Source organism: Callorhinus ursinus, unplaced genomic scaffold, assembly GCF_003265705.2.
Source record: "Callorhinus ursinus isolate GAN/ISIS: 27379988/994484 unplaced genomic scaffold, GSC_fseal_2.0 scaffold6, whole genome shotgun sequence".
Lineage (NCBI taxonomy): Eukaryota > Metazoa > Chordata > Mammalia > Carnivora > Otariidae > Callorhinus > Callorhinus ursinus.
Window position 1 is genome coordinate 1,943,071 of NW_027397068.1, and position 72,089 is coordinate 2,015,159.

At 36.7% G+C, this 72,089-nt stretch overlaps 1 protein-coding gene and 1 pseudogene across 1 annotated transcript; both read left to right on the top strand.

Annotated features, from left to right (window-relative positions):
• The first annotated feature begins 25,074 nt into the window (after window positions 1-25,074).
• LOC112813864 (protein numb homolog pseudogene) lies at window positions 25,075-25,515 on the top strand (annotated as a pseudogene).
• Window positions 25,516-25,545: 30 nt separating this feature from the next.
• On the top strand, window positions 25,546-26,079 carry LOC112813621 (protein numb homolog). The gene has a single exon (XM_073893536.1). The coding sequence runs from the start codon at window positions 25,546-25,548 to the stop codon at window positions 26,077-26,079; it is 534 nt and encodes a 177-aa protein (XP_073749637.1).
• Window positions 26,080-72,089: the final 46,010 nt, after the last annotated feature.

Consider the following 72,089-nt stretch of genomic DNA (forward strand, 5'->3'; position numbering starts at 1 on the left):
TCTAGGTCTCAGATTCAACATAAATGGGGATATTTTGAAGTAGAAAGCATAAAATCAAGTATCCCACTTGGAAAGATATTAAGACATGTTTTTCACTATTGTTACGGTGTTTGGCATGTGCTGTACAATTGTCTGCTGGGGTTTAATCCTCATGCCTCACTAAGTGTATGATCTTGGGCAGAGCTTTTCTCTTCTCAGTGACTCTATTTTCTTATCTGCAAGGTGTGGATAATAACACCTACCTCATAAGGTGGTTGTGAATATTAAAATAATTGATGTGATCCTTGATTTCTCATTTTTCTCATCCCTTATCCACTTGATCACAAGGTCCTATTTGTCTTCCTCTGAACATACCCCAAGCCTTTCCACTTCTCTCATTCCTCTCCATGCCCCCATTCATTAAGGCCACCATTATTTTGCAGATGCAAAACCTGATTTCCCTACATCTACACTTTTCTACCTCCAATCCATTTTCCAGTGTAATCATTTTAAACAATTTAATCAAATCACATCCTTCCCCTTTAAAAATTCTTTAATGAGCTCTTCTTAGTGCTCCTTAAGAAAAAACTAGACTTTTTAACGGCCAGAATAGTCCAGCATAATTCATTTCCTCCTCATCCACCAAAGTCACCTCTTAGAAATCTGCCCCTCATTCACTCACCATCCTCTTGTCTTTCCTCCCACCTAGCAAGTCCTTCCCCATTGCAGTCATGAGAAATGTTCTTCTCCAGGACTATAATCCCTTCTACCAGCGCTCCACATGAACATCCCCTTTTTTTATTCCTAAAGTGTCTCTCTCTTTTTTTTAAAGATTTTATTTATTTATTTGATACAGAGAAAGAGAGCACAAGCAGGGGGAGTGGCAGGCAGAGGGATAGGGAGAAGCAGGCTCCCCATTGAGCAAAGAGCCCGATGTGGGGCTCAATCCCAGGACCCTAAGATCATGACCTAAGCCGAAGGCAGATGCTTAACCCACTGAGCCACCAAGGTGCCCCCTGAAGTGTCTTAAATACAGCATCTCCTTATATATGCCTTCCCTTACCATTCTATTTAAAGTGGCCATCCTGTGTTATTCACTATCCCATTACCTTTAATACCAATTATCATAACATTTCATTATCTTATTTATTGGTTGTTGTCATCTAGCTAGTTTCCCCAATCAGAATATAAACTGCTCAGGGGTAGGACATCTTCATTCTTTTATTTTCTGTGCTTGGCACATAGTACGTGTTTAACAAATAAGATTTCAGTAAAGAAAATTCTCACCAGTATTTGTGATACTTGTAAATGCTCAATAAGTGGTAGCTGTCATCTTGAGAACAATGCTTTTATTTATGAAAATTGTATAAATTATCATGCAAAAGGGTATATATAACTTGAGAGTATTGCTTTTGATATTAAAAAAATTCACCAACTCAATGAATAAACACGGTGATAGTGGATAGCATTAAAATGGATCTTATCATACAGTAATATACTTTGGGATCCTAGGAAAAAAAGCTTTAATTCAATGGAGATAGTGAGTTTCATCTTTGAAAACTGAAGAAATAAGAGAATAGTAGATAGCAGATATAATTTTTGTTGCTTCCTCATGGCTATGTACCTAACTCCACTGGTCAGCTACTCATGCATAGGCACAATACTACACACATACACACACAATTAATATGTAGCTGAGCAGGTGGCAGATGCTCAAATATTTGTTGAGTTGAGTTGAATTTGAAAAAAAACATAACAGAGACAATGCCACAGAGAAAGAAGATTGAAGATTTACGACTGGGAACCACACAAATGCTAGCCTACTTGTATAATAGCTTGGACTATGGTTTTTCTGATTACTCAGTGATTCTAACCAACTGGCCAGAATGAATAGTTTATTGACAGAATCACAAACAATTAGTTGTTTAACTAAACATCAAACTTGTAGAAATAAATTATCCAGAAAAATTCCACAGGTTACCCAAGGTGTGTAACGGTCCCTATGCATGAGATCTCTCAAAATTCAGGAAACATGTACTCTAATATAATGTGAGGTCATAGAAATGCTCTTGGATGGGAGGGAATGATGAAAATGACACGGGGGGCTAAAAATGTACCTGGACTTGATTGGAGGAAAGAAAGAGAGATACTGTCACAGCACAAAAAGAAGAAAAATAATGAAGAGAGATTGTATCTGATAGAAGCAGAATCAAGTGACTAGATGGGGAGTTTTAAGGTAAAACACAATTTCAATTACAGAAAACAAGAAGAGTTCAGAGAAAAGGACACATAGAATGCACAAAAAGGAAAAAAGGTTTTGGGAAGCTTTCATCATACTTAAGTATTCAAAATATCCTATTTATAACGTGTTTAATATAATATGAAAGAATATGCTTCAGTTTTATAATTAAGCCTTTGATTTTTTAAGTTGGTAAACTTTTTTTAATTTTTTTTTTAAGATTTTATTTATTTGACAGAGAGAGACACAGCAAGAGAGGGAACACAAGCAGGGGGAGTGGGAGAGGGAGAAGCAGGCTTCCTGCAGAGCAGAGAGTCCGATGCGGGGCTCGATCCCAGGACCCTGAGATCATGACCTGAGTGAAGGCAGACACTTAACGACTGAGCAACCCCGGTAAGTTGGTAAACTTTGCTCAAAAAAATTTACATTTCAAGAGAAGAGATCTAGATAAATGACATTTCAGAGATCTTAGAGGTTAAGTAAAATGTGCATTTTTAGATGTAAAAACTTTTATTAATACCTGAAGATTTCTGTGTTTTGTCAAAAATTTTGTAGAATAAAATATCCTATATATACAGCATGTATAGAACTGAACAGTTTCTAATATTCCCACAGTTTTCAAAGACCAAACCCAAGTAATATCCCCATTGATTAAACCTCTCTTCACAGGATCTCAAAGTATATTATTACATGATAAAATTCCTTTGTTACACCTTCTCAGGTGACAATAGATGTTACATCTATTTTGTAGAATAGGAAATGGAACAGATGTTGTGAAACTTCTCTAACTTAAAGCAATGAATCAAACCAAAGAAAACAGTTATGATCTCAGACCTGAAGACCCAGTTCACCAGGTCTTTACTCTCTCTCTTATTGCCAATAACTAAAACTAATATAATATTGAGCCACCCATTAGAATTTTACCTATACCTTGCATACGGTGCTATAAAATAAGTCCAATGAAGTTAAAATTTTAAAAATAAAAGTCAAATTCTATATTTTATCATTAACTTCAAATAACTTTGTTCATTGGAAAATGCAGCCCTTGGGCCTTTCTAGAATAAAATGCATGAAAATGGACACACATACTTGGGGAAAAAAATTTGACTGACTCTCCTCTTTCTTCTTAAAATTCATACACTTGGACTCCTGGCAGAAGTATCTGAAACTCACAGATTACTAATTTTAATCCCCCATGAATCTACAAGTACATACTCAGCATCTCTGGTACATTACACATTACAAAAAGACTTCTGAGGATTTTGTTAAACATCCAAGCACCTTAAGTGTTCTGATCCAGGTAATCTAGGGACCCAATTTTTAACATACTAGGAGTTGACACAGTCATAAAAACAAACAAACAAAAAATACATAACACAAGAAGGAGTTGATCTAGGAGTTGACACAGTCATAAAAACAAACAAAAAATACATAACACAAGAACAACATGTAGCTATCAATGCACAGCAGATGTTGCTACACAGTGAATTGTGTGGTCGATGGAGTACAGGCATAGTCAGTGCTTGCTCCACAGGGTTGAAGTCCTCCAAGTTACTTAATTAAATGATTCCTTCTATTTGTTTTCTTCTCATTGACGTTTAAGGAACCAGGCATAACTAAATGAATGAAATGTCTGCCTTCCCCCCCCACGACACACACACACAAAGCCTGGAGAAAGTATTCTTTGACTAAAACTGAACTAAATCCTGAACTAAATCCTACAAGAGATCAATCCAAGGCTTCTTCTAGATTATATTGGAAAGGACCACTTCTGGTCTTGAAATTTATGAGCAGTTAGGAAAACATCTCTCTTGTATTCTTCCCTCAAGGTCTAGACCAAAGGCTGCACTCCTTTACTTACAATTCCCCAATAAGTAGCTCTCCCATGCTTTCAAATTCTAATTCAAACTCCTCAGAATGGTATACAAAGTCTTCAAGATAACAATCTCTACCTCCCTTTCCAGATTCGTATTTGACCATTACATCACCCTGACACTCACTCCAGCCAAAGGTTAAGATGTTTTCAGATTATAAAACAAAGAAATGATTTGGCTCACTTAAGGAAAGCCCCACAATGAAAAGGGCTTTAGAGTTGGTTGATAAAGTGCTTCACTGATAAGATAAAGAACTTGTGGTCTCTCCATCTCTAAGCTCTATCAAGTATTAGATTCATCCTAAGACTGGTTCCCCTGAAGTTGCATGATGACGTCCAATAGCAATGGAGGCTAAAGGCATCTTTCTACTCATCCAGCAGGAGACAAAAGGAGGCTTCTGACAGTTTCTTTTAGGATTATGAAACTTCCCCCTTAGAATTTCCCAGAAAGTCTCTCTTTGGGTCTCACCGGTCCAGATTGCTGAACCAGAAACGAGCTAGTAAACTCCATGTTCTCTCACATTGCCATGCTTATCACATTCTTTTGCCTTTACCTTGAATTTCTTTTCCCCTCAAAACGCCTGGCCAGATCCTACTCATCTTGTAATACTTATTTCAAATGTCACCTCCTTTTGAAAAAGTCTCCTCATCATCTTACCCCTCTTTAAATTGAGTTAGTTGCCTCCTTTGTATTCCCAAACACCCCATAAAACCTCTATTTTAACACTGTAGTTGATTTTCTTGTCTAAATTTTCTAGGTGTGTGGACTGTGCATTGCTCATTGCTATAATCACAACACTTAGCACAGTGACTATCACTGACTAGGTACTTATAGTAGATAACAAAAATTAATTAATTAGTGGAAGAATAAATGAAAACATGATCACCATAAAAAAAATCTCCCTAAATAAAAACTGAGAGCTGCCCTGCTAGTTATCCCAACACTCCTGTATTCAAGGAAAGTCAGGTCACTAGCCAAGAGGGGTCTTGAGAGCAAGGGTCAACACTGGTTATATGCTCAATAAATTTGAATGATGCATGAATGAATGAATGAAAAACTGAACGAGTGATACATAAATGTTACAAATTTCCTAAAAAAAAAAAAGAAATACAATTCTCTGACAAGTCATCCTCTGGGTAGGAATCAAATCATAGTTCTAATTTGAATAATCATATTTTATAAATAGAAAACTGAGAGCTCTGGTTCCTGTTGTCTGGGAGGAAATACCCTACCTCACTCATCAAACCTCATTTCACAAACTGAGTTGCCCTCCTCATTGGTTTTACCGGTCTCTCAATTTAATGGTTTTCTTGCTGTGTTTTTTCAGAAACTTATGATTTCTTAGAAGTAATAGGAACTACATTAGGGTAGCAATGGGGCCAAGAGTCAGATAAATAGCCAAGGTTCCTAATTCCTCCTCCTGTTTCCATTAGGTGAGCTCTGATTTTTATCCATTTTTTTATATTAAAGCTCTTTAAGACTTTATCCTGATTTTTAAAACATTAATCAAAATGGCTAGCATTTATTAATCGTTCATGTTGTATCAGGTTAAGTGTTTAATATGGATTATTAGGGCCTGTAAAAACCCTATAAAATGTATACTATAAGCATCCCATTTTTATAGATTCAGAATCTGAACTTAAATGAACACTCTGATGTTGAAATAATAATTTAATAAAAATTTTATGGAGATCAATTTGATAACATACATTCAAAACCTTTAAAATGTTTATATCTTTTGAAAATATTAATTCAATATCTTTAAGTTATATGGGCACCAATATGGACTGGTAAGACCCAAGGTATTTTCTTGATAATTTTGGCCTAAACTGGTCATTTTCATTCTATTTAACTTGTTGACAATCATTCTTCCTCAAAATAAAATATGCAAAATTAGTTCATAAGTTCATCAAAGTACAGATGTGGGTATTTTAAGTCTCTAGTCCTCCTGGGACTTCAGCCTCCCAGTACCAGCCCCTTGGCTCAAGTTTGCATGAAAGTCCAATTATTGTACAAAGCTACAAAGTGTTATAAAGAAATAAGAGGTATAATCCTGAAAAGAGAAAAAGTATTGGGGTTGGACTAATACAAAATAGATCTTGCATGCACCAAAATATATTAACGTCCAAAGTTGAAATGGTAAGCCCTTATTGGAACTTTTGGAAATTAATTATAAAGAGGTGAGCTATCTCAATAAAAATTTGTCTATAAGCCTAAAAATATGCTCAATCCCCACAGTATTAAAGAACTATGAATTAAAAAACAAAACGTCATATTTTGCTTATTAAATTATCATATATTGAAAAGAATGATAGAAGTCATTGTTCAAAAGCAAGAAATCCAAGAAATGGGCATTTAATATAAAGCACAACAGTGTAAACTTTGTAGGGGGGGATTTTAACAAGGTTTATCAAGAACCTTTTATTAAATATTTTTGCATTCCCCTTCATCCTAAGAAATAATCAGTGAGGCACACAAAGTTATAAGAATACATATCTCAGTATTATTTATAATGCTGGAAAAACTTTAAGCAGCTTCAACATCCAAATTTAGGGGATTGATTAAATAAATTATGCTACATTCAATAGCAGAAAGTTATGATCCAGTCAATAAAATTTAATGACTTGGAAAATGCTAAAAATACTTAGCAAGTGTTTTAAAAAAACAGTCTTTAAAATAGTATTTACCATATGAATTCATTTGCATTTTGAGAAAAAGAGACTGAAAAATGTTGCATGGATAACTCTGATTAGTAGAATTTAAAAGATTTCCTATATTTTCGAAGTTCTTTTCAATAAGCATATACTGCAATTATGCTCTAATAATTTTGAAAATAAGTGAACATAACTATTTCAGAGCCTACTGAGAGAGGAGAACAAAAAGGGACGACCCTGGCTGAACACAAGAAGTAAGCTAGGAAAGGAAATACTTACATATCTGGGGAGCAATACATTGAAGAGAAAAGGGATAGAAATGAATAAATAGCTTTCATTTCTTATATTTTGGACCAAAACAATTCAAACATGTTTTGGTCTTCAACTGACAGATTTAGAACAAACCAAAATACATGTACTAAACTCTATGAGGCAGGTTTGCAACTTGGGAATCCTTCCAGGTGCTGAGATAATCTATTCCTGAGAGGAGTAGTCATTAAAAGAAGCCCTACTAACAGTGGGGTATGAAGTTTTCAGGAAACACCATTCTCTCCACTGTTGAATCACTTCAGATTAGTTAATATCCTGCTAATATCCTTAATAAGCCTGCTTCTTTAGCCTAAAATCCTACAGATGACCTTGTCTGTGGTGAGAAAGAGGCAGAAGTTGAAAGTCTTTCCTATGGCCTCCAATGAGAATGATGGAGGATATTAATGGATGATTGAATCAGTTCAGAGTAAATAAATTCCTCAGCATGCAGACCAATCTGCTTCTTTTTTTAATTTGTATTTTTATTTAAATTCAATTAATTAACATGTAATCTATTATTAGTTTCAGAGGTAAAGGTCAGTGATTCATCAGTCTTACATAATATCCATTGCTCATTACATCACATGCACTCCTTAATGTCCATCACCCAGTTCACCATCCCCCTACCTCCCTCCCCTCCAGCAACCCTCAGTTTGCTTCCTATGATAAGAGTTTCTTATGGTTTGTCTCCCTCTCTGATTTTGTCTGATTTTATTCTTTCCTCTCTTCCCCTATGATCCTCGGTATTGTTCACTAAATTGCACATATGAGTGAGATCATATGATAATTGTCTTTCACTGATCGACTTATTTTGCTTAGCATAATACCCTCTAGTTCCAACCACATCCTTGCAAATGGCAAGATTTCATTTTTGATGGTTGAGTAGCATTCCACTTCATATACATACCACATCTTCTTTATCCATTCATCTGTCGATAGACATCTGGGCTCTTTCCATAGTTTGGCTATCGTGGACATTGCTGCTATAAACATTGGGGTGCAGGTGCCCCTCTGGATCACTACATTTTTATCTTTGGGGTAAATCCCTAGTAGTGCAATTGCTGGGTCATAGACTAGCTCTATTTTCAACTTCTTGAGGAACCTCCATAATGTTTTCCAGAGTGGCTGCACCAGTTTGCATTCTTACCAGCAGTATAAGAGGGTTCCACTTTCTCCACAGCCTCACCAACATCTATTTCCTGACTTGCTTATTTTAGCCATTCTGACAGGTGTGAGGTGGTATCTCATTGTGGTTTTGATTTGTATTTGCTGTTCTTTCTCCAGCTCCTTTAGGTGTAAGGTTAGGTTGTGTATTTGAGACCTTTCTTGTTCTTGAGAAAGGCATGTATTGCTATATACTTCCCTCTTAGGACCTCCTTTGCTGCATCCCAAAGGTTTTGAACAGTTGTGTTTTCATTTTCATTTGTTTCCATGAATTTTTTAAATTCATCTTTAATTTACTGGTTGACACATTGATTCTTTAGTAGGATACTCTTTAGCCTCCATGTATTTGAGTTCTTTCCAAATTTCCTCTCATGATTGAGTTCAAGTTTCAAAGCACTGTGGTCTAAAAGTAGGCAGTGAATTATCCCAATGTTTTGGTACCAGTTGAGGCCTGATTTGTGACCCAGTATGTGATCTACTCTAGAAAATGTTCCATGTGCACTCAAGAAGAATGTGTATTCTGTTGCTTTAGGATGGAATGCTTTGAATATATCTGTGAAGTCCATTTGGTCTAGTGTGTCATTCAAAACCCTTGCTTCCTTGTTGGTCTTCTGCTTAGATGATCTGTTCATTGCAGTGAGTGGGGTGTTAAACTCCCCTACTATCATTGTATTATCAATGTGTTCCTTTAATTTTGTTATTAATTTGTTTACATAATTGGCTGCTCCCAAGTTAGGGGAATAAATATTTACAATTGTTAGATCTCCTTGGTGCATAGACCCTTTAATTATGATATAGTATCCTTCCTCATCTTTTATTACAGTTTTTCCTTTATAATCTAATTTGTCTGATAAAAGGATTATCACTGCAGCTTTCCTTTGATATCCATTAGCATGATAAATGGTTTTCCACACCTTCATTTTCAGTCTGGAGGTGTCTTTGGGTCTAAAATGAATCTCTTGCAGACAGCATATCGATGGGTCTTGCTCTTTTATCCAATCTAATACCCTGTGTCTTTTGATTGGAGCATTTAGCCCATTTACATTCAGAATAACTACTGAAAGATATGAATTTAGTGTCATTATTACCTGTAAAGTCACTGTTTCTGTATATTGTCTCTGTTTCTTTCTGGTCTATGTTACTTTTGGGCTCTCTCTTCGCTTACAGGATCCCTTTTAATATTTCTTGCAGGGCTGGTTTAGTGATCACAAATTCTTTTAGTTTCTGTTTGTCCTGGAAGCTTTTTATCTCTCCTATTTTGAATGACATTCTTGCTGGATAAAGTATTCTTGGCTGCATATTTTTCTCATTTAGCACCTTGATTATATCATGCCGTCCTTTCTGGCCTGCCAGGCCTCTGTGGATAGGTCTGCTGCCTGTCTAATGTTTCTACCCTTGTAGGTTATGGACCTCTTGTCCTGGGCTGCTTTCAGGATTTTCTCTTTGTCTCTGAGATTTGCAAGTTTCACTATTATATATCAAGATGTTGACCTATTTCTATTGATTTTGAGGGGGGTTCTCTGTGCCTCCTGGACTTGAATGCCTGCTTCCTTCCCCAGATTAGGGAAGTTGTCTGCTATAAATTGCTCCAATATATCTTCTGCCCCATCTCTCTTTCCCCTTCTTCTGGGATCCCAATTATTCTAATATTGTTTCACTTTATCATATCACTTATCTCTCAAATTCTCCCCTTGTGATCCAGTAGTTGCTTCTCTATCTTCTTCTCAGCTTCGTTATTCTCCATCATTTTGTCTTCTATATCACTAATTGTCTCTTCTGCCTCATTTATCCTAGCAGTTAGAACCTCCATTTTTGATGGCATCTCTTTAATAGCCTTTTTGATTTTGACTTGATTGGCTTTTAGTTCTTTTATTTCTCCAGAAAGGGATTCTCTAGTGTCTTCTACGCTTTTTTTTCAAGCCCAGCTAGTATCTTTATAATCGTTATTCTGAACTTTAGTTCCAACATCTTACTTATGTCCATACTGATTAGGTCCCTGGCAGTCAGTACTGCCTCTTGTTCTCCTTTTTGAGGTGAGTTTTTCCATCTCATCATTCTATCCAGAGAAGAACAGATTAATGGGAGAACAAAATATACACTAAAGAAATCAGAAAAGATCCGAAACTGAAGAAAAACGTAATAAAAATTAAAACAACAACAACAACAAAAAGAGAATATAATCAGACAGGTGAACAGAACAGAGTAATCCACTGGATCCTGTGTGTATTTTGGTCTGTTAGAAAACTAGATCCTAAACTTGTAAAGAAAGAAAAACTTATATATGTACAAAAATAAAATTAAATACATTGAAAGGTTAGAATGTAACTGTAAAAAATGAAAATTAAAAGGCAAAAAAAAAAGGAATATAGACATTTGAACAAAACAGAGAAATATACTATATCCTGAGTGCATTTTGGTCAGTTTGTTAGAAGAACCTACATCCCAAAATTGTAAGGAAAGAAATACTTATATATATATATAAAATTAAATACAAGTATATATATATAATACAATGAAAGGATAGAATGTAATGGTAAAGATGAAAATTAAAAAATACTTTAACAAAAAAAAAAGAGGGAGAATATGATCAGACAGGTGAAGGGAACAGAGCAATACACTAGATTCTGGGTGTATTTTGGTTTGTTTGTTAGAAGAAACTGCATACCAAAATCGTAAAGAAAGAAAAATATATATAAAATTAAATACAATGAAAGGATCGAATGTAAGTGTAAAAGTGAAAATTAAAAAAGATTTTTTAAAAAGAGTTGATTAAATAAGAAATTGGTTGAAAAAGGAAAGGGAAAAAGTTAAAATTGAAAAACTGAAAAATTTTAGGAAAAAAACATGAATTCTACAAACTATTTTCCCCTAGTGCTGGAGTTTTACAGTTCTCTATGACGGGTAAAGTTGGTCTTAGCTGGATGTTCTTGCTAATCTTCTGGGGAGGGGCCTGTTGTGCTGATTCTCTGGTGTCTTTGCCCCAGGCAGAAATGCACCCCCCTTGCCAGGGGGCCAGGTTAAATCAGCTACTCCAGATTGCTCTATGTCTTTTGCTCCCTGAAGGCTTTCCTAGATGCTTTAGAGGATGAGAATGAAAATGGCAGCCTCCCAGTCTCCAGCCCTGGAGCTGAGAGCTCAGGGCCCCATTCCTCAGTGCACCCTCAGGAAAAAGCAGTCAATCACTCCTGTCTTCCTGGTTTGTCTGCACTCAGTGCTCACACAGCCTTTGACGGAGTGTTTTTATTTCAGGTACGCAATCTTGTTTCAAGTCTCCAAACCCTGCAAATTCCTGCAGTGCACACTTGCGCCACTCCTCCCAGGGGAGGAAGCGGGGTGGGGGGGTTTCCGCCAGGGTTCTGCCACTTGCTGGGCCCCGGCTTGGAGAGCAGTCACCCAACCACAGGGCAGTTTGTGGTATATGGCAACCCTGAGCTACGAGCCCAAACCTGGGCTTGCTCATTGCAGCAGGCTTCCCCGCTCTGATGCCTGGGAACTCTGCCACACTCAGGTACCCCTGGTCTTCCTGTTACCCTGGGGATCCCAAGACCACACTGCCCCACCTGGGGATTCTGCCCCATTTCGCCACCTGAGTGCCTTTCAGGCAGGGACATCCCTCACTGGAGCAGAATTCTAAAAGTCCTGATTTTGCGCTCCACTGCTGTATCACTTTCCTATGGTGGCTGACAGAGGATCCCTCCCCCACCCCCACCCCCACCCCCTACCCCCTACGCCCAGTTTATCTTCCCACATATCACCTCGGATTCACTTCTCCAAACCTCCTTGCAGAAAGTGATCGCTTTTCTATTTGTAGAAAGTGATCACTTTTCTATTTGTAGAAGCTATTCTTTTAGATCTCTGGTTGAGTTCACAGGTGCTCAGAATGATTTGAGAGCTATCTAGCTGAATTCCTGGGGCCAGACAAAACTAAGGTCTCCTACTCCTCCACCACCTTGGACTATCTCCCAGCAATCTGCTTCTGATATCAAACTGCAAAGCTTCAAGCAAGGTACTTGAAGTGGTGTCCCCATCATAATAAGAAACGTTATCATCAATTTAAGAAAAACTTATCTTTTAAGGTTTTTTACCAATATTCCTATTAAGAACTTTTAACACAGTCATTTCACTATAAGCATTTCTCTCACTATGTTAGGAGGTTTAGAAAAAAATAAGTATATGGGACTTTGTCTTACACTGGCAACATTTATCTTCTTACAAAGTACAAGGATGGTATGTCTTTCAGCTTCAGTAGAAGACTTTCTCAATTTGCAAATTTGTCCCCATCTTTACTTTGAGAAATAGTATTAACGGATACATTTACAAAGGTAAACATACATGTTTAGTTTTTAATTTTTTTTTACTAGAGCATGCAGGTCATATTCACTGCATGGTGAAAAATTAAATATGGTATATTCTGAGGGATTCTGCCAAAATGTCAGTCCCTTCTTACTGTTTCAATGGTCTCCTCGATGTTTAGTAATTTCATCAGTATGGTCTTCTTTAATCTTGCCTTACTTATTACCTGTTGTTAAAGGGTACTAAAGTAATCTATAAGTTTGACAGAAGTTTTTTTATTTCTTATTTTGAAGGTGTCCAATTTCTATCAGTCTCATTGAGTTTGATTTCCATTCAGAAGTTAGTGAGTCTAAATTAAATAACACTAAGTCAAGTCATGTCTATTTTTATTGGCTCATAGAAAAATAGAGTTGGAAGGAGGCTTAAAGGACAGCAATGACTGTCCCCAAAACAGGAATTTCCTCTTCAGCTTTTCTAGTGAATGGTCATCAAGACTCTATTTGAACATGACCAGACATGAGGAACTTTGTATGGTGGACACAGTGATGTGCTACCAGACACTCTTCAATGGATGACTTGTTGTCCAGCTGCCAGAGGGCTAACAGTAAACAGCCCTCTCCAAGGATTGCCTCAGCTGCATAGAGCTGCCTTGACCAGTACCCATTTCAGGATACCCACAGTCAATGACATATAGGATTAAGAAGGCCTAACTCTCCTGCCCAACTGAAAACAATTCTGAAGGGCCTCAGGCTTCCATTTCAGTTCAACGTCTCAGGCAAAGTCCTTTTTAATTTCCCTGCTTTCCAAGAGCACTTTTCTATTTTCTATTTTTTTTAATTTGAATATAATTGACATACAATGTTGCATTATTTTGGATATACAATATAGTGATTTAACAAGTTTCAACATTATGCTATGCTCACCATAAGTGTAGCTCCTATCTGCCACCATACAACACTATTACAATATCATTGACTACATTCCCTATGCTGTGCCTTTTATTCCTGTCTTACTCGTTCTTTAACTGGAAGCTTGTATCTCCCACACTCCTTCACCCATTTTTCCCATTCCCCTACCCCCCCTTCCCTCTGGCAAACATCAACAGTTTGTTCTCTGTATTTATAGGTCTGTTTCTGCTTTTGTTTGCTTATTCATTTGTTTTGTTTTGTTTTAGATTCCACATATGAGTGAAATATATGGTATTTGTCTTTCTCAATCTGACTTATTTCACTTAGTGTAATACCCTCTAGGTCCATCCATGTTGTCACAAATGGCAAGATCTTATCCTTTTGTATGGCTGCATAATATTCCTGTGTGTGTGTGTATGTGTGTGTGTGTGTGTGTGTGTGTGTGTGTGACATCTTCTTTATCCATTCATCTATTGATGGACACTTAGGTTGTTTCCACATCTTGGCTATTGTAAATAACACTGCAATAAATATAAGAATACATGTATCTTTTTGAAGTAGTGTTTTCCTTTTCTTTGGGTAAATACCCAATAGTAGAATTATTGAATCTTATGGTATTTCTATTTTTAATTTTTTGAGGGAACTCCAAACTGTTTTCCATAGTGACTATACCAAATTACATTCCCACCAACAGTGCATGACTAAGGGGTTAATAAGCAAAATATATAAAGAACTTACATAATTCAATACCAAAAAACAATCCCCCAAAAAAGGGCAGAAGACCCAAATAGACATTTTTCCAAAAGCACTTTTCAATAAATTCTCTGCACACTAAACCCTGCCTCAGAGACTGCTTCAAGGGACCCCTATCTGCAAAGCTACCTTTGCATATAGCCTCATCCATCATTGGCTTTGTTTTAATCCTATTGAACCCAAAAATATGCCTCTTGCATTTCTACTTAGAGAATCTTCTCCCGAGGCACCTGGGTGACTCAGTTGGTTGAGCATCCGACTCTTGATTTCGGCTCAGGTCATGATCTCAGGGTCATGAGATCAAGCCCCACATCGGGCTCATGCACTGGGCATGGAGCCTGCTTAAGATCCTCTCTCTGTCCCTCCCCTCTCTCTCTCTCTCTCTAAGAAAAGAAAGAAAGAAAGAAAGAAAGAAAGAGAAAACCTCCTGTCTTCAGAAACAACATAAATAGGAAGAATATTCAGTTGTTTTAAAATTCCTTTTAATATTTGACTTTGGGGACGCCTGGGTGGCTTAATCGGTTAAGTGTCTGCCTTCAGCTCATGTCATGATCCCAGGGTCCTGGGATCAAGTCCCGCTTCAGGCTCCCTGCTCCACGGGGAGCCTGTTTCTCCCTCTGCTTCTGCCTCTCTCTCTCTCTCTCTCTCTGTCTCTCATGAATAAATAAATAAAATCTTTTAAAAAAATAAATTAAAAAAATAAATATTTGACTTTGTTGGAATTTCTCAAAATATAAAGAAATAATCAATATTATGACAATATAACTACATCAATATTAATGTCAACATATAACTTGCAATTCTTTCTCTAAGTATTAAAAAAGAAATTTATTACAATGGAATATTATTCAGCCATAAAAAGAATGAAACTTTGCCATTTGCTTAAACATGGGTAGACCTTGAGGCATTATGCTAAGTAACATAAATCAGAAAGAGAAAGACAAATACTGTATGATCTCACTTAAATGTGGAATCTAAAAAAGAAAAAGAAAAAACAAAAACCAATAAATAAGAAATCTGAAAACACTTCCTACATCATTCTCTACTTGCCATTATCTTGAAATATGAAGATACATACTAAAAAAAAAAACAAAAACAACTCTTCTGTGTGATAATTTTACATAGATTTCTCCTCTCTAAAATATGCCTTAATCTTCCCTTCTAAATACATGTATTTCCCCTCCATATTAAACAATTTTTTCTAAATTTACAGATCTAGGTTTAAAATCTAATGACACACTTACTAGTCATGTGGTCTTTGGCAAGTTTTTCAAACTCTGAGTCCCTATTTTCTAATCCTAAAAATGTAAAAATACAGCCTAGAAGTGTGTTTTGAGAAATAAATAATCTATCCATGTAAACTGACACAGTGGTTAAGAGCACTGGAGTCAGATGTCTGCATTTTAAATCCAATAAAGTTAGTTAACTTTGTAAGAAATCATTTTTCTCATACATAGATTGGAGATAATAATAGCACTTCCTTTATGGCTATGGCTATAAATTTTATATTTATATAAATGAAATAATCCACATAAATAATTTAGTATAATGACTGCTTAACTATTATTAGCTGCTATTATTTTTTAAGAACCTGGAATACAACAGACACGCAATAATTGTTGGTGCTATCACTCTCCTCTCTATCACCAACCACTACATCTTTTACCTTTAACTATTCTCTATGGAAAGTATATATGTCCTTTAACTATCTTGTTCTTATCAACTGTGATGGGTAAGGGACACATGTCTATGTTTTTTTGGCAAATAACCCTAAAACCCTAATTTAAAACCTCTTTAATGCTTTAGTCCGATTTTTTAGGATCTTTCTGAGGATTTTTTTTTGAAAACTTCATCCAGTTTAACACTCCACTAGTGCTAAATGAAACCCAAGGTAGATGGATAAACAAATGTATTTCATATTTATTGCCTTAAGCAATTTTTCACATAGGCAGCCCATGTAATATTTCACCTAGCATAACCTTGAACTATCTCTTTCTACCCAAAGGGTAAGTTTTCTTGGAGAGATATAATTTTTATTTTATTTTTTTAAAGATTTTATTTACTGATTTGACAGAGACACAGCGAGAAAGGGAACACAGGCAGGGGGAGTTGGGGAGGGAGAAGCAGGCTTCCCGCTGAGCAGGGAGCCCCATGTGGGGCTCAATCCCAGGACCCTGGGATCATGACCCCTGAGCTGAAGGCAGATGCTTAACAACTGAGCCACCCAGGTGCCCCTTGAATAGATATAATTTTTAAAGAATATAAGCATATTACTATATACTTTAATGATCCTCAAACAGCATGAATGAGATTTAGGAGGGAGAAGGGAGCCTTTGTGATCCAACATGATCTTACATGGCTCATTAGAGCTTTTACTGTGTCATTTTCTTTAATTCATACTCATTAAAGTTGCTTTTTTCTTCCTTAATGAACTACTCTTACACAAAATTCCATAACCAGTTATGTACTTTTAAAAATATGTCTTGTTATCAAGGCACAGGTTTACAAAAAGACAGTTATTCAGTGTTAGTACTTTAATCCCAATCTGACACAAACCCTAAATCTTCTATTAGTCAATATATTTTCATTATTCTTGGCAGACCAATAAGCACTATAAAAATAAGTCAAATACCACTTTTTTTAAAAGATTTTTTTTTAGAGAGAGAGAGCGTGTGTGACCCTCATAGGGTGAGGGAAGGGGAGGGGCAGAGGGAGAGAGAGAATCTTAAGCAGGCTCCATGCCCAGCATTCAGCCAGAGGCGGTGCTCCATCTCATGACCCTGAGATCATAACCTGAGCAGAAATCAAGAGTCGGCCGCTTAACTGACTGAGCCACTCAGGTGCCCCACAAATACCACTTATTAATTCTACTTCAATTCAATAATGTTTGACTTCACAAATTTTCTTTAAAACTAAGAAAGGTGATTCTGAATTAAAATAAAAATTTTCATTTTCCTATCATGCCAAAATGTTTCAAATATTCTTGTGCTAAATGACAGAACATTAATTTAAGAGTGACAAGTACTGCCACAAACTTCATTATGCTAATACTAATTAAAATTTCTAACTTAGGGTAAAGTCAGATCAATTCATTCAGAAATAGAGGCAGCTATTGTTACTGAGCATGGCATAATGGAGATAGATTAATCAAACCTACATCTATACATGCATAGACTCTTTAAATAACTCTAAATTCTAGATGCCTCAGTTTCCCAATTTATCAATAAGAAACGATATTCTTCCTCCTGACAAATTTGCAAGTTTGCTTTGAAAATGAACCATTTCCATCAATTGTGAAATTAAAATTCCTCAACTAACAGAACTACAAAAAAGAAATCTTGAGTTTGGGAAAAATACTTTAAATAGGAAGGAAATATAAATGTAGAACTGCAAGGAGAAATAAGTCTGCTATTATATTTGGAGACTTCAACGTCCTTCTTTCAGTAAGAATACTTCAGATGGAATGCAGAATGCAACAAAAAACCTAACTGTACTTATTACAAATGTATAAAGCAACCTCACAGAAAGGAGTAGGAAAAAGGTACTGACCTCAGTACATATGGAAATGAATAGAATCTGTAAAACTAAAGTCAAAAGGAACTGCACATAAGCATTGCACTCTAATTGGTAAAGCTGGATGTACAGATTAGCAATTCTGACACTGCATACATGTATACTGCAATTGAATAATTAGGTAAGTGGATGGCAGTGGGTGGGAGCCAGATTTCTCACTACCGGAGTGGAAATTCACAGACGAGTAAGGGGAAGAGGCTATAATGATCCATGTAATAATGTATTAGAGTTGGAGACTTTAATAAGAACTCGTATTTTACTGGTTACATATAGAAATATGTGTGTGTCTGTATACGTGGGTTAGTACAAACACATACATTTATATACTCTGTCAGCTGAGGGGGCCTAGAAGCAATGGCATCCTAGTAGCAACAAGAATACCTAAGGCCCAGGGGAGCCTGGGTGACTCAGTCAGTTGAGTGTCTGACTCTTGTTTTTGGCTCAGGTCATGATCTCACTGTCTTGAGATGGAGAATGCATCAGCCTTTCACATTCAGCATGGAGACTGCTTGTCCATCTCCCTCTGCTCCTCCCTCTGCTCCTCCCACTGCTTGTGTGCTGGTGCACTCACTCTCTCTGAAGTAAATAAATAAATAAAAGCTTAAAAAAAAAAAAAGAATACCTAAGGCCCAGATCTTGGTTTAATACCATTTTTCAGTAAAAGGAACCACAGAAATGGTTAATTCTAGAACTGGAGCAGGAAATATACAAGGTGAGCTTTTGTAATGACAGAAAGTAAGTTCCTATGGAGTATTCCCAAAAAAGGCAAACCATAACGATAGGAGTATGTCAAACAGGCACAAGAACCAGCTGAAAGAGATTCCAGTGGCCAAAGTGGAACAACTTGAGTAACAAAATTAAGTAGTATTGGATTATAGCCCAAGTATAAAACCAATATCATGAGTCCATACTGCTATAAATAAATAGTTAAATTAATCAATGCAGAAAAGACAAATCTCCCTTGCAGAAGATTTTCTAAATAAATTTATATATATAACTCCACCCTACAGGAGGGGAAGCAAAACTCCTGGCTCCTTAAGTATAGGCTGCCCATAGTAACTTCCTTGAGAAGAGTACATTATGGAAAGGGAAAGAAAAGAGTAAGTTTAAAGTAGAGAAACCTAAAAACCACTATTTCAGCCAGGTGATCAAGGTCAACATCAACAGTCATAAATCATGTTGACAGTATACAACCTTGATATAATGTAATGAAAATGACACTTTACCTCTGTGATTTTCCTCCTGAAAACCCACAACCCAGCTAATTAGGAGGAAAAGTTCAGAACAATTTGAACAAAGGGACATCCTACAATATACCTGACCAGTACTCATGAAAATGGCCAATGTCATTGAAAATAAAGCAAGTCTGAGAAACTGTCAGAGCCAAGAGGAGCCTAAGAAGACATAACAAATAAATGTAATGTGGTAACCTGGATGGGCCCCTAAAGCAGGGGGAAAAAAAGTCATTTAATAAGGGATAAACGACATCTAAATGACCTGCTACTTTAATTACAATCAAAAGACCCATGAGGCAAATTGTAATAACCAAACTGAGCTCAAAGGATGTACTAAGCCTTATGCCTTCACTGTTTAACAAAGAAAGCATGAAAATAAACCAATTAAGTATTCAATTCATGGGAAAAGAAAAACCTAAAAATTAGAAATATAAGGAAAACAAGAGGGGAGAAGTAGTCTTAAATATATATTTTTTTAAATCCATGAGTAACAAAAGAAAAAAAACATCTGGCAAATAATCTAAATTTTATTTAGAACATGAACCAGACATACCTCCAGCAACTTGGTTTACTTTAGTTTTGCTTTGTAAAGGAAAAACACTGGTATCCATAAGCAAAAGAAGAAATGGAATATAACAGATAAAACTGTATTATTTTGCATTATAACAGGCAGACTGAGGGAACATGAAGCAGTTTTAGATACAGACCCTGCAATGCATGACATTATAAGTCAGCCCAGCAAGTATACAAATAACTTGTAGGTGAGACAACATTAAGTACAACACGAATACTTATACTACAGCTGTAAGTAGAGTCAGCTATATACAGGAGGAGAAACAGGATATTTCAGTAACAGGAAAGCTGCACAAGGAGAAAGTTTCCAGAAGCAATGGATAATCAGGAAACCAAGCCACAGTGACATCAGGCAGACTGGATTCAGCATAAATGGAAAACCAGAGGGTCCCTTTCTGTGCTACAGTCTATGAAACAGATACCAATTAAAAAGTGGCTGGATGCCCAAGGTTTGTCAACAAAATAGCAGGTCAATTTTCAAAAGACAGAGGAAGAGAAAGGGGAAGGACAGAAGAAGAAAGATTAAGAAGGAAGTAGAAGAAATACAATCTGGTTCCTTCTGAGGAGGCATCATCACAATAATTCCATTCCGTTAGCTTTCAGAGACTCATCATTTTAGGACTGATGAGTACCTCTGAATCCCCTCATTTTACACATAGGAAACATGTTTCTAGATGAGGAACAAGGAAAGTCACACATTTAAGGAGAAACTCCAGACTCCAGATTTACAGTACAGTTATTATTCCCTGATACAGTATAACCTCCTATTTACTCCAACAAAAGATACGATACAAAGTAATGTTCCATTATTTTTCACTATTTTTTTCACTTCTTTATGATATTTTTATTTTTGTGTATCTTGAGCAGCACCTACATTGCTGAGGGGTAAGAAAAGAAAGGAAAAGAAAAAAAGGAAGCTATCTCCAAACTCCATTTGGTTCAATTTCTATAGGGCTTTTTCTGCTGAACCCAAGACACTGAGAGTGTCGGATAGAAACAGTCCAACAAAGTGCTATCCTATAGGGACTTCAGCACATCCATCTGGATTCTTATTCAAATGTGTAAACCTCCTCAAAGCCCCCAGTAACAGAATGTAAATACCATTTTTGTCTTTCAATACAAGATCAAGACACAATTTAAAGTTCTTTGTAATACTCCTAGCATCCTAGTTCCCAGGCCTCTGAGAGCACTTAAGGACACAAACCTGCCACTGGCAATGTTGCGCAGTTCAATTAAGCTGGAAATAGGAAGTAATTCTAAGAGACTGAATAGGTTCTTGATGAAAATATTGGTTAGGAAAATGACTGTGCCCTCATGCCTATCCAGCACATCTGGTAGGAAAGGACTGCTACTTTATTTGCATTCCATGAACAATTAAAAAAGTAATTTGCGGTTTGGGACAAACAAAGAAATGTGAAACAGCAGTTGACTGAAAGCTTCCCCATTAAAGAGTAAAATTGACTAAATGACTTTAAAGTACATTTTTCCTGTAAAAGCTTCATTAATTGAGTTCTATTACTCTATGATTTATCCTGGTTTGATATTTATCTTTGCAGTAAACAATTTTGCAGAAATTGGGGGTGGAGGGAACTGTACCCTAGAGAAAAGGGTTAAAAGACATGAAAGAGAAGAGTTGTACAAAGATTGACTGGGCAAAGGAATCACCATAGACCCAAGGGGGACGTAGAGAGGAAGAGAGAGGACAGAAGAAAGTTGACAGGTCATGCCACAAACAACAGAGGGAAAACAGGGGTGAAAGGAACCAAAGCTCTTTTTGCAGGAAGGTCAGGAGGTGTGAGCAGAGGATTTGCTAATAGTCCAGACAGATAAGCATGCTGCAAAGCCTATTTACATCATCAATGGTGTTTCCTAGAGGACTGAACAGACTGGAGGTCAGGTCCTTAAAGATGTACTATCGTTCAGGCACAGGACCCATAGGCAGGATATAGACAGATTCAGATTTTGTTGACCTGAAGAACTACATTTTCCTTAGGAAATGTCTGACCTAATATTTAGTACATTTCATTTCTAATTGCTAAGTAAAGTTACATTGAGATCATTCTGCTTAAAAGTGTCAGGAACTCAATTTCAGACATGCTGATGTGTTCTAGAAGCAGTGGCTACATTCTATAACACTAAGTATCTGTAGATCAGGAAATGAGTTGAGAAGGAGGCAAGTTTGTTAGGAACAGGGTTTAACCCTATAGTAATAAACACAGGAAAGTATAACCTGCTGAGTTATAATATAGGGTGCACTCTTATTTTCAATATTTCCCCTGAATCTGAGATTCCTTTTCCATTAACTAATCTAGGGAGAACAATCACAAGATCTGTATACCACAATCTATACCCCCTTCCAACCCTTTTGCAGACATTACTAATTAGTCACAGAGCCTCAGGCAGGACTCAGCTTTATCCTAGCATTCACCTGATAAGAGCTGACATGAGAGTCAAAGAAATCAGCTTCCCACCTGTGATCTATTTGGTTATGTTCTGAGATACCTTACTCAAAAGTTAGTAATTCATAAAAAAAAAAGAAAGAAAAGAAAAAAGAAAAAGTTAGTAATTAGTAACTGCACTCAGTCCAAATACTTAGCACTGAAAAATAAAAGTGAAACTGGAAAAGTTTAGAGAACTACAAAACCCTCTTTAAAATTGCTATGAGACTTCTCAGAGTGAGTTCTTTTTTTTTTTTGAGAAGTCCATTTTAAATTCAATTTTTCTGTAATAAACATGAAGTTGTATGGTGTTTTATAACCTTCAACAACCTTCCACATACAGATTTTTAAATTTGATTCTTATTGCAACTCTGTCTGATAAGAGGGGGACAGAATTAAACAAAAGCAAGAACCAGACAGAAGATAAGAAATGGAGGCTCTAGTAATTTCGCTTTGAGGATTTTAAAAGGCAGAAGTATTTCTGTTCCCAGGGAGGGGCTTGTAATTTCTCTTCTCCTCAGTTTAGCACTAAACACACTCTTCGATCTGCTTTATTTAAGTGGACCTGCCATACCCATGATTTTTCTTTGCATTTCTAACTCTGTATTTCTGAGGCTAAGAATAAAATTGAAATCACAACTGTTCCAAAACTTGATATTAGAAACATAAACAATCACCAAATTAATATGTTTGAAGAATACTTCTACATTCACACACTTTTTCTCTAGAGAAAATCAGATACATTTTTCCTAGATCTAATACATTTCAGAGCAAGTGATCTTAAGTATAGGTGATTAAACCAGACCTTTGTTACCACAGATTGACATCAAAGACATCTTTGTCCTCTAGTAGCAAAAAAAAAAAAAATCAGTCTGAATTAATACTGAGATCCTTTCAAAATTTCAACTACGCCCCTGCTCTAGTCACCTAGGTATAGAGAATATATACCAATTGATCCCTATGGGCTCCTTATAACTTGGTTTTTGACTGCTAAACTTGCTATTTTTATATACAACTATGATATCCTTTACTATGATGATTCAAATTATGTATGATCCAAAATAGAAATCAAGTCCTGACTCAGCATAAACAAAAACCTAGTACAGAATACCCCACAGATTCAATCAAATCAATTTTCTCTAATTTAAGATGTACATTACTCTGGATACATAGTTTCTTATACTCTATATAAGTCTTCTAGGATTTTTTTATTATGAATTATTGCCAGCAAAAATGCACCTCATGAAATCCAGCTCATAGAAATGCTAGTTACATTAAACAAATTGATCTCACACCACTCAAAGTGCCTACCTTATTTTTCTGTGTCTTCACTTTAGTACTTCTTAGATTTGAGAGATTAATAACAAAGTTGGAAATGCAGTTCCTGGGAAATGTTTCCATGTCATTGTGTTTTTATTCACAAACCGTTGGGGGTAGGAAGCCTAGAGCCAGAAGGAGGATGTGACCACGCTGTCATTTAATGATGAGTAAAAACAATTCTGAAATGTTTCTTTTTTAATTTTATTTTTACTATGTTATGTTAATCACCATACAATACATCATTAGTTTTTGATGTAGTGATCCATGATTCATTGTTTTCGTGTAACACCCGGTGCTCCGTGCAATACGTGCCCTCCTTAATACCCATCATCGGGCTAACCCATCCCCCCAGCCCCCTCCCCTCTAGAACCCTCAGTTTGTTTCTCAGAGTCCATAGGCTCTCATGGTTCATCTCTCCCTCCGATTCCCTCCCCTTCATTTTTCCCTTACTTCTCCTAATGTCCTCCATATGTTCCACAAATAAGTGAAACCATATGGTGATTGACTTTCTCTGCTTGACTTACTTCACTTAGCATAATCTCCTCCAGTCCCATCCATGTTGATGTAAAAGTTGGGTGTTCATCTTTTCTGATGGCTGAGTAATATTCCATTGTATACCTGGACCACATCTTCTTTATTCATTTGTCTGTTGACAGAAATGTTTCCTAATTTAAACACTATTTGACTGATGGGGGTGGGGGAGATGTAGCCAGAGAAGTGAGCACCCATGCTGACTATTGACAAATTTACCTTCCTGGCACATCAAAATGCCCACCTACTACTAAACACTGCTCACAAACTTCACTACTTTCCAACATTCAGTTAATATGAGATGGAACTAAAGGAGAATAAAATGTTTTTATTTGTGAAAGTGGATACTTGCTCAGTAAACACCAGGAAAATTTAGTTGTACTGTTTTCATCATTAATCTAATATTTATTCACTGATATGGGGAATTCCTTAGTAGGATAAATAAGACATTATTTTCCAAGATTTATTCATTTGGTAAGTTTTTCAAAACATTTTATAGCAACAAACTCTCTGTGTTGGCAAAACTGAAGAGAAACAGAGCTGCTAAAAGCCCACTCATTATTTGGGAGTTTTGTGTACCACAATGCTTGGACTTCTGGCTTCAACTCTTTTTTTTTTTTTTCTTTTTTGGCTTTTCATGGAAGTATTTATTCCATTCACATTTAATTTAATTATTGATGTATCAATATCAAACATCTTACTATTTGCTCTCTTTTTACTAACTGAACTATATTACTTTTTCTTTTTTTATTTTATTTTAATTCCAGTATGGTTAACATACAGTGTTATACTAGTTTCAGTGTACAATATCGTGATTCAACAGTTTTGTATATTCCTTAGTGCTCATCAAGATAAGTGTACTCTTAATCCCCTTCACCGATTTCACCCATCACCCCCTCTCACCTCCCCTCTGGTCACCATCTGTTTGTTCTCTATAGTTAAGAGTCTGTTTTTGATTCCTCTCTTTCTCTTTGCTTTGTTCATTTGTTTTGTTTCTTAAATTCTACATATGAGTGAAATCATATGGTATTTGTCTTTCTCTGACTGACTTATTTCTCATAGCATTATACTTTCTAGGTCTATCCATGTTGTTGCAAATAGCAAGATTTCATTCTTTTTTATGGTTGGATAATATTACATTATATATCTATATATATGTATCAGCTCCCTGTGTTCACAGATCACCAATGCCTTCAGCACACCCTCCAAAGACCCCTTCTCATCTGCCCCAATGACCAAACCAGTGACGGTGATAGCACCACAGTCTCCTGCCTTTCAAGTATTGCCCATTGGCCTGACTGACCCAGCTCCAGGGGGTCGCCCGTCCACCCCACATGCATTAACTCCATCGGTGTTGTCTGCTCCCATTGTAGCTAACGGCACTGACTCAGCCTTCCATGTGCTTGCTGCTAAGCCAGCCCATACTGCTCTAGCACCCGTAGCAATGCCTGTGCGTGAAACCAACCCTTGGGCCCACGCCCCTGATGCTGCTAACAAGGGAATTGCAGCCACACGTTCGGGGACTGAGTGGGGTCAATCTTCTGGTGCTGCATCTCCAGGTCTCTTGCAGGCTGGTCACAGACGCACTCCCTCCGAGGCTGACCGCTGGTTAGAAGAGGTGTCCAAGAGCGTCCAGGCGCAGCAGCCCCAGGCCTCAGCTGCTCCTCTGTAGCCAGTTCTCTAGCCTGCTCCACCCACTTCCATGACCCAGCCAGCACCGCCTTTCCAAGGGAACGCGTTCCTCACCTCTCAGCCTGTGCCAGTGGGCGTGGTCCCACCCCTGCAGCCAGCCTTTGTCCCTGCCCAGTCCTATCCTGTGGCCAATGGGATGCCCTATCCAGCCCCTAATGTGCCTGTGGTGGGCATCACTCCCTCCCAGACGGTAGCCAATGTGTTTGGCACTGCAGGCCACCCTCAGGCCGCCCACCCCCATCAGTCTCCCAGCCTGGTCAAGCAGCAGACATTTCCACAGTATGAGATGAGCAGTGCTACTGCCAGTCCCTTCTTTAAGCCACCTGCTCAACACCTCAACGGTTCTGCAGCTTTCAATGGTGTAGAGGATGGCAGGTTGGCCTCAGGAGATAAGCACACAGAGGTTCCTGCAGGCACCTGCCCAGTGGATCCTTTCAAAGCCCAGTGGGCTGCATTAGAAAGCAAGGCCAAGCAGCGTACTAACCCCTCTCCCACCAATCCTTTTTCCAGTGACTTACAGAAGACGTTTGAAATTGAACTTTAAGCGGTCTCTATGGCTTATGTATTTTGTCTGTACTTAGCAAGGGCAGGGGCAGAGGTCAAAGGAGCAAAGGGAACTTTGTGTTCCCAGTCAGTATACTTTTCACCAATCCCAAAGGTCCCAAGGCATGTCCAGGCAGAGAGTGCTAGGAGAGGTGATTTTGAAAAAAATGGAAAAAACATTCCTAGAGAAGAGTTGTCTTGCAGTTAGGCTAAAGAAGTCAAGGAAATGTTGCCCTCTGTCCCCCTCCTACTCTCTCAGCCCCTTACAAATCTCTGGCAACAGAGAGGCAGAAATATCTGAACAGGAATCTGTATTCAAAGCACATTTACTGGAATATAAAACACAATGGGAAGCAAAAAAAAAAATATATATATATAATGGAATATATATATATACCACTTCTTCCTTATCATTCCTCAGTTGATTGACACTGGGCTGCTTCCATAATTTGACTATTGTAAATAATACTGCAATAAACACAGAGATGCATATATGCCTTCAAATTAATGTTTTCGTATTCTTTGGGTAAATACCCAGTAGTGCAATTATTGGATCATAGGAGGGTTCTATTTTTAATTTTTTGAGGAACCTCCAAACTGTCTTCCACAGTGGCCCCACCAGTTTGCATTGCCACCAACAGTGGAGGTCATTTCCCTACACATCCTCACCAATAACTGTTCCTTCTTCTGTTTTTTATTTTAGTCATTCTGACAGGTGTGAGGTGATATCTCATTGTGGTTTTGATTTGCATTCCCTGATGATGAATGATGTTCAGCATTTTTTCATGTGTCTGTTGGCCATTTGTATATCTTCTTCAGAGAAATGTCTGTTCAGGTCTTCTGTCCATTTATTAATTGGATTATTTGTTCTTTTGGTGTTGAGTTGTATAAGTTCTTTAGATATTTTAAATATTAACCCTTTATCAGACATCATTTGCAAATATCTTTCCCCATTCAGTTTTATGTTTCCTTTGCTATGCAGAAGCTTTTTATTTTGATAAAGTCCCAGTCATTTATTTTTGCCTTTTCCCTTGCCTCAGGAGACAGGTCTAGAAAAATGTTGCTATGACTGATGTCAGAGAAATTACTGCCTGTATTTTTTGCTAGGATTTTTGTTTCAGGTCTCACTTTTAGGTCCCTAATCCAGTCTGAGTTTATTTTTGTATATGGTGTAAGAAAGTGGTCCAGTTTCATTCTTTTGCATGTAACTATCCAGTTTTCTCAAAACCATTTGTTGAAGAGACTGTCTTTTTCCCACTGCATATTCTTGCCTCTTTTGTTGAAGATTCATTAACCATATAACTACGGACTTGCTTCTGGGCTTTCTATCCTGTTCCATTGATCTATGTGTCTATTTTTGTGCCAGTACCATACTATTTTGATTACTACATCTTTGTAGTGTAACTTGGAATCTGAAATTGTGATACCTCCAGCTTTTTCTTTTTCAAGATTGCTTTGACTATTCAAGGTCTTCTGTGGTTCCATACAAATTTTAGGATTGTTCTAGTTCTGTGAAAAGTGCTGCTGGAATTTTGATAGGGATTGCATTAAAACTGCAGTTTGCTTTGGGTAATGGACATTTCAACAATATTTGTTCTTCTAATCCATGAACATGGAATTTGTTTGTGTCATCTTCAATTTCTTTCATCAGGGTTTTATAGTTTGATCAGAGTACAGATCTTTCACCCCTTTGGTTAAGTTTATTCCTAGGTATTTTACTCTTTTTGATGCAATTGTAAATGGGACTGTTTTCTTAATTTCTCTTTCTGCTACTTCATTATTAGTGTATAGAAATGCAACAGATTTCTGGACATTGATTTTTTTTATCCTGCAACTTTACTGAATTCATTTATCAGTTCTAGTAGTTTTTTGGTGGAGTCTTTAGTGTTTTCTATATATAGTATCATGTCATCTGCAAATAGTGAGTTTTACTTCTTCCTTACCAATTTGGATGCCTTTTATTCCTTTTTCTTGTCTGATTGCTGTGGCTAGGACTTCCAGGACTATGCTGAATAAAAGTCGTGAGAGAGGACATCCTTGTCTTGTTCCTGACCTCAGTTTTTTACCATGGAGTATAATGTTAGCTCTGGGTTTTCATATAAGGCCTTTATTATTGAGGTATGTTTCCTCTAAACCTACTTTGTTGAGGATTTTTATCATGAATGGATGTTGCAATTTGTCAAATTCCTGGCTTCAACTCTTACTACCTATGTGACTTTGGGCAGTCCTTTAATATTTCCAAAGTTCTAGTTTTTCACCTACAATATACTCTTCTCTCTTAGAATTGTGCTAAGTGCTAGCACATAGTTGCCCTTGGGGAACAGAGGGAGGAGAACTAATACAGTGTGGGCAAAATGATGTTAAAAGAAAATCCCGGTTTCAATTTCATCCAATTCAAAATTTTTCTAACAGTAGGTACAAAAGCTACAGGCTCTAGGGATCCCAGTCCTATTCATAAGCAAGTCTTACTGCTGAGAGGAGAGATTAGGGAGTGGGGTTTGGGATGGTAAAAGTGAAATGGAGAAAAAAAAATCAGTAGTTTGTTAGTTTGTCTATTTTGCATAAATTTCCATGCAGTCAATTCAAAGGTCCTTAACTTCAAATGTATATAATGTACTCATTCATGCTGTACAGACTCAAAATTCAAGCCACAGCCTGAAAACATGATTAACATCTAATCACACATCAATGAAGGGGAAAAATTTCTGAGATTGGAGTTGAAGCAGAAGGCAGTGTGCCTGAATGCCCTTTATTCTGTGTGCCACTGAGGCCTGAGTCTATAATGCAAGGATCTTCAAGACACAGCTGCCTGAGGACAATCATCTACATTGACTATGTTACATGCATTGGAAGGTAAAAGGTACCACAACCCCACAGGGTGCCCAGTAGATTTCCTGATACCTCACTGGTGTAAAGGGTCATGGACAATAGTTTCTACTCTCTGGAAGTTGATTCCTTTTTTAATTGAGAAAAAAAAAGCATTTGAATAAAACATTTCAGTATGTAAAACCTAATTTGTCCAGAACAGTCCCTGGGCCTAAAGCCTTAGCCAAATGACTAGGCAAACAGAGAAAGGCCCTCTACTTTGCATCCCAGAATCCCCCTTAGGTACAGATAACCCAACACAGGTATTGCCATACCCAGACTCAGTGATTTAATTTGACAAGAAAGCAATGATTCTAGTGCTCAGTATTTTCCAGAGCCTTAATATACCCAAGATCTGTGACCAAACACCAGACCAGTTACTTTACCATGAAGGGGCCTTTTGAGGTTAAAGTGAACATCATGATCCCACCTCTAGTTGAGATTTCCCATGACCCTCTCACCTCCACTGGACACTAAAACCATTGGCCCCCAGTAGTGATGTCCTTTCCTTTCTGGTCTTGCTCTTTGACTCTGGCCTCAACCTATAAAGATGATGGAAAATGGATTCTTTTTTTCTCTATATAATTCTCTTTATCTGATGAATATAGATTAACATGGTGGAAAAAGAGACAGAAAGTGAATATTGTATTAGGAGGCAGCTGTTAGGAACACAGCTTTGAAGCTGAATTCTGAGGATCTGAATGCTGACCTGAAGTTCGCTGGTTTTACCTCAGACAAATTACTTAGCTACTGTATATCTCATTTTCTTCATCTGTAGAATGGACCCAAATAACTAAGAAAGAAATGAAATTGTTGAGGTCAATCACTTACTGGGTACATATTTGACGTGATATGTACATTAGCTTTTATAGTATCATTAGCTCTTATAGTATTATCACTAGAGAAACATGGGGTTTTGATCATAAAGGCAATAGATTCTTAAGTGCAAATTGTAAAAGTAGCTTGAAATATTTATCTGGAGAATTTTGAGTAGAAAAGTCTTAGCTATAAGAAAAGTAAAATAAATGTACACTTATTAAGCTAACATATTCTTACCTAGAAATTCTGTTAGTCCCTTATATGTTATCTTCTTTCATTTTTAAAACAACCCTGCATATTAAATGTTGCAAGTATCATGACTCCACAGTAAAGGAAAGAAGCCTAAGAGACTTTATGTCACTTGCACAAGACTACCCTGCTTATCTGAGGCAAAGATGAAATACTAACATAGGTAGATCGAACTTCCAAATTTATGTGTTTTCATCAAACCAAGATGCCTCCACAATATATTCTGTGAACACCTTCCATCAAGTATTGTGTCAGCTCAGATAAATCCATATGCCTGGCATGAAGACAGAGCAGCTTAAGTTATTATGAAGCACTCATAACAACTGCAGTAGTTTCAACAAAAAGAATACACAACAATTAACATCCCTAACCATAAGGGAGGTAAACAGCTTACTCATTTTAATTGTTATTAAACCCCATCACCTATCTTATTTAGTTATTCTTTTACTACTTAGAAAAATACCCTTTGCAGGATACGTAAAAGGAGCGTTAAAGAAGCCAACCTTTATAAAACCCCTTTTTTCACAAAAAGGAAATGTTATAGGTGTCAATTAATTCAGCAATGTACCCCATAAGAACCAGGCTTGCCAACTCCTGGTTAGAAGTTAATATTTCACTATTAAATAGCAACTTCCTGTCAGAGGATTTCTATGAGCTTTATAACTTTACAAACAATCTAACGTCACTGCAGTCAATATTCTTCCTTTCCTAAATGAATTTAAATTCTGCTTGAAATCACCAGGGAAAAGGCACAGTGACTGCTCCACTGTTTTCATCAGTGCTAACTAGTCCAGCCCACCACTGGACTCCAGCTGTACTTTTTTATATAACTGTTAAGCTCTCATCACATTGTGGCATAATTATTAATGTATACCCCTGTCTCTGCAATTAGCCAACAGGTGACTTCATGGCAAGTCTTATCACCTTAGAACAGTTTCAGCTCAACAACTATTTAATGAGCTTGTGCTTTGTGCCAGGGTCCAAGGTAGAAGATCAGGCTATAAAGATAAATGAGACATAGCACTGGCCCTGGGGGATGCTCTGGACAAAGGGAGGAAGAAGGCACATTAATTGATCATTTCATTTCAGCACAATGTGGGAGAAAACTACTATGGATACGCAGATATGGCATGAGCATGAGGGGGTGAGAGCATGGGCAAGCAGGCCCTGAACTCAGCCTGGCTAGTTCAAAGACTCCTAAAGGAGGTGAGGACTTAGCTATGACCTGAGGATGTGTACCTCCAGTAACTAGTGCAGAAAGTGGCAGATAGCAAACATTCAATCAAAAATCCATGAAAGAAGGGAAGGAGGGAGAAAGGAAAGATACACAGACAGGACTGGACTAATGAGTCCTTTTTATTTCCACCAAGGATCTGGGTGTGTATATTTTGACAGCTTCACCACATTTCTTAAATTCCTCCACCCTGTAAGACTTAAAGGCAATGCTCCTACTCTTTATTCAACAACTTCTCAGTTTCTTTTACATCATGGTATATGTATCAAATGATGTACGTGTGGCTCCCTGGGTAAACAGGAGAGGCTGTCTGTGGCTGGAGGTGACCTATCACCCAAGCCCACTACACCAAAGACTGAAGGGACCAAGTATCTAAGCAAAATGCTAAGCCACTCGCAGCCCATCATTGTGCTGAGGCAAACCCATTCAGAAGTATAGCCTAAACTAACTCCTCACCTTTTTTCTTCACCCCAATCTATCATGTTCCTCCAGGAAACTTGCAGATGAATCACTCATAGTATATGATCTTCCATCATGTAGCTTCCTTTCAGTCTTTAAACAATATCAAGTCTCCTTTAAAGAAGTTCTTCTTCAACTCTATTCCTCCTTGAAGTGCATCCCAACTATGTTATTCTTTTTAAGTACTAACCCTGCAAAAAGTTTACTTCACTTACCGACTACACTTCAATCCTGTACAATGTACAGAGTATTCTAATACTGGGGTAAAATTGTGAACAAGAAGCCAAGGTCCCTATCCTCAAGAAGCTTAATTCTCTTGAAGGTGACAGACCAGTCAACAAATACATGCATAAGATAATATCATAAATATAAAACAAGGGGATAGACAAGGATGATGGCTACTATTTTAGACAAGTAGTCTAAGAAGGCCTCTTTGAGAAGATAATGTTTTTTTAAAAAAAAGATTTTATTTATTTATTTGAGAGAGAGAGACAGAGAGTGCACACATGAGTGGGGCGGGGGGAGGGCAGAGGAAGAGGGAGAAGCAGACTCCCCACTGAGGAGGGAGCCCAATGTGGGGCTTGATCCCAGGACCCTGAGATCATGACCAGAGCTGAAGGCAGACACTTAACTGACTGAGCCATCCAGGCACCCCTAGAAGGTAATGTTTAAGCAGAACATTAAAGGAAGCACAAGAGAAAGCCAAATGCATATATGGAACAGAATTCCAGAAAGGAAAGTTCAAGTATCTTGATGTAAGAACATGCTGGTTATGTTCAGAGAACAGCAAGGAAGCCTATAGAGTTCAGTATGCAAGGGAGAGTATTAGGAGATGGGCATAGAGATCAGAGGTAGAAGACAGTCTGTGTGGGGTTTTAAAGGCCTTGGTAAAGACTCTGTATCCTATTCTACATGGGATTGGAAGCCTTGAGAGGATGGTGAGCAGGGAGAGAAATCTTTTGACTTAGTATTTTGTAAGAATCCCTTTGACTGTGAAATTGAGAAAAGACTGGAAGAGGCCAGTTGCAGCAGGAACCCCAGTGATCCAGGCAAGAGATTAGGAAGGTAGAGGCAGGAGAATGAAAATGCTGGAATCAGGGTATACTAATATAAAGCTTATAAGAACTTGCTGAAGATTGGATGTAGTATATGAAATAAGTGAAGGATCAGTCCAAGGCTTTTACTCTGAACAACTAGATGAACTGTCCCATGAGGAAGACAAGGACCTGAGAAGTATATACTGTGTTGGAAGGAGCATCTGCATGAATATTGCAATAGACAAAAATGTTGACAGAAGTCATCAGGAGAGGACCATGGATGACTTCAACTAGGAAGAGCAGCTGAAGGGATTATATAGTGTCCCTCTCCTGCTCAGAAATTTTCTGTGTCTTCCCACTGTTATTGCTTTAGAGGGCAGGGAGTAGGTCTTTCTTGTCTTCTTTGCATCTAAGTTTGGAATTCCCCAAACTACCTGGGAGCTCAGTAAGTATTTGTAAAACAATGAATGAGTTGGATGAATGAACTATATGGCTCTTCAAATTTCTCAATTATCTCCCACAACCCCAACACCTACTGACTGTCCAACCCCACCAAACTACATTTCTGAATCTACACTACATTTTTCCACATTCATGCTAGCCTTGCTCATGAGTATCTCTTAGCTCAGATGATTTCTCCTATTCTATCACCTATATGCTTCTTAAAAACCTCATGTTTCAAAACTCTGACCTCATGTCTGTCCTCCAAGAGCACATTCACCCCCACTCACGTGGCAGGTTAGTCCTGCCTTCTGCTCTGTGATCTATTAGCATCTTAAAATGGCACTTTTCCCAGTCTTTCTTAGATCAGAGTTTACTTTTGCCTATTCCTCCAGATTATCAAGTCCAGGGCAGTAGAAACTTTTTCTTATTTTTATTTCTGCCTTCCTAGTTAAACATTTTTCAAGATTCTTTGAGGTTGTACCACAAATTATAATTGGATTTAATTAAAATGAATTTAAAACAGAAAAACATCTCTTGCAGCTAAACACAATTAGTGTAATATCTGTACTTTCAAATTATTTTGCTTAGGGAAAAAATCTGAAATCACAAGTTGTTTGTTAATGAACATTCTGTATTTGAAGAATGCAAAAGTTTTGTTCACTTTTGAATAAGGATCCTGAAACTATGTGCCTGTCTTAGAGCCTTATCCTCCAGCCTCACCCTGCATCTACCCAATCCCCTGAGTACCCCTAAATTCCACCAGGCTCAACTACTTGCTGTTTCCTACACATAATCTCTCATAACTCTCTGTGCATGCTCTTTCCTCCGGCTAGACTATTCTTCCCCACTTTTACCCCTGGACAACCACAACACTGCTTTTTGATTTAGTTCAAATTAGTTCAATCTAGTTCAAGATCTTCTCTGCCAATGGAGAAAAGTTGAGCACAGAATCTGCTGTTTCTTCAATACCTTCTACATAATTCACTTAGAGTACTTGTCCTAATCCAATGCTTATCTATCTTGACCTCTTTCCTAATGTACCATTGAGAATCCTTCTAGGAGAGAATTTGTGTCCAATTATTTTTGTACCACCAGGACTTAGTATTGGCTAGGATAAAGTAGGTGCTCAACAAACAATTGTTGAGGCGAAAGAACCCTGAGAATCTCAGTTTGCAGCCTCCGAGCTCTACAAGGCAATTCTGCCTTTGTTTGTTACATTTCTTACTTCAAACATAAACTTTGATTAATTGTTGATCTGTAGCCACAGGCATGGAGATACCTCCTACCAGCTTTAGGAAACCCACATTGCTGTGACCTACCTTTTCCCCCTCCAGTAATTATAGATGTTTCTACCTCCCTAACCACTTAATACCTCCTGCCCTTTCAATTACTTAATTGAGTTATCCAGTTGTGTAATCAGCCTGGATGATAAGCTGTCAGCAGTTATTTTTTTTTTAATGTAAATGACTTCTTTATCCACAGGTCTGGGCTGTATGTTTTTCAGGGGGGAGGTGCAGGATGGGGAATGAAGAGTGTTTTCTAGTGAGGCATATTATGGAGTTTTATAGATAATCATTTGTGATCTACATACAAATATGCACGCATCCTGGAAGTAATTACCAAAATAGTTCTGACCTAATTATGCTTAAAACACAGGGAGTAGTTCCCAACTTTCAGTCTAATAGATACTGCTAATCTGATTCTACCCTGACCCTATAGTTTCACACTTAAAGCCAACTAACTTCTCTGAGTCTTGGTTTATTCCATTAAGAAAATGGCTCTCAGGGGCGCCTGGGTGGTTCAGTCGGTTAAGCGTCTGCCTTCAGCTCAGGTCATGATTCCAGGGTTCTGCAGTTGAGCCCCATATAGGGCTCCTTGCTCAGCAGGGAGCCTGCTTCTCCCTCTTCCCCTGCTCCGGCTCATGCTCTCTCTCTCTCTCTCATTCTCTCAAATAAATAAATAAAATCTTAAAAAAAAAATGGCTCTCTGCAATTAGAAAATCAACCCAAGATTGTGGAAGAACAGAGCAAGGGATCATGACTTGGGATCTTCATTGCCAAACTCTCCTGCCTCTCCCCAAAATACACCCATGAAACTAAATTAGATGAGTAATTATCACGTGCTTACAAGACAGGAAAATTCTTCTCTAAAGTTTCTGGTGAGGAAGAGAACACATGCAAACATTTCTTTCTTAGTTAAGGAAAGTCCTCCTTTATTTATTATCTCATCAATAAGCCTGAAGACAGGATTTGCTTTCCACAGGAAAGAAAAGCCATCTTACAGAGAACATTCAAGCTCAATGCCAGATCAGCTAGTTATTTACTATACAAGAAGCACAGAGAAAATACCAGTGAATAAGAAGCAATACTGAAATAGAATTCGCCATGGATTCCATTAAGGCCCTTAATTAAGTCTCTACCTGGCACTCAGTACTCAAACATTTTTTTTTAAATGAAAAAATGAATGAATGCATAAGTTGTTTCTGTATATGCAAAAGCCAGTTCTGAGCAGCCCCACAGCACTGGGTATAAACAGACTGAAGGGGAATTAACATTTATTGTGCTATTTAAATTCTCACACTTGTGCCTGACAGTGGCATATTATCTCCATAAGAGAGAAAACCAAGTTTAAGAAATGCATCCAGGATCATACATTACCTAATAAGTGGCAAAATAGGGATTAGACCTAGTTCTGTCTGTCTTCAAAGCCCATGCTCTTATAACTCTATCAAAATGCTTGTATGATTTCCCAGTAGCTAAGCATGGATTTAATGATGACCTTGGGGCATTATTTCCTCTCTGACTCGAGATTCCAAGCAAATAGCTATTTTGTATACGTTGTAAGACATGAAGCCTAAGCATCCTGGGAGAGGTTATGGAGCTACCATCAGAGAGGTCTTCCAGGCAGGTAAATTAAACCAGTTCTTTAAAATAGGCATGACTGGTTTTATGCTGCGATGCAATCAGGCATAATTTATGACTTTAATGACTGTAAATTATTAATACTTGCATGCACTCTCAGAAAGTATTTCAGAGGTTAGTTGTTGGAGGGAAAGAGGAAAATTAGACAGGCCTAAAGCTGCTCTGAGCCCTTCTAAAGACCTAAAGGAGTATCTAATCTCATCAGTTCTCCCTCTGAGTGTCACCTGCTGCTCAACGATTTGCCCAGGTCTACTAAGATTTATTTCCCCTACCTGTCCCTAGAGCCCATGATATGCAGAATGCTGAGTGCTCAGTCCCACACTGTCAACCCCATATTGGCTGAATTTACAATACGCAGAAATTAACTTTGTTTAATAAGTATCCCTAATAGGTATGAGATATCAAACAGTTACAACTTAAAATCAATTGATTCAAGCAGCTCCCTTCTAACTCTTTGGTGGAATGAATATACTATAAATGTGATAGTTCTAATGGATGAAGAAGAATGGATAAAAATTTTGGAGAGAAAGAGCAGGAAGAAGTGCCACAGGGGAAGTAGCTAGAGGGCAATGAGAAATTCAGAAATCCTGGTTTTTCTCTAACCTTAACAATGACATCAATCTTGCATATGCATGAGAAGGAAAGCAGGAAAATAAACTGGTTACAAGAAGCAACTACAATGGCACTGCTTAGGGGAGCAATATACATATTAGGTTAGAGCCAAGCTTCCCAACCAACATATTGCCAGTACTAAACCCCTCAGGTCTCTCCCCTCAAGGACAGCAGTTGGGGGTGGGGGTTGTTGCTTGGACAGCTGGAGCCATGATGTAAAGGTTGTGGGAATAAACTGAGTTAGAGCATAAACTTTACAGTCAGAAAAATATGGCCCTGCTAGTTTACCTTCTATGTGATCTCAGGTAGGCAAGTTAATATCCCTGAATGTTCCCATTCCATCCATGCATGTAAAAATACTTGTGTAGTGTCATAAGTATTAAATGAAGTTAAAAATGTGAAAGGCTTAGCAATTTCAGACCCATACAAGTACTTAAGGAGAGATAATTGGCTAATTAAACTATTATAAGCATTTACAACTATAATGCACCAGTGAGGTTAAGGTTGTTCTAGGTTTTCATATATTTTTTGACTTTTTACCATGTAAAGCTAAGTCAGATCTGGGAATTGCACTGAGAGAGCCTAGAGCGCTATAAATGGAAAACAAAGGTTTCCTGGCTGATAACCTCTCCGGAGAAATATTTTCATGTAGTGTAGATGTGAAGGACAGTGTATGTGTCAGAGAAGCTCCTAGAGGGGATGTACCAGGGAGGGGTAGGATGTTGCTATCCCTTTCCTTGATATTACTTAACAACATCCAAAATGTCTTCCAAAGCAAAGAGTCGATGAATGTTCTTGCTGATGGCTATCTTGAAAATTCTGGCCAGCGGCCCTGTGAGGCCCTAAGTTTCAACCAAGTCACCAGGAGCTAAATTGCAGGTGTGCAAAAGGATAAAAAAAGCAGTTTATACTATATTTTTGTCAGTATAACACCCTCATTAAAGGTTGAAAAATGTGTTTGTCATCTAAGTAAAATGTGTGTATGTTCTAATAATTGCTTCTATTACACAAATTCAACTCTGCAACATTTTCTTTCCCTTTTTCTGATTTTAATATCAAAAAAAGGATTTTGATTGGTTTCTTTTAATAGATTCTAAAAATAGTTCTTTGAGGTCTGGTCAGCATTAGCAGCCTAAGTTTGGAGGTAGCTTTCATCATTCCTCCAATGTATTTTATCCTCAAGCCTTACTATACTGTGGTTGTCAGAGTAGAAGTACAACTTTACCAAATTATAAAGGTGGAACAGAAAAGTTGAGCTAGCTCTCTCTGAAGGGAGCGACAGTAAAATCTTAACTTGAAAATTGCCTAAGAAAAGACTTCTCAGCCAATGTAAGGAGAAGGAAAATCACCTAACTATGCAAAATACTATCAAGAACTCACAAGCATTGTCCCTATTTTATATATTTCATTTCAGCCCTCAGGAAAATCCCACCATGGTCCACTGTTATTTAGATGATTTTCTTTACAGAAGCTGCTAGTAACTATTCCAAATCTAAGGAAAACAGGTTTGTGTACAAACTCTTAGAAAACCTCAGAATAAAGCAAAGCATTTCCTAGCAACATTTTCTGGATTGCTTGCTCCTCCATGAGGTTTAGAGAATACCTTCTAGAAATCATAGACATAGTCTTTATGAAAATTCTTACTGGGTAGCTCTGTATCAAGTACAAGGAGCTGCTTTTGCTTTCACAGAAAATACATGTGATAAAAATTGACACCTTATTTATAAATTCCTAATGGGTTAGTCAAAAATATTTTAATGACTGCAAGGATATAATTTCAGTTTGTCACACATTTTGTGGATAAAAACAGAAGTGATATTCTCAGTTTTAATTCTGGATAGAGTAGATGAGGACGTAACTTTTAGATAGCTGTACAGTGTTTAGGAACAAAAGATATGGAAAGGAGTGAAATCTCTTTCCATTTGTCCAAGTGAGACAATAAAGAAGCATATTTTAGACCAGACTAATACTCCTCTTCACCAGGTAAACTGACAAGAATTCTGGGAAACTTCAAAGCATGAAGCCACATAAATCAGAAAGTGTTTAGTGGTGTACATATTTTCAATTTCTTTAGTGTAACTCCTTAAACCCCAACTAGGAATATGACTTAAGTACACTAATGTAAAACTAAAGCATTGCAAAAACTTACCCAGACTTTATTCTACGGCTGAACACTGGGAGATAGATTCAAAGCCCTTAGCCTCAGGGAAAGCACTCATCCAAAAAGACTAATTCAAAAAAGTATTAGCATTATGGATGTGTCTAGTGGCCATTTAATAAAGAGAGACTTTGGGGGATAAAAAACAATTCATCCAGTTATAAAAGTTCACCAAAATACAACCTATTATAAATTCATTCCCCCTAAAGCAGTGACAGTTAGCTAATTCAGTTCTTTCCATAAGAAAGCTACAGAACAACTGAGACAGAGCACAATCTATGAAAAATGTGAAGAAATGAATGAATGTTGAATACTAGAATTTCTCTGGTTTCCCCCTCCCAAACATCAAAGTCGGACCACCTCAGAAATGAACCAGACTGCCTTTAAGTGCATTTGACATCTCATCTGTTTAAAGGTGTTGAGGGGGAGGGGTCCCAGAAGACAGAACAATTAATCGGAAAAGCATTGGGAAAGGCTACCTTCCCCTAGTTTGTCTCTAACACCATCCTGGCATAGAAGCTAAGACACTAATTCATAAGGTCACTTCTTTGATTTAAGGTTTGGCCTCCATAAGTCATCTTATAAAATGTAAATGTATTCCTTGAAAGAAAATACACAATAACATTAAATCACTGATAAAATAACTTAAAAATCCATGTCTCAAATTAACAGAGGCGAGTTTACCACTGAAAGAATGGAGCAAGGGCAAGAGTATTTTGGGGGTTAGGAACAGTAGCCTTAAAACATGAACTGAGGATAGCTGAGGGGGGGATCCGGATAGATCCTGTGACATGTTCTGGAAAGCCAGCGGGCTGTACTGGGACCTGACACTTGGGTTCAAGAGGGACAGACAAATGAAAAGAGGAAAGACTTTATTTTTACCCTTTTCACCTTCTTTTCCTAAGGATGATGCTATGTACAAGCTAGGGCAGAGTGGAACAGAATTCTCTCCCTAACTTTCTCTCTAGCTTCATAATGCAGTTTGGTCTTCTCTTTCCTTTTCTCCTTTCATCTTCCCACTACTACACCCCTCCCGGCCGGACCAGAAGATGCTTTACATAATAACTATTTCCTACACTGAGTTCTTGCTTTATGCCAGGAATCGCTCTAAGCGTTTTTCATGTCTCATTTAATGCTTGTAGGAACACTCAGAAATTATCAATCATTTTTAACAATTAGGGGTGCCTGGGTGGCTCAGTCAGTTAAGGGTCTGCCTTCAGCTCAGGTCATGATCTCAGGGTCCTGGGATCAGCCCCGCGTTAGACTCTGTGCTCAGTGGGGAGTCTGCTTCTCCCTCTGCCCCTCCCCCTGCTCATGCTCCATGTCTCTCTCTCTCTCAAATAAATAAATAAATTCTTAAAAAAAATTGGATAATAGTACACATAGGTTTCTTAGGCAGATTAAATAAGAAGCACTTAAAAAGGTGCTCAATCAATACCACTTGCCTATATTTAACTCACCTTTGCTCTTGTAGCTGTCCCTTGGTGATTAGGAAATCCACTGTCCAACTGCTTATCAGATAGTCAGGCTAACATAGGTTTTTTTATGTCTTAAACTGGTTCCATTATCTTTCATTACCCTCTCCAGTTAAAAATCGTTTCAGACCTTAAGCTTCACCTCTTACTGACAATGTGTGCCCCTGCTAAAGAACTGCTTACTCTTAGGAAACAAAGTCTGAAAGCAACTTTAACCATCCTCCCTCCTTCCATTTTAACACTCCACTGACTCATTTTGTGTCCCGGGGCACTCTTTAGAATATTAAATTGTATTACAGAGGATCTATCATAAGAAAGATCAACCATCACTTTGAGGGTTTAGCATAGGCCTAGAATAGTACAAATGCCATAAATATTTTTGAATGAATAAAGGAAAGGACTCCATCACATTTTTAAATCAAAGAAAATATTTTAACATTCTTTGAGCCTATAATTCTATTAAAAATCAAACATTATGTAAACCTCAGAGGCAGCTAGGGCTAGTTTCATGTCTGCCATCTGTCATATTCATTTTCTGATGAAGAATGTTTAGAGCACTGAAAAATCTCAGGGAAGACATTTTCATTAAGTGCATTCTACTGGCTTATTTGAGTTAACTACTAGTTGGATGGAATTTTAGCCAAGTCAGAGATTTGAAGGATTGGACCCTCTTCCAGTCCATTCAGGTCATTCCTACCCTCGGCAGAGTAAAGATCTCAGTCACCCTAGCACTAAAGTATGTTGATTGTGCAAAGCCTTCTCTCATTTTACATTTATAGGACACTGAGACTGGAAATAAATCTAGGATATGCTGACTAATTCTTCTGGCAGATATCAGCTTTTAACATGCATGAGATATTCCCACTGTCATTGCCTGAAGGGCATCAGAGGGAGAGAGGAAAATGTACTTCCTCAGAGTGAGCTTAGTCTAAGTTCTCGCACAATCAATATTATTACATTTTCTTGGGTTCAAGGCACAAGGAATCGTGATGGATAAGTAATAAAAAAGAAAAAAATCTGTCACTATTTCACCATCACATTTCAGTAAATATCACAGTGGAATGGTTCAGAGGCAATCAGCAATTTCTTCTAAGAGGATTCAACAGCTTAAATAACCAGACATCATCTGATTAGACTCAGTTTGCACAGTTTCAGTGCATCCTAGTGCTCTAAGTGTAGCATCTTCTTGCTGATATAAGCACCTATGATCACCCCAGGACTTGAATTGCTCACCATTACTCACCTTCTAGAAAGGGAAACCAGAGTCATTGCTATGTTCATTCATTGTCTCATTAATTATCAACAACAAACAAAAGTCATTTGTTTTCTCTCTAAACTAACATAACCTAATGGGCATCCAACTGCAGTTGTTAGAGAAAAAAGCAAAAGGCAATGTAAGAAGATATTTTTTTAAAATCTGAATGAGTTAGAATTACCTAACAGAATATAAAAACACTTAATAAAAAAAAAAAAGAGGAACAGTGGGGACAGTGATGACAAGGTATACCTCAGAGTCTCCAAAAATGCAATACTGATAAGTTACCTAAACAATCTCAATGATAGCACACTCAAGTAGTAGAACGCCTCAGCTTTACAAAGAAAAGTAATTTCATTTCATTATTCTGTGTGACTAGTATGAAAATGAGCAGTAAATGTACAGAGACTTGAAGAAGCAGAGAGAAAACAGAAAAGAACATAGATGAGAACAAGACACAGAGAAAATAAGAAACTAAGAGAGGAAGAGAGACAGAGAAAAAGAAGAAAAGTGCACCACTGAGCAGGAGATGATATGGGTAACACAAATCTTGGTTTGTACCTTCCTCCCCGAATTCTATGGCCTGTGAATGTTTAAAACTCATCTTGGGATTTTTGCAAATGGTAGGAGTTGCGGGGAGAGAGAAACTTCATTGATTCCAACTTTGAATGCCGCTAGTAGAATTCTGAAGCCATTCTAATATCTTACCCCTTTTAGATAACTTGATCTTTTTGTTCAAACATCCTAAATTTTTCTCTATCTTTGAAGTTCTATAAGAAGTAAGGGTTAATGCATGGGATCCCTTGCCGGTTGGCCTTCAAAAAAACCGTTATCCCTTATATAATCTTTCTATAGAGCAATCAAAATGCTATCATCACTGTTTGGGGATTAAGAGATATACTGAGTAACAAAATGGGTTTTCACACACTGAGGAGGAGTATGAATTCTACTTCAGAAGAAAATACCAATTTCCACAATTATAATCCATTATTCTTGATATTAGAGGGGAGCCTCTCTGACTGTGATAATTCATCATCAAATCAGTAGTCTCTTGGTATTCTGAACAATTTAGGAAAAATAATAAAAAGATTGGATTAAATAGCATCAAGGACCTTCTTAGTCTCAAAAAATATAACCTCATATAAAAGTGGATACCTGTCTAATTTGAAAATGGAATTGAAAATTCAGTTCTGTGGTACCTTTAAAACTTCGATAGTTCTTTGAAATTGCATTTTAAACTACTTCTTGTTTTGTTCTAAAAAGGAGATTTTTTTCCCTATTTACTCTGAAAGTTTTCCCTGAAACAAAATTTTTATCTAAGTTCTAAAAAATATGCTGCTCTGTCCTTTTTTTTTATTTTGAATTACTTCTCCCTCTTAGCTTGTTTTTTTTTTTCTCTTCTGATTTGAAAGCAGAGTTAGAAATTCTATGAGAAGTAGAAGCTTTGAAAAATAAAAACCTGTATAGCCTTTGCTCCAACAGTTAATAAAAATGCAGCTTTTTTTTTCTAGGTGCTTTTGCTTGTGGAGGCTCACTGACACTGAACTAGTGTAAGTGAACTAGTCCCTGCCCCCAACTGAACAAACATTAAAAATCTGTCAGTAGACATTTCTCAGCGTGAGATGCCTCAAAAAGGCAACAGCAAGTCTACTTCCTTCACTAGAGATACTTCTGCTATGATGTTGATTCTCAGCCTATTTCAAGAACTTGTTACCCCTGGGGACTGATTATAAGCTACTGTATCTTTCATAACTAAATAGCTTGAATTTGACCATTGTGGCATCGAACCTAAATCTATGCCAGCTTAAGACCTCTTATGATCTCTGGGTGAATTCTTCCGCAAGACATACTACTAAGAGGTTGTATGCATTATAGGTTAGTGCACAGGCTCTGTGATCCTGGCTGCACCCCTTATCGGCTATGCATCCTTGGGCAAATTTCTTAAGGTCCCTTTGCCTTAGTTTCCCCATCTGTACATGCAAATGATTCTGATGAAAGAAACTAATTCACATTAGGAAAGTCCATGGCACAGAGGAAGCACTCAAAAGTGTCAGAGATTGCTCTGAAATCACATGCTCAAAGGGCAATGAATTATGCTATCTTACTACAACTCCTACAACTTCTCTTTTACAAATTTCTTGACAATATTAATCACTCTATAGAATCACTTGTCTGTAATTGTTTGAAGGAAAATCTGCTATAGAGTAAGAGCAGGTTACAGAGACAATCTGGAAGGTTATTTCCCTTCATCTGACAGCAGCTCTGTTCACAGATACGAGAAACTGGCTCTATGAGTCTATGGATCCAAAAGGGTCAGTTTCAGAATCCAGACTCAGAAGTGTTGAGCCTGAGCCTATTAAAATGAGCAGTTCCTCATATTTTAAGAAAAAAGAAAAAGAAGAAGATAGCAGGAGAGGAAGAATGAAGGGGAGTAAGTCAGAGGGGAAGACGAACCAGGAGAGACGATGGACTCTGAAAAACAAACTGAGGGTTCTAGAGGGGAGGAGGGTAGGGGGATGGGTTAGCCTGGTGATGGGTATTAAAGAGGGCACATTCTGCATGGAGCACTGGGTGTTATGAACAAACAATGAATCATGGAACACTATACCAAAACAAATGACGTAATATATGGTGATTAACATAACAATAAAAATTTTTTTTAAAAATGAGCAGTTCCTTCAGGGTAATTCAGCAACTGGGGGCATTTTCAGCAGTTAGACTCCCTAGACTAAGCCTCATGCTCCCACCTAGGATAGCAAAATTATCTTGTTTACAACCTCAATCCCTGAGTCAACTGAAAAATACACACCTATAATGATAACAATTTCCCAGTAAGCCAGATAATTGGAAGTAAGCAGTATGTTTGCTTAGAGTCTCATGAATCTGTTTTAGAATCCTTCTCTACCCTGTGAGACTTTGGGCAAATTACTTACCCTATCTCAGTCTCAACTTTTACATAAGAAAAATGTGGATAAGAAGAGTTACCTTGCAGTATTTACTATGTGAATTCAAGATAAAATATTTAAAGTTCCCAATACAATTCTTAACAAAGAATAGATTTTAAATACATGGTTATTGCTTTTATTATTGTTATTATCATATAGGTGAAAAAAACAGCATATATGATTCCTTATCCATGAGGAACTCTTGGGATGGATATGATCTTAATGAAGCTAAGAGAGTAGAATAAAAATAAGAGGAAAAGTAATCACAGTAAAAAATGGAAGAGAAATAAGAGTTGAGAGGCTAGGCCTAATGAGCTTGTCTTTATGTATCTTTATATCAGGGGCCATAGACATTTTGAAAACCTGATAAAACCTAAGAACCCTATCTCCAGAAAAACAAACCCACACATTAACACATAAAATTTTATGGCTCCAAGAAGTCCGGGGCATGAACTATGAGAGGCTATACCAGTGTTTTCCAAACTGTGCATCACAACCCATTGTGGGTAAAAGCAATTTAATCTGTTTGACCAGCTTATTTTAAAGAAATACATATCCTTATCTATAGCTATAGAAAATAATAGGACAATATTGGAAAGTATTATATATAATAGTATTATTATTTGATAAAACCTTTGTTTCGTGTGTGTGCGTGTGCGTGTGTGAACTCATAGGTACACCAGATCACAAGGTTAGATACCTTTCTTCCACAGTTTATGGTGAAACATGTTTGAGATACACTAACAAGGGTGATTACTACAACTATGTACCTCCAACATAGATATCTCTAATAAGAACCCACCCATTCTTTTTTTTTTTCTTTAGCCTAAATGCTATTTATTGAAAAGAGCAGAGAAGAGAGAGTACAGGCCCCCTAAGAACAGGATGGAACAAAACAAGCAGTGCAAGTCTGCCTCCTGCTTAGCATATTCTCTTCTTGCCCCACTGGGTCATCTTGTTGTTGACAGGCACCTTCAAGAAGTGAACCCAGCCATTTTTAAACTCTTCTGTGAAAACTACTTGAGAAGTATCCAAACCTTCCTCTCATCCTTCAGACATAATAAGAATATGAACTCAAAGATATTCATGCCTATTATTAAACAGTAGGCATGTTACAATAAGAATGTATATTCTTTTATTGAATAATATAGAGCTATAATTTGAGACATTGGGGTGTCAGAAGCCCTATGTATAAAATCCAAAAGAAGCTCCAAGTAATGTGCTGAGCACAAAATGTGATTGTAGTATTATCAATACGAAGATTTTGAAATTTAACATACACCTTTTTGCTTTGTGTGAGGAGCAAACAATTAAGCAATATGTTAAGAAATCTAGGAGGTGCCTGGGTGGCTCAGTCAGTTAAGTCTGTGTTTGGCTCAGGTCCTGGGATTGAGCCCTGCATCAGGCTCCCTGCTCAGCAGGGAGTCTGCTTCTCCCTCTCCCTCTGCCTGCCCCCCCACCACTCGTGCTTTCTCTCTCTCAAATAAATGAAATCTTTTTAAAAAATAAATGTAGATAATCATCTGAAACTTCTATAAATGTTTTCAGAAGAGTATGAGGGAAAAGAGACATTGAGCTCTTTTCAAACATATCTATAAGGGCACCTGGGTGGCTCAGTCGGTTAAGTGTCTGCCCTCAGCTCAGGTCATGATCCCAGAGTCCTAGGATGGAGGCACATGTCGGGCTCTCTGCTCAGCGGGAGCCTGCTTCTCCCTCTGCTTGCCACTCTCTCTGCTTGTGCACTCTCACTCTCTCTCTCTCTTAAATAAATAAAATATTTTTTAAAAAGCATATCTATAAAATGTGAAGCCACTCTAGCAAGGGAAACCTCTCACCTATATGAAAATGAAGAACTAGGTAGACAAAACCCTCTGCTCTTCAAGTAAGTAACAAAAATCAAAGGGTAAGGCTGGATGCTAGGAAGTAAGTTCTATAAATACACAACACAGGAGGAACCATTGTGTTAAGAATGGGCCACCATGAATCACAACTGCTTTCACATTTACATAATAACAATCCACACGTGATAAAAGTCCTCCACCCTTTCTCTTTTTCTCCAGGCTTTTAAAAGAATCTCACCTATGCTCATGCTCTTTTCCATCAGTCATTTAAAGCTTAGCATACAGTCCTTCTCACTACAAAGCCTCACCCTTAAGATGTATACCATGTAAACTTAAAGCCAAAATGTTGTGGAATAGAGTATGGATAAGAAAAATCTTTAGTCTCAGTGTTTGTCTTAATATTATTACTAACATGATGGAAAAATATATTCCTTCAGAATTCCCTAACATTTCCATGTTTGTGCATCAGAGACAATTTACAGAGAAATGGAAGAGGTAGGGATGAGAAATAGCCTGATCTCTTTTGAATTCCTCTATCAAACTTGGCAGTGAATGAGTCTGAAGTGAAGGTACTCCATAGCAATAGCAACCTCACAAGAGACTAGGGTGATAGAGCATTTTTTCCAGTAAACAGGCAAAAAGTTTGCTCATGCTTCTGGTTATATCAATGTTTTCCCAGTATAACAACAATGAAAAATATCTACATGGCTTCATAAGATAGATAGATAATGTAAATGATGGTCTTAACTCTTAAACGTGACTAGCCTTTTTTATTCTTCCACTTTGAATCAGCAGTTTAGGATTGATACAAACCTAAAAAACTAGTGTCACAGAAGGTAAAGAAAATATTATTAGCACAAAATCTGGAGTAGAGTATGGCCATAATTACTAAAAGTGGCAGCTCTTGTAAAATTAAGGAACACTGAGAGCTTAAATATTGACAAGAGCTACTATGCTAGTTAATAAACAATTATGAATTAACAACACATCATACTATCAACTTACAAAGAGCAAAGGACAAAATGAAACAACAAAATTAAATCTAGCAGCAAAATAGAAACACCTCCAAGTACAAACTGGCTCAGATAATCAAAATTTTAAAATAGGATACAGAGGTGCTTCACAATATCAAAGCATTAAAATAATAAATACTAGGAAATTAAAATAGAATAAAAATAATCAACATTTCCAACAATAGAATATATGACTAAAAATCATGATGTCACATTCCCCCCATCAGACTAATAAGCATAAAGCAACTAGTTACAGAGATATATTGCTAGGAGAAGGGCCAGAGCATGGAGAGAGGCCCTCTCTGTGGCACAGTGTAAAGGGTAAACTAAAACTGAATATGGAACAGACATTTAAAATAACGCTCTGGAAGACCAGCCCCTGGTAAAAACAAGGTAACATGAAAAGAAGCTGAATCCATGGAGAACTAAGAGTAATGACAGGAACAACAAATCCTAAACCCAGCGCTCAACCCCTGACTAAACTGACTCAAAACCTCCAGGAGCACCTGGGTGGCCAAGTCAGTTAAGTGTCCAACTCTTGATCTCAGCTCAGGTCTTGATCTCACGGTTGTGAGTTCAAGCCCCCCACCGCCCCGCCCAGAAAAACCACACTGAAGGCCTAATAGAAGGACAGGAGTGCCTGTATCCGTACAAAAACTATTCACTTCAGTCTCTACTATTCTACACAGGACGTCTGCCTTTCAGCAATAAATTAAGAGACATACAAAAAGCAAAGGGGAAAAAAAACAGTCCTAGCACACTGTCAAGAGACAAAGTAATCAATATAACCTGACTAAGATATGACACAGATGCTGGAACTATCAGATAAGACTAAAAAATAATTATAATATATTATCAACTCTAATGGAAAAGGTAGACACATGATGCCATGCATTCATCAAAATTCATAGAACTACCCAATAAAATAAGTGTATTTTACTGTATATAAATTAAACAACACATAGATAATTTTTTTTAAAATATGGGTTCAAAGAATTTTAATACTGTACAAGAAATGTTTTAAAATTGTAAGTATAAGGGCTCTTTCATGGGCCCAGTTTTATAATAATAAAAATATCATATATGTATATGTACATAATGCAAAGAATAAAAACTGGGTAAAAGTACAACAGAATACTGAAGATGATCTTCTATGGGAGGCAAAATAATAAATTATTTATATTTTCTGGTTTCTATTTTTCTATGATTATCAAAGTAAGTACATACTATTTTAATAGGAATAATATTTAAAAAATACATCATGGTTTCATTCTATTAATATAGTCTAGAAAACAAGAAAACAACATTTGCCTTGTAAGTTCTGTAAGGTTCAATGTTTATAACTGAAAGTAGGTAAAAGGAAGACAAAATGGAGTACACGTAGAAAGACATGGAAATGCATTGTTTTGACTTTTTATTCAATAAAAAATTAAGGTCTTGCATCAATAAACCATATGAAATACCCCACCTTTACTTTCTTCTTCCAACAGGGAAAAGTTTACATAACAGCTAGATCAGGAGAAAATAAATGTACTCTTTTCCTACTACATCGGGGTACTCTGGAACAAATTTTAAGAAATATAATACTATTATTTATTAATAGGCAGATACAGCCTTCATATGATATAACCCCAATTGTTGCTATGTACCTATGAGATCTTTATTATTCTTATATAAATTTGTGATGAACAACTAAATGGCTATAAAATATTAAAGAAAATTGACTTAAGAATTTAGGAGAACACATTTAAAAAGATTACATAGCAGAATATATTCAAGGAAATTCAAATGAATATTTTTATAAGAAAGCATTATTGATGATCATGACCAAGACAAGGCTGCCTCTTAGGCCCACAAGAAATGCTTCCTATAATAAATGAATAATCAACTGACAGTAGGAAGAACAAGTAGGACATTTATGTTTTGCTTAATAAGAAGTTTTGATATAGATAGGCAAGGTGGGTCTGGAAGTTCAACAATATCCTCAAGACTCAGACTTTTTCCATCCTTCCTATTAACCATCATTGGCATGTTAGCAAGTTTAGTGTTTATTGTCTAAGTCTCACAAGTCCAAGCATCACGACCACAGTCATGGGCAGGAACAAACTGGTAGCCAAGCTACTCTCTCCTTTTAACAGGAAGAAAAAATTCTTTCTCCAACCCCACAGGAGAATTCCCTTTATGTGGCACTGGGTAGAATTGGGTTAAGTGAACCCTTCTAACTGAAAGGGAGTGTGGGAGACTGACTTTATGGCAAAGAATAGCACTGCCATGATTGGATTAGACAATGGCACATTGCTTTACAACAAATTCAGGGTTATATAAGAAGGAAAGCAATTGTTGTTGCATAGCATCTGCCTCGCATCTATAATTGTATAGCCAGTCTTACACTGAAGTAACAGAAAAGCTGAATATGATATTTCTACAAAATTCCCTGCCTACTAAAAATACATTTTCCAAACTTTTGTCCATTCTTATAATCAATGGTTTCAAGATTATGTTGTCAAAATAGTGTGTAGCATTTCCTATATTCTGCCTGATTATATAATTCACTCTTCCTCATAATTCCCTCAGAAACATGCTGGTAAACAAGTAACTAACATTCCCTTCCAGGTCTTAATAAAGTAAGAGAGGCTGCTTTTATTAACACTGTCTTCCATTCCTTGTGTGAAAGGACAACTCTGAGATGGAGAGCAGACCATACCTGTGAGGCATTCAGACTATATCAAGGATGCTATCAGAAGGTAAACTCTTCCTAAGACTTTCCAGAACTAGAGATGAGTTGTTCCTGCCACCTTCAGAGCCTGGCCTGGGAAAGTTCTTAGCAATCTCAACAACACTCAAGGTGGGGTAGCAACACTCAAGTGGGGTAGAAGCTAATCTAAGCTGTAGCCCCGAAGGCTCAAAGGGCAAGAGTTCTTGTGGACCCTCCATGAATTCTATGGGATTTCTCCGAAAGTCTGAAGGGTCTAAGAAAGCACCAGGATCATCTTTAGATTCTCATCTTCCCACCCCTCCTTGAATTGTCACAGATAGAAAAAGAACCAACCATTCATCCACAATCTGGAGATTTTCCTCCAATAAGAAAGTAATGCGGTAGGAGAAATAGAACATGTATGAAAAACAGAAGAAAGAGGTAACTCTTTCAAAGTGGAAAAGGTTGTCAATATTGTGAAATATTGCAAGGTGATGGAGGAGGATGAAGCCAAAGAAAAAAATCATTATGCAATTCAAGCCTTGAAAGGGAAATTTCTATATAGTGGCAGAGCTTGACACCAGAATCTGAGGAAATGGGAAATAAAAAAAGGACAGACTGTGTGTAGATTACTTTTTCTATTTTTGTGAAGACAAGAAAAAATAGAGTAGTAGTTCAAATAGATATCATTGGCAAGAAAAGGAATATGAAATGAATGTTTTCCTATACTTCAGATCACAGAGAGCTCAGCCAGTCATTTGATCCTCTTCTAGAACATTTTAAATACATAAATTACCATCAAATGTTCTTACTTAACTCTAATCACCTGGTAAAATGCTTCACAGATAATTGAACACTACTGAAAGTCTTTTCATAAATGGTAACAAGAAATAACATGAAATAGCCCTTTCTAGTTCCTTGAAGGGAAAAAAAAAAAAAAAGGTATGTGAGGCAAAAGTAAAGAGAAGCAAACATATAGCGATTCCCTAGGGAAAATTAATGGTTCAAAAGTCATGACTATATCAGGAGTGATGCTGACCTAAGAGGTGAAAAGGAAACTCTATTAGTGTGTTTTTTCTTTCCTCTGACCTGTAGTGCTCTGTCCCTTGAGAAAGCTAAGGGAATTTTTACAGCATAAGGGCTTCCCATTTATTGCAGTGGCACTCCACTCTCGCAGTTTTTCAAATAAAGGTCCTTTTGTTGTCTATCATGGCATAGTTCAAATAATTCAGTGTTTCTTACTCAGGCTTCAAGCCAAAGTCTCTTAGGCTACTACAAGATGCCATGTGGTATAACACCTGATGTAAGCTCATCTTCACTTTAGTCAGTGGGTTCACAGAGCTGGGGCTGCACGGGTTTCCTTCCAGGTTCTTTAGTCATAAGTAGTATGTCTAAATCAAATTCTTCTTTGTTTTCCAGCTTTCTAGACTAACTCTTTTCCTTTGGTCTCCAAAAATGTAGAGAAACTGTACAATGATGCAGATATGACATAACCTTTCTTAAAAGACTCCCTTCCCAAGTTCCCTAAATACTATTGGGGGGAAAGAGATATTTTTGTGATGTCTGCTATCGCAAATGCTCAATAACTAATTGTTAAAATAAAATTGCATTGTCAAAGACCAAATGTGCAAAGACTGCTTCTTCCATGAGCATGTTTCTCATCTCAGCCTACTGCTGTCTATATTTTTTTTATTCTGAGTCTTGTATGGTACCATATAGATCTACAAATAAGATATCCAGGAATAACTAGTATCAGCTACCAAAATTGCTATGCAAAATCTTAAGCTTTTGGCAAGACATTGCATAACCATCTCTTCTTAGCTTAGCAGATGGTGGTTATATATTTATTGGAGACTACCAGAGTGGTTGAGAGAGCCTGAGTTTGTATCACAGCTCACCCCTTACTACATAACCTTCGGTAAGTCTATTCGCCCCAGTTTCCTCTTCTGTAAACAGGAATAAAACCTTCCTTAGAAAGATGTTGCAGAAATTAGATGTCTTAGGAGAGTACCTAGCTCAAGATAACATTTAAAAAATGTTACTTGTTTATTATAAATAGGAAAATACTTTTCTCCCATTATTTTAGTAATTTCATTTTGGCACCTTCCTTCTAGAACTTGGTCTTCACTTTCTCAGTCCCAATTTGGACTTGCCCCTGAAGGAAATGTTAAAAGCCAAATTCCACCCCTCTCAACAACAACAACAATAACATCAACAAATAAAAGGACAAAATATCATAGATTGTGCTTTATTTGGCTTGGGACAGGTGTTTTCCTTTAAATAGACAAGCAAAAAATGAAACATTCACTGCATATATCTTGGATTACCATGCCATGGATTTGGACAGCTTCTGGTTATCATAATAGTAGCACCTTAGAAACTGGTTGAGAGGAAACACAACAAATAAAAGATTATATTTCCTCCTTTCTAAATGCCACTCGGTGCTACTCACCATTCAACATTCAGGCCCTAAAAAATTCTTCTGATTTGCAGAGTAGTCTGGTACTTTAAAAGCACTTTCTAATGCAAGATCTCTCTCAACTTTTTTTTTAAGTTGGCTCCATGCCCAGCACAGAGCCCAACGTGGGACTTGAAGTCATGACTCTGAGATCAACACCTGAGCCAAAATCAAGTCAGACGCTTAACCAACTGAGCTACCCAGGCGCCCCTCACTCTTTTTTTATTAATATCCACAACAGGGGCACCTGGGTGCCTCAGTAGGTTAAATGTCTGACTCTTGGTTTCAGCTCAGGTCTTGATCTCAGGGTCATGAGATGGAGCCCTGTGTTGGGCTCTGCACTCAGGAGGGAGTCTGTTTGTCCTTCTTTCTCTCCCTCTGTTTCTCCCCCAGCTCTCTCTCTCTCTTTGTTTCCCTCTCCAAAATAAATTTAAAATTTTTTTTTAAATTTTAAAATATCCACAACAATCTCTGTGAAATAGAGAAATAAACTATCATTTATTCTTTTCTAAATTCAAAACCCGAAGCTGCTAGAGGGCAAATTTTCATCCGCAGTCACACTGTTAGTGAGTGGTTGGACAGGGGGTTGAACCAAGGCTTTCTGTCTCTAAGTCTGATACCCAGTGAAATTTTCCTAGCTTCCTCCAAAATACATTGATTAACCAATAAGAATGACACATCTACCAATCCTTTAATTAAATTCTTTTGGAAACACTTGAGGCAGTTAATAGCAGCCAAATCAACTGATGCTCTTGCAGCATTCTAGGTCACTTACTGAAGGAGTTTGAGTCAGTTCTATAGTTCTCTATATTTTACTGAATACTCAGAAAAGGGAATTAATGAGCAGATTCTTTAAGTATTTAAAAAAGTGCTTCTAGGAACACAAAGAAATATGAAAGTCTATAGTTTTTAAACCTACCATGTGTACTCAGTAATCTTGCTCATACCCTCATCCTGAGCCTCTAACCTAGCAGGCTTTTTTTATATCAAAAATTTCATCACCCAAAATACATTAAAATTATGCCTGAAGGATCAACATGCTCCAATTAGTAATATTAAGTTCTGAGATTATTTTAGATCAATTAGGCATTAAAAATAAGAATTTACTTGGCTTGGACTATACTGAAACTGCTTTTCTGAAGGAAACTCCTATTGGATATCAATCCTCTTTGTTTAAAAACTAGTGTTTTAATTTACTTTGTTTGGTTACTGGTTAAAGGTGCCAAGGTAGAATGCATCATCCCCAACTATTCTGAAGAAGCAAAATAATGTTAAAGAAAAAGTATGATGATTCAAGACAGATAGCCTAGGCTTATATTCCAGATCTGCTATTTACTAGCTAATATCACTTCATAAACCAATATAATTTAATAAACCCTTTTAACAAGACTAGCTACAGTGGTTGTTGTTATTAGCAACTAACAAACCCTGACTGAAGCAGCACCTATTCTAGATATGGCAAGAAGCACATACTCAACAAATAACTGTTCCCCATCACCCTTCTTTGTAGGACCCATTATATTAAAAAGCACCATCTAGTAAGAGTTAACTTCTGTTGAGTACTTACTCTGAGCCAGAAAAATGAGAAAACTAAAGCGGAGTGATTCTATCAATTTCCAAAGTTCAAAGGGCTAGCAAATAGTAGAACCCATCCAGATTGGATTATCATCATCATCTTCACCAATAAATATGTGTTATATACATGAGGAAACTGATACCAGAGGGGTGAATAACTTCCCAAGATAACAGAGTTCATAAGCAAAGCAGCCAGGATTTCATATGATACTACTTTGTTTTTTTCTATTTTCAGTCATACAGCAATAGGTCTTATCTTTTGAATTTTACCTACAAATTACAAGGACAATTTATATCATGGTTTCTAGAAGAATTCTGTCTTTGACCTCTTTCAATAAGAATTTAAAACTCTCAAACTATTTACTGTGAATGAAATCCTGTCTTTTAATCTTCAAGTTGTTCTTTAAAATGAGTTCACGTTGGTGGCATATTCTATAACTAAAGAGTAAGGAATGAAGTCATTATTTCTTGATCGATCCTGACACCCTATTATCTTCCACTTTGGAATTACAGATTCTAAATTACATAGTCAATAAATCTCATAGGGTTCATTATAGTTATAGATCCTAGACATCAATTCCTGATTCTGGTACTTTTGCTGGTTAGCCAACTATCTAGATAGCACCAAACAAGTAAAAAACAGCATTATCTAAGAGAGGCCTTTTACTCCCAAGAGCTGTTTCTTAACTTTGTTATTATATACCAGCTCTATTAAAGTCATTAAGTATGGCTTCAGCACTAAGGATACTGAAGTGGTTGCTATTGTTCCTATGGCAAAAGTTCCTATGGTTAGAGACTGTCACACCATCTAGTAGGCACTCAATAGATGTCAACTGAATTTTTTTAATGAATATTTATGATACCCATGTTGCTTTGTACTGGAGATTATACTGAACACAATCTACAAATATTATTTTGTAACTAAAAGCTTTTTTAACAAGGAAGACAAAATTTCAGCTTTGAGGGTTCCAAGTTACAGGCTTGGGGTAGGGGTGGAGGATTCAAAAATTTACCTTGTCAATTTCTTCCTTTTGTGCTTGCTGTCATTTCTGGAAATACAATAAATAGAAAACAAAAGAACCAAAAACATAGAAGCACAAAATTATTCAACGTGTTCATATTCACATTAGAAATGGGAAATCATAAAACCTGAAAGAATATTTTTAGTCTCATTTCAACCATAACTAAATTTGAATGATCTAAGGGACAATTTGGCTACACGCAACACAACACTCGATGTTCATCTGAGACATCAGATTTCTCTTGACATCTCCAATATATGAGTGACACAGCTGTGGATACAGGATGCCAAATCCACAGTTTTGAAAACAGAAAACTAAGCAACAATTTCAATGTTTGAGAAAAAGAGGATAGACTTGTTTTTACTAAATCCATTTGAACACTTGTTTTGGCTTCATTGCTTTGCAATAATTTTTTAGTTTAAGAACAAAAGGAACACCATTAAGGTAGCAAATCTCTCACAGTCATGTTGGGACAATAGAAATACATAACTGAAGATTAGAAAGTCAGGAAAGGGGGCATTTCAGAGAGTGAGCAGCAATGTAGAGCTTCTAAGTCTCCTGGAGACAACACAGCTTGAGGTTTGCTGTCCCCTGACCTGTAACAGCAGAGACTGTTTGATCCTTGAAGTTTGAAGGTGAGTGTGTACGTGACTGAATTACACTACCAAAAATGCCCAATGCTGAAGAAAGGGAGACTGGTGCATGTGCAACAAGACTGGTAACACAGAAAGAACTGTGAAAAAAAGATGTGGGAGTTGCATGAAAAATGCCAACAAAGGGGGACTTGTAGATGAACACTCTCAACTAATTATGCTAAATGCCAACATGTAAAATCTTCCCTGCAGACCCATAAGAGAGGTGTCTGAGAAAATACTGGTAGGATGCTTATAACACTGAGTTTCCAAAGTAGCTTCAAAGGGAGTTTTAAGTAAGATGTGAGAACATCAGGCGAAATCAGTGCTGCATATGCAAGGGAAATGTTTAGCTGCACCAAGATATCTGTTCTTTTCCTTGTTCCAACAGGAGGTCCATCAAAGCTTAATTGAAACTTACATAGTTACATGAGAGGACATGTTACATGAAAAAAGTGTACAACCAGGATTTGAGTGGGATGTCCTAGCATTCCTTGGTCATTGACAATTTGTTATTAGTGAAAGAAATTTAAAGTCCTGTTTATTCTCCTGCTTTTTTTCCTCCCTCCTAATTATTAGCCAAAACTCCCAATCACCAATATGGGTTATTATTCTGATTAAGTTGGCATTTTAAAGGAAGTAATATGCTTACACCTCTCAAAGGGAATTTTCGTCCCAGAAAGACTGTTAACCAAGATCAATTTCTAATTAGTAGATGATTCTCCCTTCACTCTCCTAACAACAGGCTTTCGGACTAGAGGGACTTTTTGTCAGCATTCTTCAAAATATACCTTGGAGGTGACCGCATGTGACTAAGCCTAACACTAGCTGTGATCAGTACATTGGATTTGTACCCTGAATTCCTTCTGGTGCTAATTAATATTTGCAAAATGGAAATATTTGATAAAATTTTCATCACTGAAGTACAGTAAGTACCAACACTTATAAAAGATTTTGAGGCTCACTGAAAACTAAAGGAGGTGAAATAATCTTTTTATCACCATATGAAATTTAGAGAAGGTTCTAGTCCAATGTAATTATATATTTTTGTAAAACATGTAAAATTAAAGTTTTAATTACCAGAATCATATTAAAATTCGTATGTGAACATAATACAATGTATAAATTTGTCAGATCACTAAGTTGCACACCTGAAACTAATGTAACATTGTGTGTCAACTATATCAAAAAAAATTTAGGGGCGCCTGGGTGGCTCAGTCGTTAAGTGTCTGCCTTCTCAGGTCATGCATGATCCCAGGGTCCTGCATCAGGCTCCCTGCTTGGTGGAGAGCCTGCTTCTCCCTCTCACTCTGCCTGCCGCTCTGCCTACTTGTGCTCTCTATCTCTCTGTCAAATAAATAAATAAAATCTTAAGAAAAAAAATTTACATGTCAAAGATCTTTTAAGAATACTAGAAATAGTCTACAATATTGCATCTTCTCATCTCCCTTTGGAAAGTTAACTTCAAGAAAAATAGAAGTCTATCATTATAGTTTATGTCATAAAAACTTGACTCTCTAAATATATTTATTGAATGATTTAGACATCTTAAAAATGCTCATCTCAGAATAATACATGAAATATACAAGCTAAATAAATATCAAAAGAGAACCAAACCTAGCACATCTGTTTCAGATATGTGTTTTTAAGTAATAGAAATCTTTTTTAAAAATATATAAAAAAGGTGAGAAATTTTACACTGTATCTTAAGCCAAAAGCTAAGATAATAATCAGGGATCTACTAAGTTATAATTCTAGTCATCATTTCCTTCACTAAGCATGATGGTTAATTTTATGTATCAATCTGACTAGGCCATAGAGTGCCCAATCATTCAATCAAACATTATTCTGGATGTGTCTGTGAAAGTGTTTCCAGATGAGATTAACATCTGAATTGGTAGACTGAGTAAAGCAGATTACCTTCCTTAATGTGGGTGGGGCTTATCCAACAGGTTGAAGACCTAAATAGAAAAAAAGGCTGAACTTTCCTTTGAATAAGAATTCCTCCTGCCTGACTGGAGCTGAGACATTGGTCTCTGAACTTGGACTCAGACTGAAACATTGACTTTCCTTGAGATTAGAGAAAGGAGCCAAAAGAAGCAGACTTTCTGTCACACACACACACACACACACACACACACACCCCTACACACACACACACACACACACACACACACACACACACACACACCCCTAAAAGGAAGGACAAAAAATTCTTTGTCCATTTACCACCATTCAGAAAAGGAAGCAAAGGGAAAAGGGAGAAAAGTTTGACCAAAAGCAATTCAACGACATATCAATAAAAAGTTAGCTTTCAATAACCTAAGTGTTTATAGAAAAGTGAAATATTTTCTTCACTTTAAATTTATACCAGCTTCTCTCAAGTTACTACCCACTCCCTATTTCCAACAGATTTTTTAATTCAACATATTACAGATAATTATAATCATCCAAACTTTTGTTAACCAACAGAATTTATTAAAACCAGGGGCACCTGGGTGGCTCAGTCAGTTAAGCCTCCGACTCTTGATTTTGGCTCAGGTCATGATCTCAGGGTGGTGAGATCAAGCCCTGCATCGGGGCTCCACACTGGGCATGGGTTCTCTCTCTCTCTCTCTCTCTCTCTCAAAAAAAAAAAATTTACAAAAAATTTTTTTTGAAAAAAAATTCATGGGGCGCCTGGGTGGCTCGGTCGTTAAGCGTCTGCCTTCAGCTCAGGTCATGATCCCAGGGTCCTAGGATCAAGCCCCGCATCAGGCTCCCTGCTCCGCGAGAAGCCTGCTTCTCCCTCTCCCACTCCCCCTGCTTGTGTTCCCTCTCTCACTGTGTCTCTCTCTGTCAAATAAATAAATAAGATCTTTAAAAAAAATTAAAAATTTTAATTAAAAATTAAATTAAAAATTAAAAATTATTATAAACCATTGTATCAAATATTTAGAAGGAATAATAAATTCACTTTAAGGGCTCTTCACTATTGAGAACAAGACATATTATTGAATAAAGAGTGTTGGCATATTTGAGGGGAAAATATAGTAAACATCTGCATCTCATAGCAAATATAAGATAAACTAAAGAGCTAAATCCCGGTAAGAAATATAAAAGTGCTCGAAGAAAATATAGAATTTTTTATAGTTTTCTGGTGGACAAGGTCTGCCTAGGCAAGACTCAAAACTGAGGAGTCATAAAGAAAAAGACTACTAAGTTGGATTACATAAATTGCTAAATTTCTGTGAGACAAAAACACTTATCTACTGTAAGAACAAACCACAATCTTCAGTTCCAGCCCAGTTAATTACCATAGACTCCGTAGGAGATGCTTTCATTGGCAGTTCTAGCAAATTTTTCACTCATGATACAAGCAATTATATCCATTCCCACCCCACTTCTTCAGCCAGTCACCTCTTGCCTTGCTACTTGTTGCCCCAGGAGTAGATCCAGGTTCTGTGTGGATCACAGTGCATATAAATTTGAGAGGTTATCTCCATGAACAATATCATAATTATAAAATTAGATATGTAAGTGAATGCTTATTGAAAATGAGAAAATAAATCACAACTTTTAAAATTAAGAAATGATACACAACACAAAAATTTTTAAATCTAAGAAAACAACCTAGCATTTTTATTAACTGATACTATACATTTTCCATATTTTGGTTTCCTATTCTTTGATCACAGTTTATGACAATTATGTACTACTATTTTCTAGAGAAAATAAATGATTTGGTCTTTTTTTCTACAAACGTTGATGGAAATTTATTTTGTTAACAGATTTACAAAGATTTTTTTCTAGTTTCTTAACAATAGACATCAGAGAACACATTCATATCCATTCATATCCACTTTGGTCATGAATCTGTATGAAGTAGAGGTTTTCCTGGAAGTCATTCCTACATGAGAAGATCTAACAGTAGCTTAACTATAAGTACAAGTAACTGAGAATCATATATAGCCTACTAAATCTAGACTAAATGATGACCCATCTCATTTTACCCTTAGCCAGTTCTCAAAAACATCCATAATACCGCAAAATCCACCTGATAGGAGAAGAAATGAGATGGAGGGAAAAAATGGGATGGAAAAAGAGAACAGTTTTAACTGATTGTGGTAAAAGCGTCTTACTTTGCAAATTTTACCGAAGCATAAAACCATATAGAAGCATTAAGAGGATCCCACCCAGAGCCTTCAAAGGTGTCCTTTCCAGTGAGGGGCCTGAAACTTAAGCTTTAGTAGGTTAACAGTAAATCCATCTTTGCTTTCTACCCATGACAGGACAAAGTAAAAAAGGAGCTAGAAGAATGAGGGGTAAATGAATGGCAGAAGCAGTGATTTCAAGAAGTCTACAATCACAAATCAGCATATATCCAATTCTAGGCAGGTGGTGGGTGGGGAGGGGGATGGTTGTCGGTGTAAAGTAGAGAAGGGAATACAATCAAAATGAAACACATTAGAATGTATCACTCAGTCAGAGGAGGAGCCGTGTGAGCATTTAATATACAACATCATACTGCAGATTATATATATATATGTCTGGAACATATATATGATGATGAGCTCTCCTGAGAGGAAGGAAAGAGGAGGAGCATGGTGCTGGCTAAATACTTTACAGGCACAATTCCGTTTAACTCTCCCAACAATTCTGGAGAGTGGGTATTGTTATACCCATTTTACAAATGGAACTGAACATCAGAGAGGTTATGTAACTTTCCCAAGGTCATAGCCAAGAATTACTAACCCTGACCCCCACCCACCTTTGTGCCACTGCCCACTCTTCATTGGCAATAAAGTATATTTCATGCATCCCAGACAGCAAATGCCAAAACATAGGAAATTTTCAATATAAGGCATTCAGATGAGCTTCTGAAAGTGACCAAATTAATAGAGAAAATAAAGCAAGTGATTCGGACTGTGGTCAAAATGTGTAAAGCTGTTGAGGACAAATGAGAGAGGACTTCCCCAAAAATGGCAATTCAATAGCAAGGCTGTTCTGCAGCTTTCAATCAAACTTTCCACCTGAAGTCTATTGGAGTAGGTATCTGAGTTTCCTCCTGTAATGAAATTTGACTGGAGACTATGAGTTGGAGTCAGGATGGTATTGAGTGAGCAGTGTCTACTCACCTGGCCAGCGGTTTCCAAAATTTCTCATCAAATACAGGTTCCTAGCTGGGCAAATTCAAAATGTGATTGGCATGTGGCAATTAAGTTGATATAAATATGAAGGGGCTACATAAATGAAAAGTGGAGAGAGAGGAGAAATATAAATGGCCATATAAATTCACTTAGAAGAAATAAAAAAGGAGAGATGTGTGAGGTAAATTTGGGGAGTTAAAATGTCAGACAGGGGGCGCCTGGCTGGCTCAGTTGTTAAGCGTCTGCCTTTGGCTCAGGTCATGATCCCAGAGTCCTGGGATTGAGCCCCACATCGCATCAGGCTCCCTGCTCAGCGGGAAGCTTGCTTCTCCCTCTCCCACTCCCCCTGCTTGTGTTCCCTCTCTCGCTGTGTCTCTCTCTGTCAAATAAATAAATAAAATCTTAAATAAAATAAAATAAAATAAAATAAAATAAAATAAAATAAAATAAAATAAAATGTTGAAAAGTATTTGGAAATCACAAAATCATTGTTTTCTTCACAATCAGAAAACAGAGGCAAGATTAAATAATAACTCATTTACATCTTAGATAACTTGGGCCTATTTTGTCCTTTACTGAAATAATACTTACAGTGATATCTATTTCCAGAAGTGAGATATCTGTATGTATAAGTATATATATATATTTTTATATATTACAAATATGTGGTAATATTGTAAAAGAGCTAAGAACATATATTTTTTAAAGGCAGATAATTAAGAGGAGAAATTAATGTCTGCAATACAACTTTGAAAAATCAGTGACAGTAGAGGTAAATAAGTGAAACTATATTTCACTAACATAGGCACATAAAAGAAGATAGCTTATGAAAAATTGAATTCCTCTACTCATTCAGAAGAGAAAAAAAATGAAGGTTTTATTATACATCGATGCCATGGAGTGAAGCCAAATTTAGGATGATCATAAAACTACCTTTCATTTGCTGTCCCAACATTTGGAAGTGTAACAAATTTCAAGATTAAGCTGCAGAATCTCCTTTAAAAAAGTGTATTATATATTTGAAAGCCATACAGTCACATGGAGTGGAAGCTAATCCCTAGGTTTCATGGATACAACTAGGTCAGATGAGTGTAACACTAAGGAAAACAAGAATCTACCTGGAAAATTATACCATTTAGAAAAATAGAAAAATTTTATCTCTAGCAAATTAAAAGCTAGAGAAAATATAGGGTTTTTTTTCTTTTCTCTTTTTACTATACTTCATTTCTTAGAGTTGTTTTAGGTTTGCAGCAAAATTGAGAGGACAATGCAGAAATGTCTCAAAAACCTTTACCCTCACTCATGCATAGCTTCCCCCTTATGGACATCTTCCACCACGGTAGTACTTTTGCTACAAGATGAACCTACCAGGATACTTCCTTATCACCTAAACTCCATAATTTACATTAGGGTACACTTGGCATTAACCATTCTATGGATTTGGACAAATGTATAATGACATGTATTGATCATTACAGAAAATATTTTGACCTTTCTGAAATCTAACTTACAGTAGCCTCCCCTTATTTGTGGCTTTGCTTTCTGCAGTTCCACTTTCAACATTTTCAGTGACTTACAACCACCATCCAGAAGTAAATAATTCTTTTTCTGACAGCCAGAAGGTGACTAGTAGCCTAAAGCTATGTCACAATGTCCATGTCATTCACCTCATTTCACCTCATCACATAGGTATTTTGTCATCTCACATCACTTCAAAAAGAAGGGTGAGGACAGACCGATAGGGTATTTTGAGAGAGAACAAGAAACCACATTCATACAACTTTTATTACAGTATATTGTTGTAATTGTTCTATTTTATTATTAGGTATTGTTGTTAATTTCATACTGTGCCTAATTTATAACTAAACTTTATCATAGGTATGTATGTGTAGGAAAACTATATATAGGGTTCAATACTATCCCTGTTTTCGGGCATCCACTGAGGGCCTTAGAACATATCCCCCACAGCAAAGGGGGAACTATTACATTCATATTTTAACTAAAACTATGGGATATGTTTTTTTCCAAATCTTTTTTTTTCAACTCAATCATGAAGTAAATTTATTTTCAAAGAATCTACCACCATGAGAAAACATTTATGAAAATCTTAAACAGTACAAAGCTCTACCTAGGTGCAACAAACATGGCTGTGAGGCTAAGCAACTCTAGTCTTTTCCATAAAGTGAGTAAGATGTAACTCTGACAGAGCATATTAATGCTTGAAGCAGCAATCCTCAGATTTCAGTATGGTCCTGTATATTTTTAAGGCTAGAATGAGCTATAGAGTTTTTAAGAATATATTGAGTGACAGAGGGCAATTCCATCAAGTGATTGGAACAAGTGTGCATAGGTAACAAAACACTTCACATAGGTAGAATATTTATGCCGTTACCAGCCCGTTTGGGTCCCTGTTTCATTAAGACAACTCGATCCTCTGGAGGAGGATGAGGTGGCTTTCTCAGCTTGTTAGTGGTTTAGGTTCTACTAAAGGTTGTGGTAGAACTACCTACCATCAGGTAAATGCTTCTGTATGGAAGAGGATTCCAGTTCTGTCAGCAGAGGGAACTTGACATTAAAAATCTAGGTGAAGAATCTATAGGATGAGTCTCATTAGAAAACTGAATTGTACAGAGACTTAGGTAAAAACCATTTCAAAGAATTTGTGAGCTTTAAGGTCAGTAACAAATTCTCAGGGATGTAGTATGTGAAGAGAACCACCAACACTACGTAGATAGTGATAGTTACTGGTTTTGTTCTGTTTTGTTCTGTATTTTTAGATATAGGTCAAGGTACTTTGGTTAGGTAATCTATTCAAGAAAGAATCACTTTATCTACTACAATAAGTAAAATAAAATATACCTACATATAAAATCATATTAAACATAATTGAATATTTTTATTGTAAGGGTAATTTGGGCAGGAAATTATCAGAAACTCCCAATTACCTTTTTTCAAGGTGGCTATGGCAGTAATTGAAATATCTTATTGACAGAGACCTTGTTCCACAAATTCACTCCAGTTACTGTAAGAGTTGACTAATCAGCTGGGCAGGTGTAAAGTTAATTTGTATCTAGGCTCCCAAGGACAGCTTTTTAATTGATTCATAACTACCAAAACCTAGTGCATTATTAGAGGAAAGACTTGTATGAGTGAAAATTGGGATGGGGGCATCAAGTATGGCTAGAAGAGCTGTCAAACTCAGTGCAAATCTGAGGGAAGTTTGAATGGAAGCTTCTTAAACTGCTGTGTGATCTAAGCAAGGCCTTCCTTCAGGCAGTCCTCAAACCAAAGCTGACAGAGTCCTTTATCTGACATGGGCTGTCTTAGTATCCCTGCCATACTCAGTTACTGATTACAAATAGCCCATGTGGTTCTTTACATAATACATTAATTCCAGCATGCTCACTTCCCTTAGCCTCTTTCTTCCTACCTGAACACCTGCCAGGACAACTTGGGCACTTCTACTTTATTGAAAAGTGGCCATCATTCCATGTTTCCATTTGCCACCTCAACAGCAAGTTTGCCTCATCCCCTGTGATCCTTGTTAGGGTGTGTATTGTAAAGTCCTCTGACCCAAGAAAGTGCTCCCAAGTCAAAAAGTCCTAATAAGACCATTAAAACACCCCACTGAGCAGATTTTCCTGGCTTCAAGGGCATCCAGCCTAACTACTGCAGCCACAATCTAATGCTGAAAGAAAACAAAAGCAGGTAAGGCAGTGACCATTACAGAAGCCCATTACAGAGCTCAACAGGGTTCATTGGCAAAATTAACATTCCTAATTAAGCATCATTCTCAATATCATACAGAATATACCAGTGGATCCCAAACCTGGTTATTCATCAAAACTACCTGGGAAGATTTGCTTCTCGTACTGATTCTCAGCTCTCCTCTAGAATATACTGAATTTAGACTCTCCAGAAGTAGAGTTCAGTAAGTTAAAAACTAGATAAACTGAAATTAATTCTTGTGTGGATTAACCTTGAGGGAAATTCTATATAGGGCATTTCAAAAATAATTTCAAGAGCAAAGTTTTGAATAATAATCTGACTCTTATTTCCTATTCATGTTTTAATATACTTATATTTTATACTACTGTTTTCTTAACTCAATAACTAAGAAAGAACTTGCTTTCCTGGTAGTAGATATCTAAGTACGCTCTTTCCACTGCAAAAAATAGAGGCTTAATATCTTGACTTCCGTGCCAATAGATAAGACCATAGCATTATAATCAAGTGATGGTAAAGTAATAGAATATATAATTAATCTGTGGCCACTGATGTAATGGACTTTCAAGATATTCACTCAAGTAAGTATAATTAGACTTGCTATTCTTTTGCCTTTTGTGAACATACTATTTGTAGAAGTTCTAATACAAGATAGATGAGAAAAACAGTCCATCTAAAATCAAAATCCTAGCAGCATAAACTTACACATTTTGTTTCTCTGGTCACACCAGTGCAAAGATTCCATACAATCTCCAAAAGAATGATTATATTGATATTTCATGATTAAACATGATTAAACCTGAAACAGCTTCAGGAAAATGTGACACAATTTTTAATACACCCCTAGATATACAAATAGCTTATATCTTCATTGAATCCCTCTCAGTTCAGCATCAATCTACATGGGGATATAATACAGACACAAAAAAGCAAAGAAGAGTAGAATTACAGTAATTCATGAAATACAGTAGTTCATGGTAAAAATAAAAAAGAAATCTGTATATGATGATGATAAGAGAACCACATGCCTCTAACATAACTAAAGCCTTTGTAAATAGTCCAGTTTGTGTTACTATAATCTGAATGGTTTATCAGAGTTTTATATTAAACTAGTATCATTCACTCAATGTTTATTCAACATATACCTGTTGGATGGATGGATGGATAGATGGATGGACGGTGAATGATAAAGTGAAAAAAAATTAAATGGCATGTAATTTCAAAGAAACTATGTGGCAGCATGGCTAAAACATGAGCTTTGAGCCAGATATACAGGGATTAAATCTCACATCCATTTACTAGCTGTGCAATCTTAGGAAATTACTTAGATTCTCTGAGCCTCAAGATTTTTGCCTGGAAATTAGAGATAGTAATATCTTTTTTGTAGGCTGGGTAGGAAGATTAAACAAGCTAATGAGAGGGGTGCCTGGGTGGCTGAGTCGGTTAAGCGTCTGCCTTTGGCTCAGGTCATGATCCCGGGGTCCTGGGATGGAACCCCACATAGGGCTCCCTTCTCAGTGGGAAGCCTGTTTCTCCCTTTCCCTCTGCCCCTCCCCCTGCTCATGCTCTCTCTCTCTCTCTTTCTCTCAAATAAATAAATAAAATGTTAAAAAAAACAAGCTAATGAGGAAAAAACACAAAGTACTACACTTTACATCTTATTACCAGTCTCCCTCTTTTCTCCTGAGAAATGTAATGCATCCAAGTCTAGCAACAGTGAGTATTTGGCATTTATCATTGATCCATAACATAAAATACTTTTTCCACTATACCTACAAAATATAAATAAGTTCTGTCTCCTCTGTTAACTTTTTAGTTTTCACAGAAGTGTGCTTATATAAAAGAAAAAGTAAAGACATGAAGCCATACACGGGAATTCTCTAGGTCTAAACACAGGTCTTGAGTAACATAAAAGAACATATAAATTGTCAGCATGAGGTTTATATACTAGTAAAAATCTGGGCTCAAAAGATTTTGCCACCTGAAGCACAAGTTTATATAATGCCCTTATACAACTTATGTTTTTAAATTATTTTGTTCTTCTTTGCAAACAATTACAGTTCATGTTTTTAATATATTACATAATTGTATTTAACATCCTTTTAACTGGCAACAGGTTAATTACCAGCTTCCCTAAAGAAACCCTACAAGGAAGAAGTAAAATTGAGTTAGAGTATGAGAATAATAGTTTATATCAGAACTATCTGAAGATAGAAGAGGAGGGACTTGGATTATACAACTTGAAAGGCAAAATTAAGGGCTCCCTGCCCACAAGCATGCCTTCCCACTACCACATGTCAGTATATATATATCTTAATGTTTCCTTGTTTTCAGGAAGTTTATGTATTTCTAATAAGCCATTTGGTTGCAGTACACATATAGAAATCACATGGACAGTATAATGAATTTTCACAAAGTACACCCCATGTAACCATCTCTCAGTTCAAGTAATAGAATATCATCAGCACTCTGAAGCACTGCTCATGTCTCCCAGAACTTAGGTAGGTATCAATACTTTCACTTCCTCAAAGTTAGTCATTATCCTGACTTCCAATACCATGGATTAGTTTTGGAACTTCAAACAGAATTACACAGTAAAATTATTTTAATTTCTTTCAGTAAGTTTTCTGACTCTGAGATTTATCCATGCTATTGTGTAATTATGGTTCATTCATTTTCACTGCTATATAGAATCCCTAGTATAAATTCACCACAATGTAACTATCTATTATACTGTTGATGGGCACTTACATTGTTTCATTATGAACTGGTTTATAGGGCCACTATGAAAACTGTGCATATCTTTAGGTGCACATATGTATGTGTGTCCAATGGGTATATACCTAAGAGTAGAATTGCAGGGTCTTTGGATATACTCATGGTCAACCTTAGTAAATACTGTCAAACAGTCTTCTAAAATTCACTCTCTTTTCAATTCATTCTCTTACCAACCATATATGAGATTTCCACTTAATCATTACCTTGGCCAACTCTTGGTATTTTCAGTGTATAAATCTATCCATTAAAGTAGTGGATAGGGTTTCTTGTTGTAATTTTAAGTTTCTATTTTACTGATGAGTAATAACATTGAGCACCTCTTCATATGGTAAATTGCCTTCAAATTTCCTTTTTTTTTGTACAGTTAAAGGTTTTTACATATTTTTCTATTGAGTTTTTTGTCTCCCATTAACTTGGAAGAGTTTGCTGTTATTACACAATGGAGACAAGTCCTTTGTTAGATACATGTTATGTACTTAATTATGTTCTCTAAAATTCATATATTGAAGCCCTAACCCCCAGTACCTTATAATGTGACTGTATTGGGAGATAGTGCCTTTAAAGAGGTAATCAAGATTAAATTAGATCATTAGGGTGGGGCTCTAATCCAATATGATTGGTGTTCTTATAATAAGAGGAAGAGACACTAAGGATGCTTGTATACAGAGAAGAGGCCACATGAAAAACAGCAAGAAGTCGCCATCTGCAAGGGAAGGAGACAGAAACCTCAGGAGAAATCAATCTTGCTGGCACCTTGATTTTAGACTTTTAGTCTCCAGAACTGTAAGTCAAATAAATTTCTGTTCTTTATGTCACTCAGTCTGTAGTATTTTGTTATGGCAGCGCTAGCAAACTAATATACACATTAAAAATATCGTTCACAACTCTGTGGCTTACTGTTTCATACTCTTAATGCTGCCTTTGGATAAGCAAAAGTTCTTGATTTTAATGCAATAGTTTTTCCTTTATGGCTAGTGCTTTCTGTTATGTTTAAGAAAATATAGCCTACCAAAATTCATGAAGATGTTCTCCCAAGTTTTCTTCTAGAAGCATTTTTATTTCCCTTTTACATTTACAGCTATAGTCATCAGAAACTAATATTTAATATGGTAGAAGATAAAGGACAAGCTTCATTTTTTTCCATATGAAAAACAATTGCCCTTGCAACTGTTTAATGAAAAGACTTTTCCTTTGCCTACTGTTCTACAGTATCACTTTACAAATCAAACAAATGTATTATATGTATAGACTTGTATCTAGATTTTCTAATCTGTTGCATTAATCTATTTGTATCAAGATCACACTGTCTGAATTATGATACCTTTACCATAAATCTTCATTTCTGATAGGTAAATCCATCAGATTAGGTCTCAAATTAGTCTTCTTTCAAGATTTTCTTGGCTATTCTTAAAAGTTTGATTACCATATAAGTTTTAGAAAGAGCTTGCCAATTTCTGTAAAATGCCTCCAGGAATTACACTAAATCTATAGATGCATATATCAAGTTGAGATAAGTGACATCTTTAAAGCAATGAGTCATCTAAGCCATATAGTGTCTTCCTCCATCAATTTAAATTCTCTTTAACTTCACTCAAAATATTCTGTAGCTTTTTGTGTACAAGTCTTACATTCTTCATTAGATTTATTCCTAGGTATTTTATGTCTTTTGATGCTAGTCCAAATGATATGCCTTACTTAACTTTGTTTCTTAATTTTTTGTTGCTAGTACAGTGGACCCTTACAACATAAGGGTTAGGGGTTCTACCCCTGCACACTTAGAAATCTGCGCATAATTTTTGACTCCCCAGAAACTTAACTACTAATAGCATACTGTTGACTGGAAGCCTTACCAATAATATAAACAGTCAATTAACACATATTTTGTAGTTAAATCTATTATATACTGTGTTCTCACAATAAAGTAAGCTAGAGAAAAGAAAATGTTATTAAGAAAATCAAAAGGAAGAGAAAATACATTTACAGTACTATACTATAAAAAATCCATGTTTACGTGGACCCACGCAAGCTCAAACCCATGTTGTTCAAGGGTCAACTGTATATAAAAAAATAAAATTTCATTTTTATACAGATTTTGTATCTAATGGCCTGGCTAAATCACCTATTAGTTTAAAAAATTTATGTTATTTACATTGGATTTTCTATTTATGCAAATATGTAATCTGTGAATGATAAAAGTTTCATTTCCTCCCGTTGAAACCTTTTTAACTTCTTTTTCTCGTTATAGTGCATTAACTACAATATTGAATATAAGTCGTAAATGTAACATTCACCCAATCTTGCGGGGAGGGGGGTGGAGGGTGCTTTCAATATTTCATGATTAGGTGTAATATTTGCATTAGATTTGTTGTAAATATTCTGTTACCAAAGTTGACTTCTATTCCTAGCTTATGATGAATTTTATCAAATGCTTTCCATTGTTCTATTAAGTTTCCCTCCTTTATTCTGTTAATGTGATGAGCTATGCTGATTGAATTATAGTGATGGATTTTAGATGTTTAAAACAGTTTTGCCTATATAGAATAACTTGTACTTAGTTATTATAGTTATCCTTCTTATACATTGCTGCATTCAATTGGATAATATTTCTTTAGGATTTTTACACCTGTGCTCATGGGAGACATTAGCTTGTAATTTTTCTTTCTTGGAATGTCCTTGTAAGGGTTTGGTATCAAGGTTATGCTATCCTCACTAAATAAATTAGGAAGTACTTCCTTTTCTTTTATATTATCTGGAATTTATGTAAGATTAGGGTTATTTGTGCTTTAAATGTTTATAAATTGACTGTAAAACCGTCTGAGCATACGGTTTTTTTGAAAGTGGGAAGTTTTCTAATTATGGATTTAATTTTTAATTTAATTTTTTTTAATTCCAGTATAGTTAACATACAGTATTATATTTGTTTCAAGTCTATAATATAGTGATTGAACAATTCTATATATTACTCAGTGCACATCAGTGTTAAGTGTACTCTTAATCCCCTTCACTTATTTCACCCATCACCCTACACACCTCCCTTATGGTAACCATGTGTTTTTTCTCTATAGTTAAGAGTCTGTTTTTTGGCTTCTCTCTTTTTCTTTGTTCATTTGTTTTATTTCTTAAATTCCACATATGAGTGAAATCATATGGTATCTGTCTTTCTCTGACTTATTTCATGTAATGTTATACTTTCTAGATCCATCCAAGTTGTTGCAAATGGAAGATTTCATATATATATCACTTCTTCCTAACCCATTCATCTATCCATGGATATGTCTGCTTCTATAATTTGACTATTATAAATAATGCTGCAATAAACATAGGATGGCATATATCTTTTCAAATTAGAGTTTTCCTATTCTCCCAGTAGTGTGATTACTAGATCATAGGATAGTTCTATTTTTAATTTTTTGAGGAAATTCCATTCTGTTTTCCAGAGTAGCTGCACCAGTTTGCATTCCCACCAGCAGAGCACAAGGCGTCCTTTTTCTCCACATCCTTGCCAACACTTGTTATTTCTTGTTTTTTATTTTAGCCATTCTGACAGGAATGAAGTACTATCTCATTGTGGTTTTGATTTGCATTTCCCTGATGATAAGTGATGATGAACATATTTTCATGTGTCTGTTGGTCATCTGTATATCTTCTTTGAAGAAATGTCTGTCCATGTCTTCTGCCCATTTTTTTAGTTGGATTATTTGGGTTTTTAGTGTTGAATTGTGTAAGTTCTCTATATATTTTGGATATGAACCCTTTATCAGATATGTCATTTGCAAATATATCTCCCATTCAGTAAGTTATCTTATAGTTTTCTTTTATGCTGCCTTTGTTGTGCAGAAGCTTTTTATTTTGATGAAGTCCCAATAGTTCATTTTTGCTTTTGTTTCCCTTGCCTCAGGAGCCACATCTAGAAAGATGTTACAGCCGATGTCAGAGAAATTACTGTCTGTGCTGTCTTCTAGGATTTCTATGGTTTCAGGTCTCACATTTAGGTCCTTAAAGCATTCTGAGTTTATTTTGTGTATAGCATAAGAAAGGGGTCCAGTTTCATTCTTCTGCATGTAGCTAGCTCTCCAGTTTTCCCAACACCATTTGTTGAAGAGACTCTCTGTTTTCCCACTGCATATTCTTGCCTCTTTTGCCAAAGATTCATTGACCATATAATTGTGGATTTGTTTCTGGACTTTCTATCCTGTTCCATTGATTTATGTGTCTATTTTTGTGCCAGTACCATACTGTTTTGATTATTACAGCTTTGTAATGTAACTTGAAAGCTGGAATTGTGATAACTCTAGCTTTGTTTTTCTTTTTCCAGATTGCTCTGGCTATTCAGAGTCTTTTGCAGTTCTGTACAAATTTTAGGATTGTTTGTTCCAGTTCTGTGAAAAATGCTCCTGGAATTTTGACAGGGAATGCATTAAATCTGCAGATTGCTTTGGTAATATAGACATTTTAACAATATTTGTTCTTCCAATCCATGAGCATGGAATTTGTTTATGTCACCTTCAATGTCTTATAATTTTCAGAGTATAGGTCTTTCACCTCCTTGGTTAAGTTTATCCCTAGGTATCTTATTCTTTTAGATGCAGTTGTAAATGGGATTGTTTTCTTAATTTCTCTTTCTGTTGCTTTATTATTAGAGTATAGAAAAGCTACAGATTTCTGTACA

What these genes read in the sequence shown, in the direction of transcription:
- LOC112813621 (XM_073893536.1), top strand. Translation starts at nt 25,546, where the DNA reads ATGACCCAGCCAGCACCGCCTTTCCAAGGGAACGCGTTCCTCACCTCT.